Raw genomic sequence first — 72089 nt, forward strand, 5'->3', positions numbered from 1 at the left:
GTACCAACAAGAGGGGAGTCCGTCAGTTGATTCTAGCCTGAATGGAATGTTGCAATTTATATTTCTGCATACATCCGTCATAGACAGCAGACGATCAGAATATTCAATTTGTTATTTTCACCCCAATCAAGTCTATACATATGAAGACCATGTGTCCCTACCCAAACAGAAGTTAGCCTCATCACTAATTATTTAGCTCAGGGCGATGTTCCTCTCCAGTAATGTAAGGTAATCTCATCACTAATTGGAAAGCTCAGAAGTATGTGTCTTTCCACAAGTCAGCGATTAGGAAGTTTTATGAATCTTAAAACCTGTTCTTATATAACTCAGTACCAAATTAACATGGCAAATCTTTTAGACATTTTATAAGAGGTCATTTAATTTGTTGAATGATATTTGTAGACTGCTAAAATGAGAGTCCGGATAACATAGCGCCTGAGGTAAGATACAAAACAAAATGGGAAGCAGTAGATAAGATCCGGTCGACTGAATCCTTGAGAAGCATCTAAAATCTATGATCTACAATGGACTATGCTATAAAGACAATGGAAAGTCCTCTGCCTTGTATAACAAAGAAAAAGAAAACACACAGAAATCCTGTTGCTTTGCTGGTTCAAAAGTGCCTCTGCGCAAGATATGTTTATGAAGAAGAAAGCTAATTTAAACTCCATCCAAAAATAGAAATGTGCATTTTGTGTGTGAAAATTATATTTAAGCAACATTTTTATTGGTAGTCATAATATAAGATTGTTCTCGAACGTAGCCTATTTTGTCCTGTTACACAAGAATTACAAAGCAACAGCAGAATTTGAACCTCTGAGAGTTGACGTATTTGGGCGATCTTAGGTTGTGTGCATGGTTCTATTCTGACTAATTACAGAGTGTAAGCTGGTACTGGGCAGTTCTGAGGACTGAAATGAATATTTCTTGCCACTAGTTGTGAATGTACAGTAGGAACAAGTCAATGCGTCAGATAACAGTCGAGAAGACTCTAACCACACACAAAATCAGATAAACCTTTCAGACTTCATAGTTTCCATCACTAATCTGGTTTGAAGTCAAACCTTAGGCTATGACTAGCCATTGCACGACCTCCCCATACAAGGGCTCGGTTGAGAGCACCAATCTGTGATTATACAATTATTTCCAAGGGATTATCAAAGATCGTTTATACAGTAACCAACAAAGGTGTGAGAGCAAAAAGTTAATTAGTAAGTAGTCCAATGGCACACCAACAGTTCAAAAATCATTACTATATTACATGTTTGAAAACAGGATGTATAACTTGTGCTACTTTCTAACGTCAGTGATAAAAATTACAATTTTGAAATAATATCATTACATTTTATCCGACTCCTTGGCTGAACGGTCAGCGTACTGGCCTTCGGTCCAGAGGGTCCCGGGTTCGATTCCCGGCCGGGCAGGGGATTTGACCCATAATTCGTTAATTCCAGTGGCACGGGGGCAGGGTGTATGTGTTGTCTTTATCATCATTTCATCCTCATCACGACGCACAGATCGCCTACAGGCGTCAAATAGAAAGACTTGCACCTGGCAAGCCGAACCTGTCCTGGGATATCCCGGCACTAAAAGCCATACGACATTTCATTTCATTTCATTACATTATTATTTACCTACTCTTACAAGATAATAAATTCACTTACTTGACAAAATCTGAAATTTTTTTAGGCAACTTGCACAAATTTAAAACTTCACTTTTAGCTGTCCATTTTATTAGTTTATACTCATAGTATAAATGTGTTTGCAATCAACACACTACAAGCACTTGACTGACAATGAGCACTAAAATGAATAGTGGAAATTAGCGACAATCAGCAAGTATGACCACAACACTGGAACAAACATAAATTCAATAGCATGATATTTTTTAATGCTTACAAAAATGTGGAACTTTTATTTCAAAACTATGATATGTAAGATGTAGCACGACTGACCTGAACATTTCATTTCTACAACACATTATCTGCTTTGGCGTCCACAAACAGAGGAACCTGACTTAACACAGAAGAGAAGAGAAGAGAAAAGATGCTTAAAAAATCTAACCAAATAAGTAATTTAAATATGACATTACTTGGAGTTATCACACTATTGAACTCAGCCATCATTATACTGATCAGTGAACCTAATTATGTTAGTTTGAAATTATTATATTGTTTACAATGTACATAATACCTAACAATTTTGTATTTGTAGATTTAGTTTATAATCTACATATATGTAGATAATCTACAGTTATGTGTGTCACTGTTGGTATGAATGTACAAAATTACCGAGATTATCTGGAGTTAATAGTTGCAGAGAGAATTAGATGATAAGAATGTGATGAACAAATGATGCAGTGACAGTGAAAGAAAGAACACATTTTAATGGTTGCTTAAAGGTTTTGTAAACAAAAACACTTCAAAAACATCTAGCATTACCAAAGATTCTTTTTGCAGATATATATTCAATAAAACAACATGATGGAACATGAAATATGAACTTCAAGTTAGATAATATTAACCAGTAGAAATTTAACATAGTAGTGTTCCTTGATTAAAAAGGATTAAACTGATGAATATGGCCACTTTTTGGAGATAAACCAACCACTACTGAACACTACTATTAGTAGGTACAACTTATTCCATACTGTACAGGATTTGTAGTGTACATACTTTGTTTCTTCTTTGATGTATGGCAACAGCTGATCATTGGTAGGTTCTTCTATGAATATTTCCTCCTTAATATCTTCAGAAGGCTATAAGTAAGAATAAAGAAGGGAATAAAAATATATAGGCCTAAACATGAAACAGCTGGGAAAATAAATTTCATAGTGGCACAAGAAGAGTATAATTAATTTATCTCCCATAAAAAAAAGAATGAAAAGAAACAATCAAGTCAAAATTACTTTAAATGCAAAAGAGGTGTATACCTTGGTGGCAAATGGCACATAAAAATACTTTATTATCAAGCACTAAATATTAAATGAACAGAGAAGATGACAATTTCCTAAAATAGAGTATTAAACAATAAACATTAATTTTTTTCTACAAAGCACACAGCACATTCTTTATGAATTTATATTATTTACAAAATTCTACTCATAATACCTTCTGTATTTACAAAGACAATCAACTCATATACAACATGTGGAATTACTTCAAATAATACTATATAATTGCTATTAGATTAAAATTTGCATTGCATTTTTTATTTATATTTTTTACCCTTTTTGGAACCCAACTTGTATAACGACCTGCTGCATCTTAACACGAGTCCCTTTCCACACTGCTTTTCAGACAACTGATAACAGAGATAAGAATGTGGAAAGGAACACACTGTAGGATAGCAGTAGACAAGGTAGCAATAGAAAAGGAGAAATCTCTGTATATATGAAAACTAAAAATTGCCTACATATTTGTGAATATTCAGCAGAGTATACGTACACATACATGTGGGGATAGAGGCACTACTGTGTATGTGTACATGTACAGTTTAAGGAAAATAAATAATAATAAACACTATCTCCAAATATTGTTTCTCTTTCTGTGATCCCTATTTCTACAAAGACTAGCTATTTTATTCCTCCTCTTATATTCACATTCCCCTGTTCCCATCTTTCCATACATGACTTGTCACCTCTTTGCTCATTTCCATTTTCCTATATGCTTTCTTTCCAAAAACACTTCAAAGTAATATCAAATAATCCCACATTATTCCTAGCACTTTCCCAAAAAGTAGAAAATGCTTATATCGTAACAATAGAAATACCCATCATAACTCTCTGTACATCACATTAAGACCAAAAAAATAAATCAATCAACGTCTCAATGAATGAATGAATCAATCAATCAATCAATCAATCAATCAAAAGCATTTAGGTCTGTCGGTTTTTTATGTTGAAAAAGATTGTGGAAATGCATCAAACAATTCCCTTGGCAAACTATTTCAAGCACTAAATCATCTTCGAATAAGTGCATATTTACCAAAATTTGTCCCTTTGAATTCCAATTTATCTTCATGTTGTGAACATTCCAACATCTAATACAGAACATGACGTAAATGTATTCATCAACTAATGTCATTCCAAGCCATCTCTCCAATGACATCTCAGAATATACTGCTTAACTGAACAGCTTGTCTCCTTTCTCCAAGTCTTCCCAGCCGAAACTTTGCAACATCTCTATAACACAACTTTTTCGTCTTTCCTGTTCTCTAAACAAGTAATACTGGTGACGGTCTCATATTCTCATTGTGGCCTTGCTGGAGATTTATATGCCCTCGTATTTACAACCCGTAAATACCCTCATAATCATATTAAGAGATCTGTAAATTTTATTTTCAATCCTGTTCATGTGATTACCACAGTGAAGATCTATCCTTATTATGAGTACCTAGATACTTATAGAGATCCGCATGTGGAACTTTCACCCCATCAACACGATAATTAAACCAGAGAGGACTCTTCTTATTTGAGAAACACACAACCTGGCTTTTCACCCAGTTTACCATCAAAACATTGACTGATATCAATCTTACAATATTGTCACGGTCTTTTTGCGGTCACTCACAATCCTGAAACTTATTTTTTACAAAGAGCATTATCTCTGATTCCAGTTCATTATTCATATTATTCATCTACACCATTTGATCATAATTATCCGGACCCCTGGTTGAACATGACGTGCAAGTTCGTTGCGCCGTCCATCGGTAATGCTGGAATTCAATATGGTGTTGGCCCACACTTAGCCTTAATGACAGCTTCCACTCTCGCAGGCATACGTTCAATCAGGTGCTGGAAGGTTGCTTGGGGAATGGCAGCCCATTCTTCACGGAGCGCTGCACAGAGGAAAGGTAGCGATGTCGGTCGGTGAGGCCTGGCACGAAGTCGGCGTTCCATACCATCCCAAAGGTGTTCTATAGGATTCAGACCGGGACTCTGTGCAGGCCAGTCCATGACAGGAATGTTATTGTCGTGTAACCACTCCGCCACAGGCCGTGCATTATGAACAGGTGCTCGAACATGTTGAAAGATGCAATCGCCATCCCTGAAGTGCTCCTTGAAAGTGGGAAGCAAGAAGGTGCTTAAAACATCAATGTAGACCTGTGCTGTGATAGTACCATGCAAAACAACAAGGGGTGCAAGCCCCCTCCATGAAAAGCACGACCACACCATAACACCACCGCCTCCGAATTTCACTGTTGGCACTACTATACGCGCACTTTATCTTGAGCCCGGATCTCCATAGTAACGAATGGGAACTAGGGCTCAAGAAAAAGTGCGCGTACTATACACACGCTTGCAGATGACGTTCACCGGGCATTCGCCATACCCACACCCTGCCATCGGATCGCCACATTGTGTACCGTGATTCGCCACTCCGCACAAAGTTTTTCCACTGTTCAATTGCCCAATGCTTATGTTCCTTACACCAAGCGAGACGTCGTTTGGCACTGACCTGCGTGATGTGTGGCTTATGGGCACCCGCTCGACCATGATCCAAGTTTTCGCACCTCCCGCCGAACTGGCATAGTACTTAGAGTGGATCCTGATGCAGTTTGGAATTCGTGTGTGAGGGTCTGGATAGATGCCTGCCTATTACACTTTACGACCCTCTTCAGCTGTCGGCGGTCTCTGTCAGTCAACAGACGAGGTCGGCCTGTACGCTTTCGTGCTGTACGCGTCCCTTAACGTTTCCACTTCACTATCACATCAGAAACAGTGGACCTAGGGTTGTTTAGGAGTGTGGAAGTCTCGCGTACAGGCTTCTGACACAAGTGACACCCAATCACCTGACCACGTTCGAAGCCCGTGAGTTCCGCGAAGCACCCCATTCTGCTCTCTCACGATGTCTAATGACTACTGAGGTCGCTGCTATGGAGTACTTGGCATTAGGTGGCAGCACAATGCACCTAAGATGAAAACGTATCTTTTTGGGGGTGTCCGGGTACTTTTGATCACATAGTATATATCAGAAAGGTCTCATAATACTGCCCTGTGGGACCCAATCCATAATTGTTACAGGATCAAATAAAGGTTCACCTCCTATAATGGCCTGAGTTCTATTTTCTAGAAATATACCAGATGTTGAAAAATTATTAGGGTAAAAAGTATATTTCTCTCTTTATGTAAATTATTAACTTTTATAGCCTAATCCATCAACATTGTTGGTTGTAAAGTTACCCCTTGGGATATCCCTGTCCTCACTAATGTATTTTTCACAATGTAATTTCATTATTTAGATGGTTTTGTGTCATTTTTGTTAGTGTTCATGTTCCGTTGTTTAATGTCTATATCTGTATATTGTTGCTGTATGGAAGTAAATAATGCGACCTATTGTTAATACTGTGCATTCTATAAGTTACATGCATTATTGATGCTATTTAGGATTTCAGCTGATATTTTTTAAGAGTAGTTCTAGATAACTGTCAAATTTTGATGTTATGGGGAGACGAAAGGCCTCTTCGCCAAGAAAGATAGGCACTGTCAGAGAGCTACTTGTTGAGAAATGTTATTCACAGCAAGAGATAACTTCTAGATTGCAAATATCACAGCAATCTGTTAGTAGAATTATAAAATGTGAAGATAAGAGGAAGACAAACTGTCAACAACGTGTTGGTTACTGTGGGCAAAAGAAGAAACTAACCCCAAGGAGTAAGCAAAACTCATTAATTTGTCAGTTAACAATCGCAAGTCTACCAGTTCGGATTTACGTCAGAAATTAGAAGAGTATGGGTCATTCGTATCAGCCAGGACTGTGCGACGAGAGCTGTTTAATGCTGGAATGAAAGCGAGGCAACATTGAATAAAAGCAAAGATTACTCCTGCTATGGCTGCAAAGAGGTTTCAGTAGGCCAAGAATCTCCAGAATTGGTCATCTGATGACTGGAAAAAGGCAAGTGCATGAGAAGAATATTAATTCATAAATTATCATTCATTAATTCCATTTTAATCCAATCTAACTGATGTAACCATACAGTATGATACAACTATAATTTTATTTCTATGAAACTGTACAGCTTATTGCATATAATGCTAGGCTTATTTCTTTTATCCTTCTCTGCGAACCATGTGACCTTGCCGCGGTGGGGAGTCTTGCGTGTCCTAATGATGAAGATAGCCGAGCCGCAGGTGCAACCATATCGGATGGGTATCTGTTAAGAGACCAGACTAACGAATGGTTCATCGAAAGGGTGGTAGCAGCCTTTCGATAGTTGCAAGGGCGGCAGTCTAGATGATTGACTGATACGGCCTTGTAATAATACTCAACACGGATTAGCTGTGTTGATACTGCTACACGGCTGAAAGCAACGGGAAAATATAGCCGTAACTACCTCCGGAGGACATGCAGCTTTCTCTGTATGAATGATGTACTGATGATGGCTTCCTCCCGGGTAAAATATTCCGGAGGTAAACTAGTCCCCCTTTCGGATGTCTCGGTGTGGACTACACGAGAGGGGACGATCATCAGGAAGATGGATACTGACATTCTACGAGTCGGAGCGTGGAATGTGAGAAGCTTGAATCGTTGTGGTAGGTTAGAGAATCTGAAAAGGGAGATGGATGGGCTAAAGTTAGATGTAGTTGGTATAAGTGAAGTACGTTAGTAGTATAATGGGATGGTTCTGGCGCCACCGCCACCGCGGGCTCCCAGAGGCCACCTCCACCACCACCACAGCCAGAGGCCTCCCAGATGCCTCCTCCACCACCACCACAGCCAGAGGCCTCCCAGAGGTCTCCTCCACCACCCGCAGGAAATTTGAATTTGTAAACAAAGCCACGTGCTTTTTGACAGCTATCATCGACAACAACGCATCGCTAACCTCAGTACTGCCATCTTGACGGGCCTAAACCTCAGTAGTGCCAACTTAACCTAACTAGCGCGAGGTAAACAAAGCCACGTGTTTTTGACAGCCACGTGCTTTTTGACAGACAACAACGCATCGCTAACCTCAGTACTGCCATCTTGACTGGTCTAAACCTCAGTAGTACCAACTTAACCTAACTAGCGTGAGATAAACAAAGCCACGTAATTTTTGACAGCTGTCATCCGCCATCTTTAAACCACAGAGCACTGTGCTGCCCTCTTTATCGCAGTAGCTGCAAATTCGTCACCTGTCATCCGCAGTGCTGCCATCTTGGCGGGCCTAAACCTTAGTGCTACCAACTTAACCTCACTAGCGCGAGATAAACAAATCCACGCGCTTTTTTGACAGCTGTCATCCTCCATCTTTAATCTATAGAGTACAGTGCTGCCCTCTTTAGCTACATACCTTTGAAATGTGGTGGCGGATAATTTGAAAAATGCTTTTTGATAGCAGACATCTTTAATCAAGAGAGCACCGTGCTGCACTCTATGTGGTAGAGGCAATTTGAAAACTTCTAAGCGCCCCTGTTTGGAAACAAACCACGTGCTTTTTTGGCAGCTACATCCGCCATCTTTAATCAAGGGAGCACCGTGCCGCACTCTTTAGTTGAAATGTGGTGGCGGCAATTTGAAAAATTCCACGTGCTCATGTTTGGAAACAATGCTACATGCTTATTTGAAAGCTACCGTCCGCCATCTTTAATCGATAGAGCACAGCGCTGCCCTCTTTAGTTACTTACCTTTGAAATGTGGTGGCGGATAATTTGAAAAATGCTTTTTGACAGCAGCCATCTTTAATCTAGAGAGCACCGTGCTGCCCTCTTTAGCTAGATACCTTTGAAATGTAGTGGCAGGCAATTCTACATGACCGCAGCCATCTTTAATCAAGAGAGCACCGTGCTGCCCTCTATGTGGTGGCAGTAATTTGAAAAATTCTACATGCTCTTGTTTGGAAACAAACTCACGCGCTTTTTTGACAGCCGTCATCCGCCATCTTTAATCAACAGAGCACAGTGCTGCCCTCTTTAGCTAGATACCTTTGAAATGTGGTGGCGGCAAATTCCACGTGCTCTTGTTTGGAAACAAAGCCATGTGCTTTTTGACAGCTGTCATCCACCATCTTTAATCAATAGAGCACTGTGCTGCTATCATGCGGGTAATTTCGTCAGTTGTCATCCGCCATCTTTAATCCACAGAGCACCGTGCTGCCCTCTGTATGACATGTAGTAGCGGGCAATTTGAAAAGTTCTGTTAGCTGTCATCCGCCATCTTTAATCAAGAGAGTACCGTGCTGCCATCTTTAGCTAGATACCTTTGAAATGTGGTGGTGGCAATTTGAAAAATTCTATGTGCTCTTGTTTGGAAACAAAGCCACGTCTTTTTGAGAGCTGTCATCCACCATCTTTAATCAATAGAGCACTGTGCTGCTATCATGCGGGCAATTTCGTCAGCTGTCATCCGCCATCTTTAATCCACAGAGCACGGTGCTGCCGTCTGTAGTAGCGGGCAATTTGAAAAGTTCTGTTAGCTGTCATCCACCATCTTTAATCAAGAGAGCACCGTGCTGCCATCTTTAGCTAGATACCTTCGAAATGTGGTGGCGGCAAATTGAAAAATTCCACGTGCTCTTGTTTAGTAAACAAACTCACGCGCTTTTTTGTCAGCTGTCATCCGCCATCTTACATCGCAAACCTCAGTGCTACACTCTTTAGGTACATACCTTTGAAATATGGTGACGGATATTTTAAAAAGAAATATTCTACAGCAGCCATCTCTCGACGCTAATTGCACAAGATGGTAGCTATACATGACTCCTTAAAGGTGCTTATGCAAGATGGCTACTATACATAGGTTCTTATGAGGCGGGCTTGGGATGCTTGCGCAAGATAGCGGTTGTACAAGGCTCCTTATGAGACGCCCTAGAGATGCTTGCGTAAGATGGCGGTTGCTCTTATGAGGCGGCTTAAGGGTCCTTGCACAATGTGGCTAGAGACGCCCTAAGGATGCTTGCGCAAGATGGCGGACGCAAGATGGCGGCTATACACGACTCCTTATGAGACGCCTTAAGGGTGCTTGCGCAAGATGGCTGCTGCTCTTATGATGAAAGCTACCTTAGAGGCTAACGTGTCGTGCTAGTTCGATTCATTAAATTTGGGGCTTAAATGCAAAATGTTAAATATCTCCAAAACGGTGCATCGTAGAGCAAAACGGACAACATTTTTCTACCCAATACCTCAGTTCGCAGTATGGGGAAGAAGTAAAACATAGTCTATTGATGAGATCAACGGTTCGGTTCCTACTTAGGCCCTTTGGCATTCGCTCTGTTTTAGCTTTTATTGAAGCAAGTCTTCGCAACATGATCACGTCTAGCTATGGTAGAGAGTATAACGTGCCGTGCAGAATCGATTCATTAAATTTGGGGCTTAAATGCAAAATGTTAAATATCTTGAAAACGGACAAAATTTGTCTACTTAATACCTAGGTTTGCAGTATCAGGAACAAGAAAAACATAGTCTAATGATCAGATCGACGGTTCGATTCCTACTTAGGCCCTTTGGCATTGGCAGCTATCTATTTCTACAAGATGGCGGCTATACATAGCTTCTTATGAGACAGCTTAAGAGCGCTTGCACAAGATGGCTGCTGCTCTTATGAGACGCCATAGGGGTGCTTGCGCAAGGTAGCAGCGACAAGACGGTGACTATACACAGCTGCTTATGATACGGACTAGAGGCGCTCACACAAGATGGTGGCTGCTCTGATGAAGAAATCTAGCTTTGCATCGCGCAGGTATTTTTACAGCACTAAACCTCATACCTTTGAAATTTGGTGGCGGGCAATTTGAAAAATTCGACGTGCTTTTTCTTCACAGCAACTATAGACAATAGCGGCTATACGTAAGCTGTTAAGGTCTCTTATGTCAAGGCATAGCTCTATCGAACAAGTTTAAACCTGCATCGGAATAGCTAGAGTAAGCACGTGCTGCAGTGATGACGTCATTATGCATGTTTAGACTTGCAAATCACTAAAGAAACATAACAAGACTAGAATCGAACACTGCACTCTATACCGTGATCATGTGATCGGAACAATGATTGAAGTGTTTAGAACATGTCAGGGGATACCTTTGTTCTAAGAAGATTAGATTACCGCACATTCCTTGTAGGGCTAATAGGCTAAAGGGCTAATGAGCTAAAGGGCTAATGGGCTAAAGGGCAAAAGGGCTAAAGGGCTAATGTGCTAAAGGGCTAAAGGAGCAACAACCTCATCGATCGCTAGCAGCAAGAACGCTTGTACTTTGTTAAGTGTAGAAAATTAATTTTTATTTGTAAATGGTTTCATGTTCAGAACAAGGAATGGAACCTAGGGGTTACGTCTTACCTAATAAAATCCCCGAGGTGCGATGAGTTACGTTTTTCGAACTAGTGTTTGGAACACTGAACTGTTCGAGATGATAGCAGAGAGTTTAGCAATGTTCTGTTGTTGGATTATAAATTCCGCGCTACAACATGCATAAGGTAGCAGCCTTGAGGTTTACCGCCGTAAAGATGACAAGAGTGAGGTTAGCAATGTTCCGTTGTTGGATTTTAAATTCCGCGCTATAACATGCATAAGGTGGCAGCCTTGAGGTTTACCACCGAAAAGATGGCAGCAGTGAGGTTAGCGACGCTCTATTGTCCTTCGAAGTGAGGTTAGGGTTCGTCAAGAAGACAGCTGTCAAAAAACGCACGTGGCTATGTTTACCAAACAAGAGCACGTGGCTGTGACGTCACGGTCACGTGGTATGCTGCGTCAGCATGAAAAGATCAATGTCTACACCTACGTAGTTAACACTCTGCTATGTTCACAAGATTTTTACACATAAGTATTCTTTATGCTTTACGTTCGTGTACATAGGTTATGTTAAGATAGCAGCAGATACAAACGATGGTCACACGCTCTAGTAGAAGATGCATGCATTATCAAAAGGTGGTGTGTACACGCTTTTAAACCTTGCTATTCTTACCGCTGCCATGTTCACAAGATTTTTAAACATCGCTATTCTTTGTACTTTAAGTTCATGCACATAGGCTATGCTAAGATAGCAGCACAAACACATGCGAACTTTGTACATTCTAGTGGAATAAGTTTAGTACTGCGTGCATCATGGATACATGATGTGTACGCGCATTTAAACATGGCTATACTTAATGCTGCTGTCATGTTTACTGATTTTTATACATTGCTATTCTTTATGCTTTAAGTTCGTGCACACACAAGAGATAGTAGTACGCTCTAGCAGAAGAAGTTTAGTACGATAGTCGATACATACATTATCGATAGGTGATGTGTACACGCTTTAGAACATAGCTCTTCCTTGTGCTTTAAGTTCATGCACATAGGTTAGGGATACACAAAAGCGATTGCTACATGCTCTAGCGGAAGAAGCCTAGTACGAAACTCGATGCATGTAAAATCGATAGGTTATGCTAGGATAGCAGCACACATACACGATTTTAGCACAATCTAATAGGAAACGTTTAGTATGATAGTCCTTTCATGCAAATTCATTAGGTAATGAGTACACGCTTTGAAACAAGGCTATCCTTTGTACTTTAAGCTCATACGTACAGTTTATGCTAAGATAGCACACAATCTAGCGCAAGAACTTTAGTACGATATTTGTTGCTTGCAAAATCGATAGGTAATATGTACACGCTTTGAAACATGGCTATTCCTTGTACTTTAAGTTTATGGGTATAGGTTATGCTAAGACAGCAGCACAATCTAGCGGAAGAAGTTTAGTAAGAGATTTGATGTATGCAAAATCAATAAGGAATATGCACACGCTTTTAAACATGGCTATTCTTTGTACTTTAAGGTCATGCGTATAGGTTATGCTAAGGTAGCAGCACAATCTAGAGGAAGAAGTTTAGTACGACAGTCGATGCTTGCAAAATCGATAAGTAATATGTACACGCTTTGAAACATGGCTATTCTTTGTACTTTAAGTTCATGTGTATAAGTTATACTAAGATAGCAGCACAATCTAGCGGAAGAAGGTTAGTACGGGAGTCGATGCATGTAATATCAATAAGTAATATGCACACGCTTTGAAACATGGCTGTTCATTGTACTTTAAGGTCATGCATATAGGTTATGCTAAGGCAGCAGCACAATCTAGAGGAGGAAGTTTAGTACGAGAGTCGATGCTTGCAAAATCGATAAGTAATGTGTACACGCTTTGAAACATGGCTATTCTTTGTACTTTAAGGTCATGCTAAGATAGCAGCACAATCTAGCGGAAGAAGTTTAGTACGAGAGTCGATGCATGCAAAATCGATAGGTGATGTGTACACGCTTTGAAACATGCCTATTCATTGTTCTTTAATTTTATGTGTATAGGTTATGCGAAGATAGCAGCACGATCTAGCGGAAGAAGTTTAGTACGATGGTCGATGCATGTAAAATCGATAGGTGATGTGTACACGCTTTGAAACATGGCAATTCATACTGCTGCTCTGTTCCCAAGACTTTTAAGCATAGCTAATCCTAATGCTGCTCTTAACGACGTCGAGCTAAGGATTGATTACGTGACCGTGACGTCACAGCCACGTGCTCTTGTTTGGTAAACATAGCCACGTGCGTTTTTTGACAGCTGTCTTCTTGACGAACCCTAACATCACCTTGAAGGACAATAGAGCGTCGCTAACCTCACTGCTGCCATCTTTACGGTGGTAAACCTCAAGGCTGCCACCTTATGCATGTTGTAGCGCGGAATTTATAATCCAACAACAGAACATTGCTAAACTCTCTGCTATCATCTGGAAAAGTTCAGTGTTCCAAACACTAGTTCGAAAAACGTAACTCATCGCACCTCGGGGATTTTATTAGGTAAGACGTAACCCCTAGGTTCCATTCCTTGTTCTGAACATGAAACCATTTACAAATAAAGATTAATTTTCTACACTTAACAAAGTACAAGCGTTCTCGCTTATAGCGATCGATGAGGTTGTTGCTCCTTTAGCCCTTTAGCCCTTTAGCCCATTAGCCCTTTAGCCCTTTAGCTCATTAGCCCTTTAGCCTATTAGCCCTTTAGCCTATTAGCCCTACAAGGAATGTGCGGTAATCTAATCTTCTTAGAACAAAGGTATCCCCTGACATGTTCTAAACACTTCAATCAATGTGCCGATCACAAGATCACGGTATAGAGTGCAGTGTTCGATTCTAGTCTTGTTATGTTTCTTTAGTGATTTGCAAGTCTAAACATGCATAATGACGTCATCACTGCAGCACGTGCTTACTCTAGCTATTCCGATGCAGGTTTAAACTTGTTCGATAGAGCTATGCCTTGACATAAGAGGAGACCTTAACAGCTTATGTATAGCCGCTATTGTCTATAGTTGCTGTGAAGAAAAAGCACGTCGAATTTTTCAAATTGCCCGCCACCAAATTTCAAAGGTATGAGGTTTAGTGCTGTAAAAATACCTGCGCGATGCAAAGCTAGCTTTCTTCATCAGAGCAGCCACCATCTTGTGTGAGCGCCTCAAGTCCGTATCATAAGCAGCTGTGTATAGTCACCGTCTTGTCGCTGCTACCTTGCGCAAGCACCCCTAGGGAGTCTCATAAGAGCAGCAGCCATCTTGTGCAAGCGCTCTTAAGCTGTCTCATAAGAAGCTATGTATAGCCGCCATCTTGTAGAAATAGATAGCTGCCAATGCCAAAGGGCCTAAGTAGGAATCGAACCGTCGATCTCATCATTAGACTATGTTTTTCTTGTTCCTGATACTGCAAACCTAGGTATTAAGTAGAAAAATTTTGTCCTTTTTCGAGATATATAACATTTTGCATTTAAGCCCCAAATTTAATGAATCGAACCTGCACGGCACGTTATACTCTCTACCATAGCTAGACTTGATCATGTTGCGAAGACTTGCTTCAATACAAGCTAAAACAGAGCGAATGCCAAAGGGCCTATGTAGGAACCGAACCGTTGATCTCATCAATAGACTATGTTTTACTTCTTCCCCATACTGCGAACCGAGGTATTGGGTAGAAAAATGTTGTCCGTTTTGCTCTACGATGCACCGTTTTCGAGATATTTAACATTTTGCATTTAAGCCCCAAATTTAATGAATCGAACTAGAACGACACGTTAGCCTCTAAGGTAGCTTTCATTATAAGTGCAGCAGCCATCTTGCGCAAGCACCCTTAAGGCGTCTCATAAGGAGTCGTGTATAGCCGCCATCTTGCGTCCGCCATCTTGCGCAAGCATCCTTAGGGCGTCTCTAGCCATCTTGTGCAAGGACCCGTAAGCCGCCTCATAAGAGCAACCGCCATCTTGCGCAAGCATCTCTAGGGCGTCTCATAAGGAGCCTTGTATAACCGCTATCTTGCGCAAGCATCCCAAGACCGACTCATAAGAACCTATGTATAGTAGCCATCTTGCATAAGCACCTTTAAGGAGTCATGTATAGCTACCATCTTGTGCAATTAGCGTCGAGAGATGGCTGCTGTAGAATTTTTTTTTAAATTATCCGTCACCATATTTCAAAGGTATATACCTAAAGAGTGTAGCACTGAGGTTTGCGATGTAAGATGGCGGATGACAGCTGACAAAAAAGCGCGTGAGTTTGTTTACTAAACAAGAGCACGTGGAATTTTTCAATTTGCCGCCACCACATTTCGAAGGTATCTAGCTAAAGAGGGCAGCACGGTGCTCTCTTGATTAAAGATGGTGGATGACAGCTAACAGAACTTTTCAAATTGCCCGCTACTACAGACGGCAGCACCGTGCTCTGTGGATTAAAGATGGCGGATGACAGCTGACGAAATTGCCCGCATGATAGCAGCACAGTGCTCTATTGATTAAAGATGGTGGATGACAACTCTCAAAAAGCACGTGGCTTTGTTTCCAAACAAGAGCACATAGAATTTTTCAAATTGCCACCACCACATTTCAAAGGTATCTAGCTAAAGATGGCAGCACGGTACTCTCTTGATTAAAGATGGCGGATGACAGCTAACAGAACTTTTCAAATTGCCCGCTACTACATGTCATACAGAGGGCAGCACGGTGCTCTGTGGATTAAAGATGGCGGATGACAACTGACGAAATTACCCGCATGATAGCAGCACAGTGCTCTATTGATTAAAGATGGTGGATGACAGCTGTCAAAAAGCACATGGCTTTGTTTCCAAACAAGAGCACGTGGAATTTGCCGCCACCACATTTCAAAGGTATCTAGCTAAAGAGGGCAGCACTGTGCTCTGTTGATTAAAGATGGCGGATGACGGCTGTCAAAAAAGCGCGTGAGTTTGTTTCCAAACAAGAGCATGTAGAATTTTTCAAATTACTGCCACCACATAGAGGGCAGCACGGTGCTCTCTTGATTAAAGATGGCTGCGGTCATGTAGAATTGCCTGCCACTACATTTCAAAGGTATCTAGCTAAAGAGGGCAGCACGGTGCTCTCTAGATTAAAGATGGCTGCTGTCAAAAAGCATTTTTCAAATTATCCGCCACCACATTTCAAAGGTAAGTAACTAAAGAGGGCAGCGCTGTGCTCTATCGATTAAAGATGGCGGACGGTAGCTTTCAAATAAGCATGTAGCATTGTTTCCAAACATGAGCACGTGGAATTTTTCAAATTGCCGCCACCACATTTCAACTAAAGAGTGCGGCACGGTGCTCCCTTGATTAAAGATGGCGGATGTAGCTGCCAAAAAAGCACGTGGTTTGTTTCCAAACAGGGGCGCTTAGAAGTTTTCAAATTGCCTCTACCACATAGAGTGCAGCACGGTGCTCTCTTGATTAAAGATGTCTGCTATCAAAAAGCATTTTTCAAATTATCCGCCACCACATTTCAAAGGTAAGTAGCTAAAGAGGGCAGCACTGTGCTCTATAGATTAAACGTGGCGGATGACAGATGTCAAAAAAGCACGTGGATTTGTTTATCTCGCGCTAGTGATGTTAAGTTGGTAGCACTAAGGTTCAGGCCCGCCAAGATGGCAGCACTGCGGATGACAGGTGACGAATTTGCAGCTACTGCGATAAAGAGGGCAGCACATTGCTCTGTGGTTTAAAGATGGCGGATGACAGCTGTCAAAAAAGCACGTGGCTTTGTTTATCTCACGCTAGTTAGGTTAAGTTGGTACTACTGAGGTTTAGACCCGTCAAGATGGCAGTACTGAGGTTAGCGATGCGTTGTTGTCTGTCAAAAAGCCCGTGGCTGTCAAAAAACACGTGGCTTTGTTTACCTCGCGCTAGTTAGGTTAAGTTGGCACTACTGAGGTTTAGGCCCGTCAAGATGGCAGTACTGAGGTTAGCGATGCGTTGTTGTCGATGATAGCTGTCAAAAAGCACGTGGCTTTGTTTAAAAATTTTAAATTTCCTCCTGGTGGTGGAGCAGACCTCTGGGAGGCCTCTGGCTGTAGGTGGTGGAGGAGGCATCTGGGAGGCCTCTGGCTGTGGTGGTGGTGGTGGTGGTGGAGGAGGCACCTGGGAGGCCTCTGGCTGTGGTGGCGGTGGAGGTGGCCTCTGGGAGCCCGCGGTGGCGGTGGCGCCAGAACCATCCAATTATACTACTTACGTTGACAGGAAGAAAAAAATTTTTGTCAGGCGACTACCGAATTATCAACACAAAATCAAACAGGGGATATGCAGGAGTTGGTTTAATAATGAATAAGAAAATAGGGCAGCGGGTAAGCTACTACGACCAGCATAGTGGGAGAATTATTGTGGTCAACATAGACACCAAACCAATGCCCACCGTAATATTGCAGGTCTATATGCCTACTAGTTCAGCGGATGATGATGAAATCGAAAGAATATATGAGATAGAAGATTTAACACAATATGTAAAAGGTGACGAGAATCTAATTGTGATGGGAGACTCGAATGCAGTGGTAGGCCAAGGAAGAGAAAGTAGTACAGTACGAGAATTTGGATTGGGACAAAGGAACGAAAGAGGAAGTCGGCTGGTTGAATTCTGCACTGATTTTAATTTAGTCCTTGCCAATACTTGGTTCAAACACCATAAACGACGGCTGTATACGTGGACGAGACCTGGAGACACTGGAGGGTATCAAATAGACTTCATCATGATTAGGCAGAGATTCAGAAACCAGGTGTTGGATTGCAAAACTTTCCCAGGAGCAGAAGTGGACTCTGACCACAACTTGTTGGTCATGAAATGCCATCTGAAGTTGAAGAAATTGAAGAAAGGAAAGAAAGCAAAAAGATGGGATCTAGACAAGTTGAAAGAAAAGAGTGTGAGGGATTGTTTCAAGGAACATGTTGCACAAGGACTAAATGGAAAGGCTGAAGGAAACACTATAGAGGAAGAGTGGAGAGTCATGAAAAATGAAGTCAGGAGGGCTGCTCAAGAAATGTTAGGAAGGAAGAAAATATCAACTAAGAATCAGTGGATAACTCAGGATATACTAGACCTGATTGATGAACGACGAAAATACAAGAATGCTAGAAATGAAGGGGGCAGGAAAGAATACAGGCGATTAAAGAATCAAGTGGATAGAAAGTGCAAGGTAGCTAAGGAAGAATGGCTGAAGGAGAAGTGCAAGGATGTAGAAGGCTGTATGGCCCTGGGAAAGGGAGATGCTGCATACAGGAAAATCAAGGAAACCTTTGGAGAAAGGAAATCTAGGTGTATAAATATTAAGAGCTCAGATGGAAAGCCACTTCTAGGGAAAGAAGACAAGGAAGAAAGGTGGCAGGAGCATATCCAACAGTTGTATCAAGGTAACGATGTAGATAATTTGGTTCTGGAACATGAAGAGGCTGTTGATGCTGATGAAATGGGAGATCCAATTTTCAGGTCAGAGTTTGACAGAGCTGTGAGTGACCTAAATAGGAACAGGGCACCTGGAATTGGTGACATTCCCAATGAATTACTGACTGCCTTAGGAGAAACCAGCATGGCAAAGTTATTCCTTTTAGTGTGTAAGATGTATGAGACAGGAGAAGTCCCATCCGATTTTCGACAGAATGTTGTTATACCTATTCCCAAGAAAGCCGGTGCTGACAGGTGTGAAAACTAAAGCACCATTAGTTTAGTATCTCATGACTGCAAAATTTTAACACGTATTATTTACAGGAGAATGGAAAGACAAGTTGAAGCTGAGTTGGGAGAAGATCAATTTGGCTTCAGAAGAAATGTAGGAACACGTGAAGCAATCCTGACTTTACGTCTGATCTTAGAGGATCGAATCAAGAAGGGCAAACCTACGTACATGGCATTCGTAGATCTAGAAAAGGCATTCGATAATGTTGATTGGACCAAGCGATTTATGATCCTGAAGATGATAGGGATCAGATACCGAGAACGAAGAATTATCTACAATCTGTATAAAAACCAGTCTGCAGTGATAAGAATCGAGGGCTTTGAAAAAGAAGCAGCAATCGAGAAAGGAGTGAGGCAAGGCTGCAGTCTGTCCCCTCTCCTTTTCAATGTTTACATAGAACAAGCAGTAAAGGAAATCAAAGAGAAATTTGGAAAGGGAATCACAGTCCAAGGTGAGGAAATCAAAACCTTGAGATTTGCCGATGATATTGTTATTTTATCTGAGACTGCAGAAGATCTCAAGAAGTTGCTGAATGGTATAGATGAAGTCTTGGGTAATGAGTACAAGATGAAAATAAATAAGTCCAAAACAAAAGTAATGGAGTGCAGTCGAACGAAGGCAGGTGATGTAGGAAATATTAGATTAGGAAATTAAGTCTTAAGGGAAGTAGATTAATATTGTTACTTGGGTAGTAAAGTAACTAACGATGGCAGAAGTAAGGAGGACATAAAATGCAGAGTAGCACAAGCAAGGAAGAGCTTTCTTAAGAAAAGAAATTTGCTCACTTCAAACAATGATATCGGAATTAGAAAAATGTTTCTGAAGACTTTCGTGTGGAGCGTGGCATTTTATGGAAGTGAAACATGGACGTTAACTAGGTCAGAAAGAAAGAAAATAGAAGCTTTTGAAATGTGGTGTTACAGAAGAATGTTGAAGGTGAGATGGATAGATCGAATCACGAATGAAGAGATACTGAATCGAATTGGTGAGAGGAGATCGATTTGGCTAAATTTGACGAGAAGAAGAGATAGAATGATAGGACACATCTTAAGACAGCCAGGACTTGTTCAGTTGGTTTCTGAAGGAAGCGTAGGTGGTAGGAACGGTAGGGGTAGACCAAGGTATGAATATGACAAGCAGATTAGAGCAGATGTAGGATGCAATAGTTACATAGAAATGAAAAGGTTAGCACAGGATAGGGTGGCATGGAGAGCTGCACCAAACCAGTCTATAGACTGATGACTCAAACAACATTTCTTTTATTTATTTCAGGTTTGTGTTGGTGACGAATCAGTATTTACTGTCGAAGAAGAGACAAGTCAATACATCAGCAGAAAAGGAGAAACATTCCATTCGGATTGTGTGAAGCAGAGAGTGAAGCATCCAAGGAGTGTGTTTTCTTGGTACAGCTTAGGAGAATATATATTGTCGAAGGAACTATGAGACGTGAACAGTCCGCTACCTCAGGTGCAACAGTGGTTTGGCCAAAGTGAATTTATTTTTCCACAAAGCCAAAAAAGTAATGGAATGTTTAAAGGAAAACTATGTAAAACTGCTTGATTGGCCTAGAAACAGTCCAGTCATGAACCCCATATAAACTACTAGGACGACAGCAAATAAAAAAACAAATACAACGACAAAATTTGGCTTGATTGAGAAGCTCGGTCAGATCTCGTTTCATGATGACGATTTTAAGAGTCAGTGTGGAATACGAATCAAGTCACTCATGAAAGTTAAGGCGATGCATACCAAGTACTAAAGTCATAAACTTAACAATTGGTAACATATGTGTTCCATCCTCAATTTTTGTGTGTTTACTCTAATAATTTGGCCACAAATTTATAGCCACTCATTTAGTCACTATTTTATCTAGCCCTACTGCACTAATTTTTGTCAGTAGTCTCCCAAGATCTACCCTATCAAAAGCCTTAGATATGTGAATCGTGATACATTTGACCTCCTGAATCTAATATATCTTGCTGGAATGCACCAGATGAGCTTCAGTGGAATAATGATTCCTGAACCTGAACTACCTTCTATCGAACCAGTTGGTAATTTCGTAAATGTGTATAATATAATCAGAAAGAATGCATTCCAAGAGCTGACATGCAACACCAGTCAAGATGTCTAGTGTGTAATTATTGGCTTTATGTTTATCACATTTTCTTTATACACAGGGTGCTAATTCACTAATCCTTCATTCATCTGGTATAGTTGCTTCATACATACACTAATCAATTAAGTACTACAGATCTGGTTCTATATCTCAACGAATTGACTTTCCTATATGCCAAGAAATTTTACCAATCCCAGAAGCATTTCTACTTTTAAATTTTTGTATCTTATTTTCAATGTATAATTTTTACTGTAGGTACATTTAGACATTGCAAAGTACTCGTAATTTCAAAAGATTGGGTGATATTGTCAACTGCGTCAGGTACTGCAGAAGGACATGACCATACCATTTTTGACATACCTTATGCCTCATGACTGACGGGTGCGATGCTCATTTGCTTGTGAACAGTGTCTTCTTCATGTGATGCAGGACTGCGATGCCCATCGACTAAGGGAGTATACACATTCCCATGTTGTGTAATTGCTACTCCATACTTTTTTCAGTCTGTTGACATTCAACAACGTAAAAAGCAAAAAGACATAGTACCATGACGTATATTCTGGACTTTAGATGTAGTGGTATTCTTCAGTCAGTGAGTGTGCCTGTGAATTCCCCTCATCTCATCCATGCTGACTTTATCATAATTTGCACTTCAACAACTACCCCACCACCAGTCTGTAGGCAAGATCCTAGATACCTGAATCAACTTGGATGGAGCCATTAGATGGATGGTTCGGATGACTCCGTGTATTCACTCCTATCCTTCTTCATGCTAACGTTGTATTGTGAGAAACAGGTATACCAATCTTCATCTTGATGCCGCAGTCCCATTCTGGGTCTATCAGCAAGTGCAACATCATCTGCATATAAGAGAGTCTTAAGAACACTCTTTTGCAGGTCCCATGTGGTGGTGCCCATCCTGAGGACAAAGGGCAATGGGGACAGAGTGGAACATTGGTGAACACACCAACTTTCACTGAGAAGCTCTCCGAGACGTTGACAACGCAACATTCACAACCTCTGGTGTTCGTGTATAGCACCTTCATCCAAATTATAAGCATTTCTGGTACACCATGGTCACGAGTGCAGACCAGATCAACCGGTGTGGAACACGGTCGAAAGTCATTTCAAGATCAAGGAAGGCAATGTACACTGCCTGCTGCTGCTCTCAGTGCTTTTCAATTAGCATTCTGGAAGTGAAATTGCATGAGTTGTTCCAGCACCCTTAATGAAGATGCACAGGTTAGCAATAATGCCGACGATTTCACCCAGTCAATAATGAAGGATACTTTCAAAGATCTTCTCATGTACAATTGGGGGAAAATTGAACGGTAATGTGCACATTCTCCTGGATCGTCATTTTGCTTAAAATAGGTACAAGAGTGTTTGTAGCCCAATGACTGGGAACAGAGCCAGAGTCAAGCCTGGCACTGAACAAGCTTGCCAGCCAGTTGATAACGAGTTCTTTAAATTGCTACAACTTCCAGAAGTATGCTGGATGGTCATCTGGTCCTGGCGCTTTCTGGTTCTTCATATTCCTAATGGCACTGTCGACTTCCTTTGACATGATGGATAAGATGGAACTAACCATCTATAATAGGGTAATGTGGGAATTCAGTGCAGCAAAATTCTACAAATGTTTTTGCCAATGTTAGAGGATTTCTTGTTTGTCCTGTAATCACTGGTCATCTTTGCCTCTAATGCACGCAGAGTGCTCACTACGTAAGTCAATTTTGGTCAGCTAGAAAATAGTTTTTTTCTCCTTCCTTTCAGTTCAGTGGTGTACAGTGTTTATCGGAACTATACAGACAAAAACAAGTATGCCCTTCGTGTTATGTTAGGAATAATGGTTCAATCAGGCTGGCGGGTAAAACTATACTTTTTGAGAAAATAAGGTTAAATTGTTACTTGCGGGTGCACAATTCAAACTGATGAGCTGATGCCGTGTTTCAAGGAAGACAAGGGTAGGAAGGGGCTGTGGAGTGTATGATGCAGATTCCTCACACGACTTCGGTAGGATTGTCTCTAACAGGCAATATCCACAGTTCATTTATTTAATAGCCGTGACTGCACACACAGTCAAAGAACACACTGTATTTGAGACACACTTGTCGGTCCATGAAAGCACCAGATTGTTTCTCCTCTCGTCTGTTTGTCGCAGTAATATTCTATATTAACATGCTCGAAGAAGCAACGCTGTGAGGAAAGAAACGTTCAGGACGACACAAACACCCAGTCTCCAGGCCTGGGCTGTTAATCATTTACAATTAAACATTCCTGACCCGGTCGGGAATCGAACTCGGGGCCGCCGGGTGACAGGCGGACGCGTTGCACCCTACACCGCGGGGCCGGTCTTCACTCACAACATTGTAAATTCAATGAAATAATGAACGAAGGAATCAATACGCCCAGTGGCTTGATTACAGCAGATGTTCAATGCGGCCCCCTCCTACTTTGGTGCATAGTTCACAGTGGTGTAGTCTCTGTCCAGGATGTGTAATGTGTGGCGAACGGCTTGGAAAGCTGTCTGTGTTCTTGGTACAAGTATGTCTTCTCTTCCTATGGGGTTCACATTGTAGTCAATTTGCGTAGAACAAACTGTACACTCCTACCGGAGCCCGGAAGCGACTATGCGAAATGAACTTGTGCATTTGTATCGAACATTACCTCTGCCTCTCACTTTTCATTTCCCCTCCCTTCCCTCTTCTGACGCACAGCGGCTGGCTCTCTGGCATAGCAAATACAGCAAGTTCGTCAATTTGACCTGCATACCCTGAATTAACAAGGTCACTTCATTTCCTCAAAAAGAAACATTTACCCGGCAATCCGACTTCACCAAAATTCTCAACATCACACGATGAGCGTGTCTGATTCCTTTGTCAGTATAGTTCTGGTACACCTTGTACACAGGTTATTACAGTGAGTGCACCTCGATTTAACGACAGATTTCTTAGCCACACGTTCGGCAAAGACAATTCTTACCCTGTGTCCTTAAGTCTTTTGTAAAACCCAGTTTATATACAGTATGTCTCTGTCTTTTCCTACACCTTTTCGTGGACTGGAATCATTCATAAAAACGTTTGATTTTCAATACAGTACGAACTAGGTTATGTCGTACCCAAGTTTATTGTGAGGGTTGCAGTGGAAGATCTGTAGAATGTGTCTACATGTTGTCAATTGCATTCAGGTTAACGAGAGGAAAATTTATGCTGTCCGCTAGGGTCTTCTTCTAGTATTTAAACTTCCACCACTTGATATTCTCGGGGGCATTTTTCCCTCCACCTCTATGATGCATTCAATCCGCTATGACTACCTTATGCTGAGGTGGTATACAGTCATATTAGTCGGAGATCACGGTGCCGAACGATAAGGTCAATTTGGTTGCTGCAGTCACAAGTGTAGGTGATGAGGTGATTGATGCACTTTTGAAGAACGTATTACCAGAAACCTATCATCATAGCAGATACCGTAGGTATTACCACCATGGCAGCTATAACCATTTTTAATGTGACCAACATGCGCATTAATATCACCACAGAGAAGTGGAAACTCATCACTAGGACACGCTGAAACATGATCTCGTAGCTGCTGCCAATGCTGTTCCTTATCTACGTCATCACAGCCAGACTGTTACAGAAAAAACACAAGTTCGAGAGGCTGCAATGTCGACTGTAATTGACATAAGGCCGTCTGAATACCACTGAACCTCAGCAACTCATTCTTGCAGACTTGTACAAACAATTAAGTCAACACCATTCTGCTAGATGTACCCTGGTAGATAAGTTCATAGACATATCTGATGTCATGAGTTTTCTGGCCTTTCCAAAGCAAGCAACTTACTATATAATTTACATAGCTACACTTCAATTATACATTATCCTAATTACAACAGTTTTCATATACATGTCCAAAATTCTACTCCAAATGCACATTTTTCAAAATTCCAACATGGGCTGCCTACCTATGCTCTTCGGTTCTAGGATCGAGGTAGCCCTTACTTGTTCGCAGCTTCTCCGTATGTCTTCCACCAAGAATCCTTTTAAGAGATTTACCTTTTTTCGCAATTTGCTTTACAAGGCACCGACACAGATAGGTCTTATGGCGACGATGGGACAGGAAAGGGTTAGGAGTGGGAAGGAAGCGTCTGTGGTCTTAACTGAGGTACAGCCCCAGTATTTGCTTGGTGTGTAAATGGGAAACCACGGAAAGCCATCTTCAGGGCTGCCGACAGTGGGGTTCGAACCTACTATCTCCCGAATGCTTAAGCAACTGCAGCTCTGGGGCTCAGTTAGGGATTTATCAAGCATATCGGCATTGTAATTACGATAGACCAAGCTTCAAAGTTTATGCTTATATTCTTGCACCACAGTCTGAAGTAACTGCATGAAAGTACCCTACTCAGAAAAACTGCCAATATATGACTCTTGAGGTGATCAAGCTAATGCAAGTTGATCCTAACAAAACTTCAGCTCGTGTAAAATACTCAAAAACAATTCACTTCAACTAACATTTGTTGACAATGTGAACATTCAGTACCACACGATACAAGAAACAAATTGTCCCACTGAGGGACAGAGAAAGAGGGACAACAATCAACAAACAGGTTTATCGAATAGTTCTATGAACTTAGACTGTCCTACACCAACACAGAACTATCCATATTAAGAAACAAAGTATACACTTGTTTGAAGATAAATCGACGTCCAAAATTATCCCATAGAATATTGGGAAGCTAATACTCAGTGAAATGTAAAAAAAAAAACACTAGTAAATTGCAGGGTATATGCTGTAAAAGAGAATCATGGATCAAATGTATCTGGGCATAGAGAAGTGCTCATGGGTCTGTTTATCTCCTAAGGGAAGAGACTGGGTTGGACCATACACAATTCAATGACACTTGGATGAATTATCACTTAATAAATAGTAAATTTAATGATTATCATTATTTACCATAAAACCAATTATAGTATTAAAATGAACAGCTAAAAGATAGGTGGGTATCTCAGAAAAGTTAACTGTTAATAATGTAGAATGACACTGCATAAGCACTGTAAAGTCTACAGGTAGTTTCACTTTAAAGTTCTATACAACAATTTATATTGAAAATGATATTTACACACCACACATAGGATTTCTACAAACCCATTTTACTAATACAACAACACATCTGATGTAACTTATTTGTGTGATCTATTTGACATTTCTTAATACAGTTTTAAAGTTGCCTTATTTGTATATTTTCCCTGACACTTTCTAGTTAGAAGTTACTGTTGCCACTGAATTTGTTTATGGACCTGTTGGTCGTCTTAAGTTTAATAAAACCTTATAAAAGGTGATTACGTGTTCATTCACTTCAATTTATTAAACTAAAGAAGAAAGCAAGATAATGAAGAATTACTTCGTCTGGAACATTTAAGCTCAACAAGAATGGAAACATTGGTACAGCACGTTCAAGAACTTCATTTTGGCGTATCAAGTAAGTGACACTGACAAATTACACATAATTATCAACCATGTTTCACCTACCGTTTACGAATATATGAAGGAAGCCAAAACTTACGACGCCATTAGTATCTTGGTTAGTATTTTTTCCAAACTTGTGAACGAGATATTTGCAAGCAGCTATCTAGCGAAACTGTATCGATATATATACAATATTGAAAGCTTCTGAGCAAGGATTTTAATTTTAAAGCTGTGATGGCAGAAGTGAAGAGGGACGATTGTATTCGCGATGCTTTTATTGCCGGTCTTCTCGACTCAAGAATTCGTCATACGTTATTGGAGAATCCTAATCTTACTCTCGAGGAGGCTTCAATTAAAGCAAAGACTTTAGAGTCGGCACTGGAACAATCTATTCAATACCAAGGACCTGCTTTAGTCAATACTGTCCATGAGCATCGTTCTTTTAGTTCATCTCACTCACTCGGCGAAATACATTAATGTAACTCGGCGGGTAGTGAAATATCAGGTAAGGCTGTTGCTGCAACAACAAAGAAATGCTACTTCTGTGGACTTAATTATCACAACAGGAACTCTTGTCCAGCAAGGGAGGCCACTTGCCGTGCCTGCTCAAAAATCTGCCACTACCCAAAAGTGTGTAAGAGCTCAAAATCTTCAAGCTCTGCCAAATCTTGCCATTGTCATATATTTAGCTTCTATTCCTCCAAAGGTTTATTTATCTAAAGCTATAATACCCATCCGTTTGAATAGAATGAAGACAAACGCTCTTGCTGATACGGGCAGTTCAACAAGTTTTATTTCCGAGAAGCTGGTCCGAAAGCTCAAAGTCACTATGGCTTCAATGTCGCTTAGCTCTTTAGTGAAAGGAGTCTGGTCTGTAGATATAAAAACTGAAAACCATATTTACAAAGATGTTGAACTAAACATCTTGACAGACTTTTGCTCTGACGTCATTTTAGGACATGATATCCTTGGCCGTCATTCATCTGTAGAGATTGGGTTTGGGGCTCTAGAGAACTTCTGAGTATCTGCAGATTAACAGTCGCGAAGGTCGAACCTGTTCGAATTTTCCGAAATATACCTCCAGGTTGCAAGCCAATCGCCATAAAGTCCCGATGCCACACAACAACTGATACGAAATTCATTGATCAAGGAGTTCAGCGAATTTTGAATGAGGATGTTATAGAAGAAAGCTTCTCTCCATAGCGTGCTCAGGTTCTTGTTACCCAATCAGCACAAGCGCCGTATGGTAGTTGACTATTTACGAACAATAAATCAGTATACCGAGCTAGATGCTTACCCACTCCCACCTATCGAGGATATAGTCAACAAGGTAGCAACTTATGAAGTGTTCAGTTCAGTTGATTTGAAAAACGCCTACCACTAGATCCCCATCTGTGAGGAGGATCGCCCTTATACAGCATTCGAAGCATGCGGTAAACTGTGCCAGTACCAACGGATTCCATTTGGCCCCACAAATGGAGTACCTTGTTTCTTTTTTTTCTTTTTTTGTTATTTGCTTTACGTCGCACTGACACAGATAGGTCTTATGGCGACGATGGGACAGGGAAGGGCTAGGAGTGGGAAGGAAGCGGCCGTGGCCTTAATTAAGGTACAGCCCCAGCATTTGCCTGGTGTGAAAATGGGAAACCACGGAAAACCATCTTCAGGGCTGCCGACAGTGGGGTTCGAACCCACGATCTCCCGAATACTGGATACTGGCCGCAATTAAGCGACTGCAGCTATCGAGCTCGGTACCTTGTTTGTAAAGAATAGATACGATTATCAAAAATGAAAGACTTAATGGGGTTACTGCTTACCTAGACGATATCATTGCGCGTGGCTAGAACAAGAAAGAACATGACTTCAATTTGAAGAAGATCCTGAAAGCCATGGTAAAGTATGAATTCACGATAAACGAGAAGAAGAGTGTTTATTCGGTCAAAAAATAAAGCTACTGGGTTATGTCATCTCCAATAATGAAATTCGCCCAGATCCCGACCGACTGACACCTTTACAAGAGCTCCCATTATCAACTGACACTGCTTCTCTTCGAAGATCGATGGGCATCTTCGCTCATTTTGCCAACTTCATCCCAAGCTTCTCCCAGAAAATACGTAACCCTTCAAGTGGTAGTTTTCTATTAAATGACAAAGCTATTAAAGCATTCAAAGCGCTGAACGATGATGTGAAAAATGCACTAGTTTCAGCTATAAATGATAAAGCTATGTTCACTGTAGAGACTGATGCTTCAGAACACACCACTGGAGCAACACTATCACAAAATGGACGCCCCATTGCTTTCTTTTCTTGCACACTCAATCGACATTTATCTGTGGTGAAAGAAGCGCAGGCTATCATTGAATCCGTGAAAGGATGGAGACATTATCTGCTAGGAAGATATTTTAGACTCATCACTGACCAGAAGTCAGTAGACTTTATGTTTGATACTAGACATCTTGATAAGATGAAGAATGAGAAGATACTGCGCTGGAGACTTGAACTCTCGTGTTTTGATTATAAAATAGTTTACAGACCAGGGTAACATAGTGAAGCTACAGATGCCTTCTCCAGCATCTGGCTATTCAGTGTTGCGGTCCTAAACTGAAGATCCTCCATGAAGCTTTAAGTCACCCCGGTTTAACACTTTATGAAGTCGAAGAACTTGCCTTATTCACTAGAAGATTTGTAAAGACGGTCATAACAGCTTGTAAAATTTGTGCCGAATTGAAACCTAGATTTATAAGGCATGAGGATAATCTCGTCAAAGCTATCCGTCTCTTTGAGCGCATCAAGATGGACTTCAAGGGACCTCTACCATCCAAATCTAGAAACCGTTATCTCCTCATATTAGCCGATGAATATTCCAGATTTCCCTTCGCCCTTACTTGTCCAGATGTCACATCGTCCACTGCATTCCTAAACTTAAGCAACTTTCCTCCAAATTTGGATTACCTTCAAATGTTCACTCCGATCGAGGCTCAGAACTGAAGACATTCTTCATGGCTTCTGGTGTGGCGACGAGCAGGACGACTCCATACAATCCAAGAGGCAATGGACACGCAGAAAAATATGTTGGAGTTGTGTGGAAAAATATACAACTCACGTAGAAAACAAGGGGAACGGATATCCAACAATGGGAGGAAGTTGTACATGATGCCCTCCATGCCGTCAGATCACTGCTATGTACTACTACCAATGAAACTCCTAAGGAAGTATGTCAGGCAATCTAAGTAGGGCCCACTCGTGGAAGTAGTTACTCTTCTTGAAGCAAATCCCGAGTATGCTCATATACAACACCAAGATGAAAGGGAAACTACTGTTTCGACCAGAAACCGGGCACCATTGCCTTCTCATTCTGAAATAGGGATTTCTGAAGAAAGGGGGGAAGAAGATGCCGGAGGAGTAATAGATGAACAACATTCCCATGGAAGCCCAGAACATTGTCACACGCTGCCTCATCGCCCAGATCTTCAGATCCAGTTCCATGCGAGACGGAATCTCCTGAATCATCAAGGTTAGAAGAGAGGGTTTCAACCGCCTCTCCCACTCCAGACCAGCTACCGAGACGGAGCACAAGAATCCGTCGCCGTCCTGCCCACGTTAAAGACTATTTTTAACTTATTTGTGTGATCACTTTGACATTTCTTAATCCAGTTTTAAAGTTGCCTTGTTTGTATATTTTCCCTGACACTGTCTTGTCAGATATTACTATTGCCACTGAATTTGTTTATGCACCAGTTGGTCACCTTAAGTTTAATAAAACCTTACAAAAGGTGATTACATATTCATTCACTTCAACATCAATATATCAAAATATTACACTTTTAATACTTCTGTATCATTTATACAGTAGTATATACTCTTGAAAGATATCTATCATCTACAACACATTGTAGCTGTACATTTTGGCATAATTGGAGTTAAAATTGAGATTGCCTCAAAGCAAAGCCTAATTTAATTCGGGCAGTGGGTCATTTATAGCAGCTGTGATGAAATCCAGGATCGGATAATCTTGGAGCAAGTCGCCTTTAAGCTCATAGCTGCATGGGCATGTGGGAATCTGTACCTTTTCTCTTATTCGTCAGGAGCCTAGCATGCGACAGATATGAATAGTTAATATTTTCAAGGCTAGCACCGCCTGGCAAGTTTTCAGAACTCTTCACAAGACCAGTTTCAAACCACGATATTTTAAGAAGACGTAAAGAAAATTTATGATTGGTTTCTGAATAATCACACCTTCTAGGCTGAGAACTGATAAAGGCAGTGTGTAATCGATGCTCCACTTACTCAGCTTTTAATCTACTGCTTTCATACTGCTCTACTTTAGAGCACAACTACACTTCGCTTTCCCACTACAATTCTACAAGATATTCTACGCCAAGCGACGTTTATTCGCTGTAATGTGTTACAAAGGGAACACTTTATTTTGTCTTCTCCAAGACATAACCACTACAATATTAATTCCAGAACACGTGTGGTATGCATAAATCATCTGAACACGCAAGTTAAGTGTCGACTGACATTTAAAAAGGCATGGTTGGTGCACATATTAATGTGCAGTTTTAGTTTCAGTGTGTGTGTGTGTGTGTGTGTGTGTGTGGGTGAGAGAGAGAGAGAGAGAGAGACAGAGAGAGGAAGCCTAAAGTTACAAGAAGCCTGCAAAACAAGGAACCAGGGGAATCATTATGCTGCTTGCAAGAGGAATCTCAACTTTCATCATGGTGCACCTTGCACAGAATATTCCTTCCGGAATGGGCTACTAAAAGCGGAGAACCCACCACACCCTAAAAGGGTTCTAAAGGAACCAATCGTGAGACATTGCCAGCTAGGCGTTTTTCAACTTCCATCATAAAAATGGTAAATACCTTTTTAAATATTAATTTTCTTTTCAGAAGGAAAATAAATTAAAATATTCATACACTAATATTATATATTATTTTGTGTTGTTACCGATTCTTATCGCTTCTGATCTACTTATTGGTGAATGATTGAAATACACCCATGTCCATAAAATCCAGAATACCTTGAAAGACTAGAGATAGGAAGTTCATATTCACAGGACACGTGAACTAGTATGTTCTGAAGAAATGATTAGCATTTTAACCATATCGACCCTCAGGTTCAAGGTCCACATTAATATCTCTGCGCACAACCACCGACTGGTATTTTGTGCCTGCGGCTCTCGTTGTCACTATAAACCGAAGGTAATGGATCAGTGTTACTTGAGCAGACATGCAGGATGCCTTGCAGATGTGTGCAAGAAAAGTACTGCCAAATGAGTGAGTTTGAAAGAGGGCGCATTATTGGCATGAGAACGTGATACATCTATCCGGGAAATTGCTGCTCGTGTGCAGGGAAGTGTGTTGGCAGTTCAACGGGTGTGTACAGAACGCTCACAGACGGCCGCAGAACACGACGAGATGGGTCTGGTCGCACCACCCAGACCACACCCCCCCGAGTTGTTTGACACCTCACCCGAATGGCACTGCAGGACAGATCTGCGTCCTCCTTGGCTCTGGTACAACAGTGGAACAGAGTAACACATCGTACACTATCAGGAGTGACAGTCCATCCCTGTTTATTACGATCAGTGTTACCGGCGCATCGTCCACTTCTCCGCCTACCTTTGACTAATGTGCATAAACATGCTAGATTGCAATGGTGTACAGAACAACATTACTGGGGACAGGAATGGCAGCATTTGGTTTGCTGCAGAGGGGAGAGGCTTCACACTGACTGCATTCGCACAAGACATACAGCACCAACTCAAGGCTTTATGGTGTGGAGTGCTATTGGGTACAACCACAAATCACAGTTGGTGAATATCCAGGTCACTGTTTTGAGTTTGATGCATGTAAATGACATCCTGCAACCAGTAACCATAACCTTTATGCACGAAATCCCAGACGCCATACTTCAGCAGAACAATGCGCGACAACATGTTGCTGCATGAATACATACCTTCTTGTTGGCACATGATGTCAGACTGTTGCCCTGCCCCACCTGATCACCCGACATGTCGCCAATCGAAAATGTGTGGGTTATGGTAAAAGGACGGGTGCGGTGCCGTGACACAATGACAACCACCAAAGATGAACTGTGGAACCAGGTGAATGCAGCATGGATGGCTATACCCCAGGATACCACTCGTGCCTTATACTTGTCCATGCCATCACACATGGAATAAGTTATCAGTGCCCCTGGAACACCCAGTGCCTACTAGACAATAGGGCACATGCCGAACCTGGTTAACTGAAATTCTAATCGTTTCTGCAGAACATAGCCTACTATTGAACATGTCTTGTGAATATGAACTTCCTATCTCTAGTCTTTCAAGGTGTTCTCTTTTTATGAATATGAGTGTAGTTCTATAGGTTGAAATGTGTTGATATTGTAAGTCTTCAATTATTGGAAATTTGTTAACAGTGTAGTGTACTAACAATCAAGTGTTTAAAACCATAGACCAATTTGATTAACTTTCGAACCTAAAAGAATATAACTGGGATGGATACGGTGCATTCTTTTGTGAATTTTCATAGAATATAACACCTCACCTTGCTTAATTTCATCAATGAAGTATAAATTGTCACCTAAATGTTATTCATGTACATTAGGGACTAAACTTATTATATAAAAATAGGTTATATTAAAAGTAGTGAACGTCAATGTAAATGATTGACTATTAATAATAGGTTTTAATGACCTAGAATGCCCTATTTAAGAAGGCAGATAGCGCTCAATGGAAACAGCCTAGCCTTGTTAAGTGAAAGAATGGGATGATAGTTCATATTTATAAACACTGAGGAAGTAGCAACGAATATTGCATTATGGAGAGTATAGTTCCAAACACATGAGGCGACCAGCTCAGTTTACGATAATAATCACTCTCTGTGCTCACTCAACCAGCCCCAAGCTTGTCTAATTAAAGAAACATACCTAATTGATGGAAATTTTAAAACATTATTAGTCGGTCTTCTACAATGTGCAAAGATAGAATGAGAAATCTTCTTAATGTCCTAAAGTGATCATTATTTTAGTTATTCGATTATGATTCTTATTGGGGGGGGAATTTGAAAAGTAGGGATTGGCCATGAGTGCAAGCTTAACCTAACAGGCATGGATTCGACTCGAGACCTATCATCACTGGCCCTGGATTCCACCCTAGGCACAACCTTACAAGGTCATTAGCTTTACAGACTCATGTTTGACATCCACTAGTGCTGGCTTAAGCTAACAAGCACAGATTTGTTACCCAGCTCAACGTTACAAGGGCATTACACACTCGAGTTTGAGATTCGATCCCAGGCTTAACCTAACTAGACAATCAAGTTTAAGAACTTCATTTTAAATCAGTATTGAACCGATAATAAAATGGGAACAAAATAGTAGGGTCCACCTATTGAATACAACACAATGTTATAAGATTAACTATAACATTTTATTATTATTAATGAGACCGGTTTCGTTGCATGTATGCAAAATCTTCAGCCATAAACTTGAAAACAGACAATAACTTACTCTAAGTTACAAAATAATGCATAATAAATATGAGAGTACACTAACCTTATGGATAATTGGTAGAAATTGACGTGTTTAAAACATGATCCTGAAACAATGTCTTAAAACACTAGTTTAAAAATTTTCTTTGCAGAAAATATAGCGCCATTTCCTTATACAAAGTGAAAGTACTCTTGATGAAAGTTCACCGAGTGGGATAAAACTGTTTGGAGCATCAATCCAAAACCTCTTTCAAAGCACTGAGTGAAATACTGGCCATTGAAATTATATGTGATGTTCTTTCTTAAATTAACTTTTAAAATGATGTAGCAAGTTTTTAAATCTTTCCAGATTTCTAACTGATGACAGCAATATTATAAGCAACTATAAATCCCTACAGTTCTAATCTATAAGCTCTAATTGTTAGAATGTAAAATTTAGAGTTCCAAACACTAAAAACCAACAGCATGTTACACTTCACCTCATGTGCTAGTGTCTGTGATTCTGCAGCCGCTCGGCTTCTCAAGACCTTGAAGTAGCTTTATACAGGTATTCCTCTATGAATAATGCACATATATTAATCCCTTCACCATCTCCCTAGCCCCATAACACCATCTTGTTTCAAGTTTAGCTCTGAGCCCTACACCATAGCTCATTCTATTTAGCCCTCCTGCCCTTAAGCCATTTAGCCCTTTTGTCCTACAGCCGTTTAATCATTTTGCCCTTTAGTCCTTTGGCCTTTATGGCAATTTCTCAGCTCCATGACTTAAGGCCACCTTTCAATGTTATGGCCCTATGAATAAAGCAGATGTATTAACAATTCTACCATTTCCCTAGCCCTATTAAAACAATGTGTGTAGCCGCCATCTTGTTCCAAAAACAGATCCAAAAGCCCCTGGGCCATGTCTCATCTTGTCTAGTTAGCTTATGCCTGAGATCGAATCTGAAACTCGAATCTGTAATGCCTTTGTAAGGTTAAGATGGGCATCAAATTCGTGCTTGTTAGCTTAAGTGTGCACCCATGTCCCTGATCACATTGGCAGTTGGGTTCAGCTAGCACTCTTGGCAACAAACTTGAGTCTGTAAAGAAAACACCCTTGTAAGGTTATGCCTACAGTTGAATCCAGTGCCTGTGAGGATAGGCCTAAAGTCAAATCTGTGCCTGTTAGTTTAAGCTTTAACTCTTTGCCAAGCCCTATGTTTCAAATCTCCAGCCAGATAAGGTTGTGAGTTTAAGTATGCACTTTTATAAAGCACATTCCGTGTGGTGGAGGCCTTTCCCAGGGACGTGTGGTAACAGTGGCCGGCAAACATGTGAATAGCATCTACTAATATCTTCTTCTTTCAGTGCTACTTAAACCACGTTCCATACCTTCCATGGACAGTGAAGAATAACTTCAAAAGTATTAAATACTTATACTGCAGAAATTTGTGAGTGTTGATTTTCAATTCAAAAAGACTTTAATATTGAACAACATCAGGAAGACTTAATTTTTGTAATTCTTGTGATTTTTTAGCAGTTATGTTTTAAAATAAATGTAGTCTCCTGTTGTAATTTGTTTCATTTGCCGGACGTGTTCCAAGTCCCACCACATCTAAAAATGCCTGGAATATTTAAGTGTTGCCAACACAAATGGTCCACCTCTGGATTCCCTGTGTTCAGCAATTGGGTGCAGAGTAGTTTGGGGGCAATATATAAACATGCAAGCTATTAAGATAATATTTCATTAGTACAAATAACACAAGTAGTGTTCAAAATCTTTCATTTTGTGCTGCTGTGGATAACTGTGCAACAATTACAGGAGTTAGGTGATGTCTTGATGTGTCCACTGAGTATGTTACCAAGTTTTAATACAATCAATATCTTTGATACTCAAGGTTACAGTTAAAAGTCACTAATATTAAGTACTTCCAAGATTACTCTCTTCAGTGATAATCCTAACAGTTTCCATTGCATTCGGTCTGGTACAACCCAAGCAGTTCCTTGTCAGATGACTACATGATAGGGAAGTCCGCGTATGTACCGATTAGTACAAGAAATTTTATATAGTGAAGATTACTCCCTCAATTCATAACAGCAAGGCCAGAAAGAACAACTTGTACAAAATTCACACTACTGTCCTAGCAACAAGCCACTGTTTGAAATGGATAATTCTTGTAATATACTGCAAGTAACAATGATACCAACTGCCACACATGATGTATATTGCAAAGAATCTTGGAAGAGTATCAGCTGTTGTAAGGCCTTGGAACAAAGCCAGATGTCACACAACACCTAGGAGTGCATTACAGTACTCTGTGGAAGACACAGGAACTACCTGAAGAAAATGAGAATATTTGTATAACTACAACGTTTCTAAGGAACTTCAGACTTAATGCTTAAAAATAAGGGGTGTGGTAGTAGTAGTAAATGATTTTTAAGAGGAAGTACAACTACAAAACCACCCTCTAAAAGAAGGGGTGTCTCACTGACATTGACATGACTACATAAAAAATGCTCTGAAGATCTTTAAGACTTACCAGAAGAAAAAATGGCAAACCTCCATAAATCCAGTATAACTAATAATAATGGAACTGAAGCAAGGAACTATTTAAATCAACAGAATAAGTGAATATGACAAAGGTCTGGATTCCAAAAATGAAATTACCAAGTTTCGATGGAGACATAATGTTGTGACAATATTTCAAGGGCACTTTTAAAATTATGATCACTAAAAATTAAGGTCTAATTGGAATAAAAAATTTCAATATATCACTTTGTCCCTGAAAGTTTAGACAAAGAAAACCATACAAACACATTGCCACAATCAAACCCAATGTCACCATACTATACAACATAATTCATTACTGCTATCACTGCCCTAAGCTGATTGCAATGGAGTATGTGAAGCATATCCTTGAATCCACAAATGAGCTGTGCTCCACCTGTAGCATTATAATGATGTCAGAAAATATCATCTTCATATGGACATGTTCACTAGGGTTCGTATCTACCCCGTTTACCCCTTCTACACACAATGGGCTAATCGGCCCAGATTTAATTTTCAATTGCTTTAACTGATAAAATATAGACTGTATATGCCCAAAACTTTGTGTATTTGTTCATCTCATTAAGTAGTTACTGAGATGATTTAAAAATATTTTTTTCTTGCTGACTACCTGCTCAATAAATTACATATATAATGAATGTGTCCAATTTCAATGTTGCGCTACCTACCAGTCACTACAGAAACAACGTTCAACTACCTCCACGACTAGGGAGTGCTGCAGTAAAGAATGTAATAATTTGTTCATTGTTTCGATGTTCAAATATGGCTGGCCATCAGCAGTCATGTGAGAAATATATTGTATAAAATTAGTGAGAGTAAACATAATAGGAAGCTGATGACACATTGACTGATCCCAAAAATCTGATGATGAGGATCATGTTTCTCTCGATGGAGAGGAAAACGACAAGCTCCAAGTAATATAGATGTTGATTCCCATAGGGAATCTGAAATATTTGTTCCGAATGAGTAAATTTATAATACCAATATAAATGGTCCGTTATTGGACATTATAAATTTTCCAGCTAACTCATTCCCGGTTGCCAGCGTTTCGCCCTTGTGTGCTAGGCTAGCACGCTGGCAACCACGAATGAGTTAGCTGGAAAATTTATAATGTCCAATAACGGACCATTTATATTGGTATTATAAATTTACTCATTCGGAACAAATATTTCAGATTCCCTATGGGAATCAACATCTATATCATCTGATGGCCAAACAGGCATCAATTTTTGATAATGAGACGAAGTGTCTCATAGTGCATTGGCACTGCCGGTGGCTACAATTAGTCTACGCAGTGGCCTCCGAGGTATGCACCAGCCAGCGTCTTGGTAGGTGTGCTAGGTACCAACTGATGAGCCCAGCCTAGCACACGAGGGCGAAACTCTGGCAACCGGGAATGAGTTAGCTGGAAAATTTATAATGTCCAATAATGGACCATTTATATTGGTATTATAAATTTACTCATTCGCAACAAATATTTCAGATTCCCTATGGGAATCAACATCTATATCATCTGATGGCCAAGCAGGCATCAATTTTTGACAATGAGACAAAGTGTCTCATAGTGCATTGGCACTGCCGGTGGCTACAATTAGCCTACGTAGTGGCCTCCAAGGTATGCACTAGCCAGCATCTTGGTAGGTGTGCTAGGTACCAACTGATGAGCCCAGCCTAGCACACGAGGGCGAAATGCTGGCAACCGGGAATGAGTTAGCTGGAAAATTTATAATGTCCAATAACGGACCATTTATATTGGTATTAAGCTCCAAGTATCCGATAATGAACTACACGATGAGATATTCTCTGTACAAGAAGAAGTGTACATATCTCCAAATGGAAGAAATGTAGAAAGCAACCCTACTGACAATCACGTGTAAGGTATGTTCAACATAAACAGTAGAACCCCTATGTTACGTTTTTACAGGGACCTGATTTTTTAACCTTAAATGAGGATTTACTTGAAATTGAGGTTTCAGTAGGAAGCACACAATTTCCAGAGATCCTTGCCCGTATTAACATAAATTTTACCATCATAATTTACTTAGACAATGACAGCAATAAGAGAAGGAGATGTCTACCCCACACACTCTACCGTAGTTACAGCTTGTTCTTCAATTTGACATATTTATGACAGTGAATGCAAACCACTTCAGTTTAACGTTTTGCTTATAATGTTTTACATGATTTTCCATAAAAGTCGGGAAAGATAACAAACTTGCACAAAAACACTTTTAAAATTGGTATGAGACTGCAATCAGTTTCTTTAAACATTTCTGCAATGTTTTTCAAAAAAATTGGTTTATTCATTAGCACTATTTTCGAATTCCAATAATCTGAAAATGCATATTCCGTTTCATTCTGAAGAACTATAATAGCATCAATCCAGAGGATTGTGGCAAATATTTCCATTTTCTTATTTCAAACGGCGTCTCCTAACCTAGGTTTATGCGCACGTATTATGAAAACATATTTCAAGCTCCCTATAGAATAATGATAATTTTACTATAAATTAACACGGGAATAGCCTTTCTGAAATTTAACAAAACGTCAAAGTACATAACCTAACCTCTGAAATTAGTTATGCACACCACTGTATTTTGAAAGGGAGAAGTATCACATTCCTATTTCAGTACGTAGTATTGATATTAAGCAATCATTTACTTCAGCTTTTATTTCTAAGGAGTTAACAACTGCTGTCATTGCACTTATAGCAAAAACATGTTATCCCAATGTTTAGTACACCAGTCAGAGTTGTGAGACTCAGGCTCGCTCAACATTGATACGCTTGTGCATGGCGAGGAATCGATACCTACGATGATAGATCGCATTCAATATAAATCCTGAAGTAGTGTATGAATAGTTTCTACAGATAAAAACTATCATAACACCAATATAAATGGTCCGTTATTGGAAATTATAAATTTTCCAACCAATTCATTCCTGGTTACGAGCATTTCGCCCCCGTGTGCTAGGCTGGGCTCATCAGTTGGTACCTAGCACACCTACCAAGACGAATCCTGTGGAAATCAAGTGTGTTTGATCTTCAGGTTTTCAGGTTTTGAAATTTAAAATTGCCAAGCATGAAAGAGTTGTTGGCTTACTGACAGTACTGTTTAAACCTCCATATGGGAGGAAGATATCTCCAAAAACTGTTTATGTTTTTAAATTTTCAGCGAGTTGTTTCTTCGTATTAATGTTATTTGTGTTTCAGATCAAGAAAAAGGTTTAAGTGTTGTGAACATTATTTTAATGATATGTTATTAATAAGGGATGACATAGTATTGATAATGTGAAGTCATCCACTAAAAAGATTGAGACCACGAGATTTTCTCCGGGAATTGGAATCCCTTTATTCCTTTAAATTTTCTTTCTCCGATATTTATTTTCCGTAATGTGATTTTTTCTTCTTTTATGCTCTTGTAGCTCTTGTACATGTTGTCTCCATGGCAACTATCGTCCATGGGGATGACTGTTGGGATTATTGAAAAAATTCTTAGTTGACTTTGGCGTGCCCTTAAGTTTTGAGCTAATTTGCTCTTACTTCTTCTTGTTTATTAATTGATCTGAAGTGGGCGTGGCCCTTGTAATTGGAGTGCATTTGCTCTGTATTATTGATATATAACTGATCTGAAGTGGGCGTGGCCTTTGTAATTGCAGTGCATTTGCTCTGTATTATTGATATATAATTGATCTGAAGTGGGCGTGGCCTTTGTAATTGGAGTGCATTTGCTCTGTATTATTGATATATAATTGATCTGAAGTAGGCGTGGCCCTTGTAATTGGAGTGCATTTGCTCTGTATTACTGATATATAATTGATTTGAAATGGGCGTGGCCCTTGTGTTTGAGTGGATTTACTCCTAAATCTTGGTGTTTGATGATTCACTTGTGTGGGCTTGTCCCCTATTACTTGAGCTGCTTGGTTCTTTTAGTGAAGTGTTGTGAATTTTTGGGTCGTATTGGTGACCTATTTCATGTTAACCATATGTCCCATTTCTGCTTTTGGACTGGTCTTCGGTCTACGTTAAATTCCTGTAGTCGCCTCTGAGATCTGGTTCCTTCGAAAGAATCTCATGGCTTTTCATTACTAAATTTTGTAATAAACTAAAAGAAGGAAATCCTGCAAAAATTTTGCACTTAATTATCATTTCAGGTGTAACAATCTGCAGGAAGAACTGTTAATTATTGGGCCTTCAGCCAGTGGTAATTTATTAATTCATTAATATTTATTGTCATTTTAATTTGGAGGATGTCCCTCATTTCAGTGGAAACTGTTTTTGACTTTATTTCAGTCTTAATTTACTTAATTAATTATTGTCTTAGTTAATTTAATTTTCCTTCAAAGGTGCACCATAGGTTTTTAAAAATAGTAGTTCTTCTCTCAATCAAATGTAACGTACTTTCAAATGAATTATTAATAAAATTATTATTGGTTTAAAGGAGATATACTTGTGTTGTTCATTCAAAACTTCTGTTTATTTCTTACCATGCCAAAACATTTCTTTCGATCCAAGTTCTCTCTGGATTGTGTCCAGTAGCTTCACAAGTTTGGTGAGTATTTTGCTGTTAATTTTTTCATGATTTTTAAGGGTATTTTCTATCTCTTGTTAATGTGTTACTTGTACCAGAAATCAATTGTATGGCTGGTACAGTAGAAAAAAATATACAATTAAGTAGTATTGTAGTGTAGTAGTAGCTTATATTAATTACCTTGTTGTTTTGTGATCTTTGTGAACTATCCTTGACAATATTCCTTTCCTTTCATTTTTATACACAATATTTTTCCCTTTCATTTTTATTTTGCACAGAATAAGTTATCTTATTTCTCCCCTTCTTCTCATTATTCTGTAAATAATGAATAAGGAGTGCAAGTGTAGGAACTTCTGGGTATGGCCAGGCATTAAGGGGTATGAGGGAGGAGTTGGAGAATTTGAGGGAGATAATTAGAATTCTCTCAGAGGACAGGAAGGAAAGTAGGCCTCCCTCAAAAAATGTACAGGATACAGTAGGTGTAAAAGAGGGACAGGAAAGAAAAGGGGGAATTGTAGAAGACAGGTGGACTAATGTTTTAAGGGAAAGGAGACTGCAGGCTAAGGGCTCTATTCAGGATCAGAATTCAGGACAGGTGTCTGTGAGAAATTGGTACAAGTCACTGCAGGTAGAACAACTGAGGGAAGATGAGGAACAGGGAACTGCTGCTGAGAAGTATGGCAGTAGCAGGAAGGAAAAAGGTAGGAAAGGAAAATATGGAGCAGTGGATAGGAAAAGACAGGTGGAACAGGTTCATGGGAGAGAGAAAAGGGAGAAGGGAGTAGCTTCTGCAGCAGTGAGAGAAGATAGTGCTGACTAGGAGGGGAGGAGATCAAATGAGGTGGGTAGGGTTGAAGTTCTGGTCATGGGGGACACCATATTTAGACATGTGGGGAAAGTGTGCGGAGGAAAGGGAACCAGGGTAGAGCATTATCCAGAAATTAGGTTGAGGCAGATGTTGAGGAAAGTAGAAGAGAAGGAAGAGGGAAAGCAGGTACTAACAACATAAGACAAGCAGGTATAAGTACCAACATAGTTGGGGATGTGTGGGATCTGGTAAATGCAGCATGGGTGAAGTTTAAGGAAGCGGAGATTGTTATCAGTGGAATACTGTGTAGGAAGGATACTGACTGAAAGGTGATTGGGGATTTAAATGAGACAATGGAGAAGGGTAAGTGGGAAATTGGGAGTGATATTTCTAGATCCTAATGGGTGGGTAGGAGATAGGGATCTGCACTCAGGTGGCCTTCACTTAAATCGCAGTGGTACATATAAGTTAGGAAATTTGTTTAGAAGTGCTATAGACAGGTATATTCAGGGAAACGGGGTGGCCTAGAGAGCGGTGATACGGGTACAGGAAAAGGGATGTCCTATAGGGATGACAAAAAATGTTAGTGATCAACTGTAGAAGTATTTAAACATTAAAAATTTCATAATGTTCCATATTGAACTGCATCACAATGAAATTGAAAAAGAAATGAAGTGGTTCAACCACACAGGAATGAACCCTGCAGCTCATACCCTTAATACCCACAGCCACAGAACATGAACGGCAGCAGATCTGCCTTGGTTAGCATATGTAATGAAATGGCCATATTTTTTACTGAAGCATGCACTCTCAGATGAGAACTTCTGGATATGGCGACTGTCGACTCCGGAATTCATTCAATGCCACGTACAATGGCACATCCACAGTATTCCATCGTCATTTACTCCGATGCAACACCCAACTCCACTGCAGCGGTAGCACCAGCCTACCAGATGGGGTGGGCCCAGGCCTTCGAACATCCAGCCCCAATCCACGCGGCGGAGACTTCAGCAGCAGTAATGGCAGCAACCTGGGCAGTGCGCAACTTCCCTCATGGACCCAACCATGTTGACATCTATACGGACAGCTCCGTGGTGTTATGGACATTAAGATCAGGCCGGGGCCCTGTGCTCCACCGCTTTTTGTATTTATTGACAATGTACATACAACTAATAAAGATAGCAACTGAGAGGCGTATTACCCTCTCGTGGTGCCCCATCTCCTCTGCAGCCAACCCTGCTGATGCCCCCTCCAGGGACGTGCTTCAATATATAAATACGCACCCGGATCTACTATAAAGGCTGGGGCGAAGAAGAGAGAGTATGAAGAGAGCAGCAGAGGTGATGGGACATCACAACTAACGAGATGTGTAGCTTTCATCCAACACACAGTCGCTGTCGCTGTCCGTGGTTCAACCGATTCAATACAAGTAAATAAGAAAAGTAGTGACACATTCTTATTTGGTTAAAAGCGGTACCGGTTTCGACCACCAATCTGGGTCACCATCAGCCGATTAAAAATACAAAAACAATGCATAGGAAAACAAAAAATTAAAGGATAAGCCTTTCACAAAAGCAGCTCAAGAAGCAATATAAGACAATAGGGATTAGCACTGCACAATTTTAAATCATAAAAACAAGAAGAATTCAATGATCTGTCACTTATATGTAGCAAGGTGCATCTCCCTGAAGAGTAGCACAACGCCACAATGTCCAGCACTGTGCCTTAAAATGTTTACTAAAAGAGGTGAACAGTTCTTTGAACAAGCCCGCAAACATTGCCAGGCGTGACTTCACAACATGATTTAATAAATTTAAACTCCCAAAATTGTGTAGAAGTCGAAGACAAGTTGCTTAAATAAAGTAAGATGCTAGCTCCTGAAGATCAGCGCAACATATGCAATGTCCGGCACTGTGCTTATTAATGCCGACGAAACACAGCGAATTGCTTAAAGAACAAGCCTGTAAAAGCTTCAGTCGTGAAAATATATAATACAAGTTAATATAATTGAAGTGTATATGAATGTTAGTAAGATCTTGTAGATTCATTAGGGATGCAGAAAAGTTGATGTAACAATTGTTTTTTACTTTGTAATTTAGGAAGATACAAAGAATCTTCCAATCTACAGCAAATCAACCCCATTGCAAGTTCAGATTAATTAAATACTTGTCACGAAAGAAGCCCTACATGCTAATTTTCTTGACATATACATTTTATAGCAGTTATTATGCACTTTTATCACCTGTAATATGTTCAGGCAAAGTAGCTACATCCGTCATGTTCATATTTGCACAAAAACCACGTGGAACTCGAGGAGTGATATAAAATTTTGTTTATGCCTATGTTACTCTTTTAATGTAAGGAATTTTAGTTCATTTCATTTTTTCAAAATGATTCTTCCTAAAGTTAGGGTGCGGGGATTATTCACGTAAATATGGTATTTACCTTACCTGACAATGGGTTATCAAATTATGCACATTACCTCAAGAGAGCTTTCCTGTGTTGGCCCTGGCTCTGTTAACTCTGATTTGGCTTCTTTCTTCAGAGCTATCACTCCTGATACATGTTCAATATTCTCCTGTGAAAAGATAGATATATTAGGTATGCACTTAAGAGACATCTACTAATCTCGTCACCAACAAATGAGTATGGTAAAGCATTACCTGACAGTTACATTCAAAATTTCAATAATCTTTAAGGAAGGTTTTTACCAGCAGAGGATTGTTAAAACCAAGGACTGTACTGAAAATGGTGTTAATATCCTTGATCACTCCTTATGTCAGAAAAAAGGATGAGACTGAGAACCAAATATAAAATGTGAAACATTTCCTAGCATACCAGAAGATATCGTACTGGCTTATGGAATTGAGGTCATCTCGCATAGGATTTGGAAGTAAGCTGCCACAGACATAAACACTAAATCGTATGAACTGTTGTCATATGTCCAATCATATCAATCAAATCTTAGAGGTTGTTTAAACCACTTCCGGGTGTTAAAACTGTTCTAAATCATTTTTTTCTTCTCAGCATTGAGTCCGTTTACATAGAGATTTTAAAAATTTGAAATTTTTGAATCTGTTTTTGCCGAACTCACAGAGGCTACATAAAGCATTGAGACAGTTCTGTTTCAAACAGCATATTTCAATGTTTCCAAGTGTAAAAAGAAAAAAAACAAACATTTAAGAAGCAGACTTTTTACAGTCATATACCAGGGAAAGATGTAGCCCAAACTCAATGCAACTACAAATAAAACATTGTACTACTAAGGGGATGTTATGTTGTGTTCTGTGAAGAACTGTGGGGATGAGAACACCATCAGTAGAGAGTCAGCAATGTTGGAGTGTACATCAGCAGTTTCAGGAGCTCTTTCATGATCTACAATGAGACATTGAAATTTCTCACTTGGATTCATAAAACCTCGTCGGCAATAAAGGTGTGGGCGAGGGACGTTCTAATATACGTTCATTTACTAATAAAAATGAATTATAGTAAGTTACACAATTCTAGAATATACCGACTTAACCCATTCAATATAGAAGAAAGAGAACAGCAGCTGAACTAAGGAAAGGAAGTAAAATGATGCACAAATTAACAAAGTGAAATAATGACAAAGAGGAAAGAAAAGTTAATTTTTTATGTGCCTTACATCCTCAAAGTGTTAGAACCCTCTAAGAAGAGTCATATTAAAGAAAATTTTCTTGAAAAATCATGTATTCTAGATTTATGCAGGGTTCTATAAGTAACATAGACACAGACCTGAATGTGAGAAATAAAATAAGCCAATCACTATTCTGCCTTTCTCAATGAATTCAAAGTCTGAGCAAAATACTTATTACGAGAGAAATTACATTCAGATTTTCAGCTATTTTATCTCTCATATGCCATAGGCAAATCTGCTCTTTCCTTAACACACATAGCTTCCAGCAGATTGTGGATGTGAGAGTAACCCAGAGTAATCACACCTGTGTTGACATTCTGTTTGATGATGCTTCTTGTTTTAAGGGGCCTAACATCATCCCAACACTCTGTTTAGTAGACTGGTTTGATGATGATGATGATGATGATGATGATGATGATGATGATGATGATGATGATGCTTGTTGTTTAAAGGGCATAACATTTAGGTCATTGGTCCCTAATGGTACGAAATGAAATTACAATTTAAAAGTACAATAATCACCCACTGACCAGAATTCAAAATGTGATGAAGAAGAAATGGATGAATATGAATTTAAAACAGTCAGTGGATCTGACCCGCAATGGCTCACCTTCCCAGAAACTATATTACCGACCAAGGGACTGCTTCCAAAGCACAATCCTGAATCAATGATGCTTGTTGTCTAAAGGGGTTCTATATCCAAGTCAACAGTCCCACATAATGGCATTTAATGCTAGTAAAGTAGAACGATAGCATTTCTCAAGTTGCAGTACTAATCAAAGGTAGTGTAAACTCATGGTGTTCCAAAGAATTATGGTACTACTTACAAGTAATGTACGTCGTACAGGTAAAATAGACCTACAGTGTTTCTCACATAATGGCGCCACTCATAGGCAAAGCAAACCCATGGTGCATCTCACATAGGTGTACTAATCACAGGGACTAGTACTATCCTCTGGTGTTCCTCAAATAATGGGTACAAATCACAGGCAATGTTGACCAACAGTGATGCCCTGACCCGTGGTGTTTCCCACATAATGCTACAAATCACAGGCAAGATAAGCCTGTTAAGTTCCGCATATAATGCTACTAATCACAGGCCCTGGAAACCCACAATGAACCACTCTCTGCTACTAATCACAAACCTATTGTGTACCTAACATATTGGTAGAACTTGCAAGTAAAGGAGACCAATGGCTTTCCCCAGGTGATGTTACTAATCACAAGTAGTTCATGGTTCTAACTCAATCATCCCTTGGTTGCCCCTTTTAGTCACTTCTTACGTCAGGCAGGGGATACTATGAATGTATTCTTCATCTGCATCCCAACCCACAGGGGATAGAGAGGAAAAAGAAGAACTCAACAAGCACACATTTATTCTGAGAGCAACATGCATTAATTGCAGAATTTTAGCTTTAAGCAACTCTTGGGCAATATCTCATCTATAAATTAGCAATTCACACTGTTTGCAATAGATTATTACTGTCAAGTCACAGTTATTCATTAAACATCTCTCTTCCAGCATTCAAGGTTTTCAAAGACTCTGAGGTGCCACAATGATGTGAAGGAATTCACTTTCATGCCAGTATAACTACATACATGTATTGGGATAATTCAGCTTCTTCAAATACATCTAGACTGAACGCGAATCACACTCACCAACATAAAAATTAGTATGCATCAGTTAACCCTCAGAGCTATCAGATGAAGAGCCACTGAACTGAAAGTCACACACTCAGAAGATTGCAATGGACTGAGATTAGAGTAGCAACAGACAGAGCAAGAAAAGATGATGAAAAATCATGCTTCTTCTCAAAAAATTTCACTGCATCTCCACCTTCATCAGGGTGTCTGCTTTAGACAAGCTATACTGACAGTAAACTGCCAAGGCAGAATTTTAATCCATGCTCACCCGACATTAGTGACAATATAAAAAAGTTTAAATGATGCAAATCTTACCTACCGGGCAAGTTGGCCGTGCGCGTAGAGGCGCGCGGCTGTGAGCTTGCATCCGGGAGATAGTAGGTTCGAATCCTACTATCGGCAGCCCTGAAGATGGTTTTCCGTGGTTTCCCATTTTCACACCATGCAAATGCTGGGGCTGTACCTTAATTAAGGCCATGGCCGCTTCCTTCCAACTCCTAGGCCTTTCCTATCCGATCGTCGCCATAAGACCTATCTGTGTTGGTGCGACGTATAGCCCCTAGCAAAAAAAAATATCTTACCTGGAATTCGTATTGAAGGGAAAATATGTTCACCATGAGAGCAATGGACCTACTGGCCATAACCTAATCAATCTAGCACCCATCATTTTCCATCACTTCAGCAACTACTAGCGCTGCAAATAGCTAACATATGATAGGAAATTATGTCAATCGCACAAAGATTACATTACCAAACCAAGCAGAATAAAGACATTACCACACACCCTCCATAAATCCATTTAAATAACCAACGGAGATAATCAACTTACAACAGACAGTCAGTCAAAGGGTACTTAACACATGAAATGCCCCGAAGCCTCAATCTTGAGACTCTGCCTATCATAACTTCATCACTAGATGCACCTAACCATGGTTCCTTCACTATCAAGCCTACAACATTAATTCAGCTTTATGCCACTATTAAACATAGAATGCACTGCCATCTCCCTAGTAAATGCTAGAGGCCAATTGTCCACTCGGCAGCCCTTATCTGGGAACTTATGCCACCAGGAGCCCTTTCCTTGTCCCACGAACAATGCTTTTGTTACTACCTGGACCCATAGATGTACATCAATACTGTTGTTTCTAGTTCCTAAGAGTTGGCAGCATTGTGTAGCACACTGTGGCATAATCTCAGACAAAGAAACAAAACAGAGACATACCACGCTTAGATGCCCAAGAAGCAAAACGTGACCGCTGCTGTTAATATTGGGGAAGCACATAGTAAATTATGCCCCGGCCAAACTTATTCAGCTGGTAAGGGTTACATTCTGACCTCTATAAAGTTATGTGGAATGAGACTTACAAGTGATGCATTTGTTGTTCCTTCAAGCCAGGCTGGTTCCTCCTTGATCTTTATTTGCAGGTCCATTTCACACTGCAAGTGAAGTAGTTAGAAGGTACTGGGGTTTATGATTACTTCCCATGTTGTTACACTGAAACACAGGCCAGAAAAATGTATTACCTTAATGTTACTTAGGTTATTTGTCAACAGACTAAGCAACAAGCTTGTAATTTTACACGACTGTCAATATTATGATCATACCAAAAAGTCCCAAAATTTAACATGCCTGTGGACTTCGTGAACATACTTATAGGACCTCAAGTTTTCTATAACTGATACTATGATCATAGCTAAGGACCTCCAGTTTTACATGACTTCAAATACAGTGATCACTTCCATAGAAAATATAAGTTAATATAGCTGTCAATATCGAGATCATAGTCAAAGGATCCCTAATTTTACATGACACCTTATATCATATTCATAGCTATATAACATACAGATTTATATGGAACTGAAACCACAGCAAGATGAGTTTTCTTGTTAAAAACCGAAGTACATTGATTGTGATCAAAATGCACAAAACTTCTTCAAAATTCAGTGACTATTCCATTTGCATATCAGTATGATCACCTGGGTCCATATCTTGGAATCTTCCTAAAATTGTTATCTTCTGCACTTTGCTTCAAAACTAACTGAACAAAATCAGAGTGCCTTGAGATCTGTTCTATCAAAATTCTCCTTCTTAGGATCCAATTCTCTCAAACTGTTGTCCTCTCATCAAGCTGATTCACTATCTCTTTAGTTCTAACATGTTCTATCCATTTGATTTTCAACACGGCATTTGAAAGGCTTCAACTCTTTTTTTTTCCGGCACCAGTTATTATCCATGTTTCACTTCCATGCAGTGCCGTACTCCACACTAAGTGTAACATAAATTTTAAGTTCTTCAATGCATTGAATCTAAAGAACATGATGGAGAAACGATGGGATTTTAGGTAGGATTTAGTGATGACATTTATAGATATTGAGAAGGCATATGACAGTGTAACACGGCAAGCGGGCTTGGATAGACTGATAAAAAAGAAGGGAGGGAGGGAGAGGCGAAGAACCAATTATAAAAGCCATAAACGAAAAGTGAGTAAGTAGTATGAAGACTATGATAGGACAAACAAACTGGTTCGAAGTAGAAACAGGACTTCAACAAGGATGTGTATCATCCCCTCTACTTTACATTACAACCATGGATGAAATCCGCAAGAGTATAAAACAAAAAATGGAAAGCAAAGAGACAAAGGCCTTACTCTTTGCAGACAACATAGTAGTATGGAGAGAAGATGAAATGGAAGAAGAAGAACAAGATATTGTACAGAATTAGGAGCTAGAAGTATATGGAATGCACATAAGTGTGGAGAGGTATATGATAGCAGTGGTGATGAGAGGTAATAGAGAAGGAAGTGGGAATATTGAAGTAAATGGAAGACCATTAGAAGTTGTGGAAAGCTTCAAGTATTCGCAGAGAGTAATGGCAGATGATGGGAAAATAAATTAAGAAATTGGAAAGAGAATTGAACAAGCCAATGGGTTCTATCAATATGTGAGATCTATAGTCTGGAACTGGGACGTCCAAAAGGAACGAAAGAAAATTTTGCACCCAATGTATTACACACCAGTTTTGACATATGCAGCATCATGCACATGAACAACAGCAAACTATGATGAAAGCAGAATCCAAGAGGCCAAGATGAAATTCCTTAGAGGAATAATAGGGAGGATATGAAGGGATAAAGTCAGAAACATAGAAATCAGGGAAAGAATTGGATTCCCTAAAGTGCAAGACAAGATAGAGACCAATAAGCTGAAATGGTATGGACACATGATGAGAATGGGAGAGGGTAGAGTTTCAGATAGTGATTACAGAGAAAATAATAGGAGAATGACATTGGGGAATGCCCAGAAAGAGGTGGAAGAATACGGAGAAAGAGAGTACAGAGAAGAGAGGAGTAAAAGCAGAAAAAAATATTGGAAGAAAGAATGGAGCTGTGGAGAGATAGAAAACTGAAGAGGTCCTTAATTCACAACTCTACCCAAAAGACTTGAATTGCAAAATGATGAAGAATCTGTTGAACTGAAGATAAAAATTTATTCAACACTTCTACCAGCTCATTTCATTGAACCTTTACTTAAGTGCACTTTCTTTATTTGTCTGTGCATGTCGTGTCTAATGACACAACCGACAGTTGCTTAACACAGCACCTCATGAAGGGAGTTCTGTGTCAAACAACTGGTTTAAATGTTTGGCAGTTTTTTCCCCACATGGTACGAAACTAGTCTGTGTTGAATACCTCGAGTGGTGTCTTACTGAATTCATTTCAGCCAATAACAGTGCTTGTTATTCACTTTGTGATATTTTACTGTAAAAGTAAACATAATGTACACATGTAACACGAGCTTTGTTCCTGTGGCCAATTGAGTCGATTCTTACTCATTGCTAGGAAACAGATTTCTATGGAAACACATATCTATTCAAGAGACTATGATCAATTGTATTTTGCAACATAGGGGACCCTACTTGTTCTGGCCTTCACCGGTTATTCTATGAATATATTCTTGATTTCACCTTTTACAGTTTCCAGAGCTAAAATATATTCCTGAAGATTTTTCTTTTATTCCTGCTACTGGTTTATTATTGCCCTAATAAGTCGAATGGAAAGTAAGGTTAATTAACGAGAAAATGGGGAAACCACAGAAACTATTTTCAGGGCTGCCTATCCTGGGATTTGAACCCATGCAAACTTACCGCGCACGCCCATGAATATCTTTTACACACCAATAAATCAGGAAATATCTTACGAAAGAGAGGCAGCCTATACTCTTAACTAAAACATCAGGAGTAAACACCGGATATAGCTGTTATGGGGTAAGGATGTGATACAGAAGAATCTCCATAACAACAATGATATACCAAGAAATCTACATCTGCAGATATTCTCACAGATATCCTACACGGAACAACTCTCAAGATTTCGAACACTACCTGTACTAAAATCTTTCGCAGCCTACAGTGTAAAGAACAACTAAATATTCATAGCGGCACTTTTAAATCACACACAGAGGCAAATAACACATCAACATAATAATTAAAATTATAACGATACACTACATCTTGTAACTTCTTTCTGAAACTAATATCCGCAATTCTTCATCTGTGTAGCCCTTCAGAAAAAATCCTCATTCCAATAAATTTTGATACCCGATATATTGCTACAGCACATGATTTGCCGGTACTTGTGACGCAAAGGCCAGGAAGTTTCAAAAGGAAAACTTATATATTGTTAATGCTTAAGCATAAATAAAATTAATAAAATTAAAAATATGTAGAATGCTGAAACTGAGAAACATTAGCATTAACTTCTTACGGTTCTTAATTGAGATCTATAAGTTTGGCAAAAGTAAATGACCGAAACTTGAACATTACCGACAATATGTTAGACGTTGGGCAAACAGTGTAAAGTGATAGAAATCACAATTTTATTTTTTTTTGCTAGTGGCTTTACGTCGCACCGACACAGATAGATCTTATGGCGACGATGGGTTAGGATAGGCCGAGGAGTTGGAAGGAAGCGGCCGTGGCCTTAATTAAGGTACAGCCCCAGCATTTGCCTGGTGTGAAAATGGGAAACCACGGAAAACCATTTTCAGGGCTGCCGACAGTGGGATTCGAACCTACTATCTCCCGGATGCAAGCTCACAGCCGCGCGCCTCTACGAGCACGGCCAACTCGCCCGGTAAATCACAATTCCTCAATGAAGAAAATCTGCAACACAATGAAAGCCATAAGCTGTACAACTGGTTAATACGCGTCTGATACAACAACATACCTCACATTTCGAGACAAAACCTGATATTTTAATGCAGTCTACGTTAATCACTTAAAACAAACTATTGAAGAACGGATTTGATTTGTATCAGTCAGCAGAACAGGCTGAATTTAGGATAGGATGTATTACCAGTGACAACTCCAGAGTATACGACACTGTTGTTGTTGTTGTTGTTGTTGTCAGAGAGGTTATGGGCTCTATTATTTCACCCAGCCACTACACTTATTATCGCGATATTACACTTATAATGCGAAATCACACGCAATTAGTCCACTACGAAGGTCACACGCAATGAATTTCACTACGAAGGTCTCAAGAACAGTTGAGCATCAGGTCTATGTACACACCTTAAGTAACGCGAAACATAACAAAGGAAGTGCGTAGAAGCAAAAAACAGTGGAAGCAGGAGTATGTAACGGTGCAAACAAGAAACAGACAGTAATTTACAAATGAAGATGAGAGTCATCCAAATATTGATTGATAGCATGTATTAGAGCAGGAGACATATCGGTAAGCAAGCAGGAGACATTGGTGGGGAGAGCTTTCTGAAGACTGAGATGTAAATGTAAATACTCTGTAATCTGTTCTTGTACCTCTGCAACTCTGTGTTATGTATATATACTGTAAATACTCTGTAATCAATTCCTGTACGTCTGCAACTTTTGTGTTATGTAATTGTAAATAATCTGAAATCTATTCTTGTACTTCAGCAACTCTTATGTAAATGAAAATACTCCATAATCCATTCTTGTACCTTTGCAACTTTCATGTTACGTAAATGTAAATACAGTCAGAAATAATTCTCTGTAATCCTCATATTGATGATGTACATATTTTATATGTTGTATGTGTTTATATGTTCAACCATTTACTAATTATCTTATATACACAAACTATATTTTGATGTGTAAGTGCCCGCCAGTATGTAATGTCCTGTACAATTCCTATGTATGAGCCTGCAGGCTCGTTGGAATTAATTGAAATAAATGAATGAATGAATGAAAGCGAAGACGAATAATGTTGGTAATGTGTCGGCGAGAATAGTTACCCTTCAGATACCAAGGATAGGGAGGAATACAAGGCTGAATACTGTAATAATAGCGACCTTTATAAGAAGCTGATCTAGTCCAATCTTCTTGTCACTGACCATAAGCATAATGTTTAAGAACTGGATAAAAATCGGGTAGAGGAACTGCAAGGTGAAGTAGGGATTTGCCATCACGAACAGCTTGCTTCGCGAATAAATCCGCCTGTTCATTCCCATAGATTAGAGGTGAGTCGGTACTGCTGTACCGGTACGCGTCACCTATTCTCCGAATGGAGCAGTGACAACCTGCTCCAGGAGCCTCTTCTCCACCGGTCCACTGCTACTGTGACAGTCTTGCGCTGCGACTCGCAGTTGGCTGCTACCGGTCCACTGCTACTGTGACAGTCGTGCGCTGCGACTCGCAGTTGGCTGCTACCGGTCCACTGCTGTGACAGTGTTGCTACTGCTATCCGCAAACGGTCCAGCGACACAGCCGTCGTCGTCCCGTACCGTTAGGGAGGATGTGACAAGAACAGGACGGAGACATACCGGTACGGTGTTCATTATTTAATGTGAACGAAAGAAACCCACAGTAATCTACTTCATCACTAAAACATTTCTACAAATAATAATAATAATAATAATAATAATAAACCAAACCAAACTCCATGGCACTACAGCCTTCGAAGGGCCTTGGCCTACCAAGTGACCGCTGCTCAGCCCGAAGGCATGCAGATTACGAGGTGTCGTGTGGTCAGCACGACGATTCCCCTCGGCCGTTATTCTTGGCTTTCTAGACCGGGGCCGCTATCTCACCGTCATATAGCTCCTCAATTCTAATCACGTAGGCTGAGTGGACCTCGAATCAGCCCTCAGGTTCAGGTAAAAATCCTGACCTGGCCGGGAATCGAACCCGGGGCCTCCGGGTAAGAGGCAGGCACGCTAACCCTACATCACGGGTCCAGCAATAATAATAATAATAATAATAATAATAATAATAATAATAATAACAATAATAATAATAATAATAATATCATTCTGGTGGATTTTAATTTATCATTTGGTAAATTATGTGAGTCAAGTAAATACTAGCACAGCGATTCGCGTAATCGTGTGGGTGCGTGATGCCATGTATACTTTAATTTATCATTTGGTAAATTAGGTGAGTCAAGTAAATACTAGCACAGCGCTTCGCGTAATCGTGTGGGTGCGTGATGCCATGTATACATTTCCTAAGTAATAGCATTTGAGTGCATGACTCATTCACACGTGCGGAGCATGAATTCATATTTTTGGAAGGGTTATCGGAGACGCACACGCGTCCTGTAGACCTGTCAGGGAATAGAGATTGGTAATTTTAATTTAATTTCCCTGTGATGTTATCGATGGACAACATTTGGATGTTCCCACCAGGATGGCATCAACTTAAAGAACCTTTAAATATTTTGTTCGAAATCTTACAGTAATGAATAATTCATTTGCTTACATAAATTGACAATGTATTGCATTACATCTTCCTGTTGTGATTTCATTTGCAAGTTGCTTTACGTCGCACCGACACAGATAGGTCTTACGGCGACGATGGGACAGGAAAGGGCTAGGAGTGGGAAGGAAGCGGCCGTGGTCTTAATTAATTAAATTTGCCTGGTGTGAAAATGGGAAACCACGGAAGACCATCTTCAGGGCTGCCGACAGTGGGGTTCGAACCCACTATCTCCCGAATACTGGATACTGGCCGCACTTAAGCAACTGCAGCTATCAAGCTCGGTGATTTAATTTGCGGTCGCTTGGTAGGTCATGACCCTTCGGCGCTGTTGCGCAATGGAGTTTGGTTTTATTCATACATTTTACATTTTATTTGACAGGGTCCGAGTTGTAATTTTTTCAGGCGGGCCCGTATAACACAATGAGAGCAGCTCTGGCCCACAACCTTAGCCAGAATTGGTTGCAATCGTTACTGTGCTCTTGATGAGAGGAGACGGGTAGTGTCGTGTTTGATATCGTGTTTCTTTTGACGTCAGGTTATGTTTGGTATGTCAATATGTCAAAAGAAAAGGTTAAATGTACAGTCAGATATTTCGTAAAAAGTGGTTAAAGAATTAAACTTTAAAAGACTAGTTGGTTAAGCATCCTAGTAATCCCAAACACGGACGGTGCACCTATTGGTAGTGCAATATAAATGCGAAAGTGTTAGACATTATTTTTTTCCGTACTTATCAAAACCAATGAAAACAGTAATGAAAGTGAAAGTAACTTTCGAAAGAGATTTGAGAATTTCCGGATGTGCTTTGCACTTTGAACTGCCAGCATATATTTTGAAAGAGAGTAGTACCATGTGGCTTCATATGCAACCACAGGACGTCAGATCTGCAGATCTGTTTCAGAGCATATAGTGCGGTGAGTGTTGAGTTAATCCCCTCTATTAACACAGTTGATATATGCTCTTTTACTTCAGTTCGAAATTTAGCAGATTTTGAACAAAAAATTGGTGGAGAAAATATTTATGGGCTGGCAACAGTGTTCCTCAGCTCCATTTGTGCTTGTACCGGTTGTCACTGGACCGGTAGCGTGTCACCGCGGAGCCATGATCCTCAGCTCCATCTGTTGCTGGACCGGTTTGTCACTGGACCGGCAGCGTGTCACCGCGCTCTGCATGCTATCCCATGCTCCTCAGCTCCATCTGTGGTTGGACCGGTTTGTCACTGGACCGGCAACGTGTCACTGCTCCAGTCGTGTCACTGGAGCAGTTGGAGCAGTGACACATTTTCTCTGGACCGTCACACCTCTACCATAGATACCTATATGACTAGGGACCCAGACAAAAGTGAGAACCACCCCAGATTGATGCAAAGTATAAATGAGACTTTTAACATGATACAAATACCAGTTAAAAGAAAGATGAGATGACTTGAGCGACTGAACTGCACTGAGGGAATCCGTATAAATAGCTGCGTTAGGTATAGAATGATGCTTAATGTACATGAGAGCTTGACGAAAACTTCCGCAGTGTAGATAGAAAAGTCACTGGGTAAACGATAGAGTTCAGCAACATTGGTATTGACAATATAGAACGCTGCTCCAACGCCAGAAGAGTTTTTTGAGCCGTCTGTATATATCTGGACGCCAGAATCACTTAGAGCAAAACGTAGCTTCTTAAAAGGTGGGCCAGTCAACGAAGAACCAGGAATAGAAGAAGAAACAGAAGATGTAGGGGAGATAATGATAGAAGGGACAAAAAATAAACAATCAAAATTTACTGAATAAACGGGGGAAGAAGCAGTGCGTAAGATAGTGTTTTTGTAGGAAAGAAGAAATTGATATGCATACAACAAAGCAGGCATCTTACGACGGCGGGCCTGTGAAAGAAGAGAATATTCATCTAATAACTGCAATTTAGGAAGCAATGGGTGTTGAGCCAGAGCAAATCTTTTAAGTAAATATTTAGATGTTATCATTTTACGGCGAATGGGAAGAGGGAACTCACCGGTCTCGACAAGGAGAGCATTAGTAGGGGTAGACAACAATGCTCCAACACAAGTTCTCAGGGCTTTAAATTGTAAAGTATTTAAGTGGTTAAGAACAGAATCCGACGCAGTATCTATAACATGCGCACAGTAGTCGAGTCCAGTGCGAATAGTAGCGGAATATAACAACTGAGCTGTGCCAGGGTCAGCACCCCATGATCGTCTAGTTACCACTTGGAGGATTTTAATATACATATCAGAAGAATTACGTAGCTGAGTAATATGATGTTTCCAAGATAACGAGCGGTCTAGCATAACACCAAGGTATTTATGGGAGGAACAAAAAGGAATGACATGAGAATCGAAAACAAGTGGCTCAGAGTTAAACCTACGCTTAGAGGTAAAAAACATTGCACAGCATTTGGAGGTAGAAAGTTGAAGACCATGGAAAGTAAGCCATGTAATGACTTGCTCCATTAGCTGATATATATGGTGACGACACACATCGACATTACTATGTGAGTAATAAAGAACTATATCATCAGCATAAAAAAGAATGCGAGCTTTTTGGGTAACCAATTGTTCAAGATTACTCATATACAGGGCGAAAAGCAGACCACTTAAAATGTCTCCCTGAGGAACACCGACAGATGACAGACGACAAGGAAGAGAAGAATAAGCGGATTTAAGTGAAAGTTTCCGATACGTAAACAAATTACGCAAGATGTGGAGAAAATGAGCAGGAAAACCTTTCTGTGCAAGATTAGTCCAGAGAAGATGCAGTGGTATGGAGTCAAAAGCTCCTCGTATGTCAAAAAAAATAGCAATAAGACAATCCTTACGAATTTGCGCTAATAAAATATCGATAAGTAAAATGTTAATAGCATCTTGAGCACAACGACCTTTAAAGTAGGCGAATTGATATTTGGGAACCAAATTATAATATTCAAGAGACCACAGGAGTCGTTGAAGGAGAATTTTTAAAAACGTCTTGCGGATACACGAACCAAGGACAATCCCTCGAAAGCCATTAGCGTCAGTTTGAAGTTGACCAGGTTTGGGGATAGGTACTAAAAAAAAATCATTCCAAGAGGTAGGAACAGAAGTAGTGAGAAGTATATTATTATAGAGAGCTAATAAAGCTTGTTTAGCACGGAGAGGGAGAATCCGGAGCATATCGTATGATATATAATCAGGGCCCGGAGACGAACTCTTTGCATTACACAAGGTGGTCTCAAGTTCAGAAAGGTGTATAGGTTGGAGTAATACAGAAAAGCGGGAAGAGCATGGAGACAGGGGGATAGTAAAGTCGGGCACGACATAATCAGGAGTGAGGGAGTTCAGAAAGATAGATAGAATATGTGGAGGGGTGACAGAGGGTGGAATGTATTGAGAAGCTCGGGTAAGGGAACGAATTGCACTCCATAAGTGAGAAGACGAAGTATGAGCGTTTAGGGAGGAAATAAAGGATCGCCATGCAGCACGGCGTTTAGAAAGAAAAACTCGTCTAGTATAAGCAATATGTTGTTTAAGACGGAAATAATGGTGGGGGGCTAATGTTTTCCTATATATCCGGAATAAACGGCGTCGTTTAAGAACCAGATTATGGCACTCTGAGTCCCACCATCGTAAAAAGGAAGAGGGGCGAGCAGAGTGGGAAGAAATAGGTTTATAGGGATGATAAAGATCGAGATAATCTTGTATAAATTGAAAGAGAGTAGAAAAGGGCAAAATATTATCCGAAATAAGCTCAATACGATGGGTAACATAAGTAATAAAAGATACTCTATCAAAGTGACGGAGGGAGCGAACATTACTGGTACATGGAGGAGCGGAAGAAGAACTAGGAAACCTACCAAGACCATACGTAAGAATAATAGGGAAATGGTCGCTAGAATGTGTATCAGTAAGACGGTGCCAAGTTACAATCGAAGCCATTGCAGGACGACATAATGATAAATCCACAGCACTGGGAGGAGAGCCGGGGGGAGTGAGGCGCGTGGGAGAACCATCGTTTAAAATGACAAAGTCATGCGATTGGGAGGCAGTGAGGAAATAAGAACCCAGGGAAGTATCACTACTGCTTCCCCACATAGAATGATGAAGATTAAAGTCCCCTAAGAGGAGAAGCTCGTTATGAGAAGAAAATTGCTGCAAGAATCGACACCATTGAATGTGAGAAATAGAAAGATCTGGAGGGCAATAAAGGTTAATAATGGAAAGGCGATTATATGAGATACCAAGAACAAATGTATGGGGTAGACAATACGAGATATCAAGACGTTGATAGGATAAACTATGGTGAATAAATAAAGCAACACCACCGTAACCAACACCATCACAGCGTTCAACATTAAAGCCATTTAAATAAAACTCAGAGGATGGGGAAAACCAAGTCTCCTGTAATGCTATAATGAATGGGGAAATTTCATTTATCAAAAATTGTAACTCATACCGTTTAGAAGGAATACTCCTAGCATTCCACTGCAGGATACGTAGCATCTAAAGAGAACATAGTGTGCACACAGTCACGAAGCTTATAAAGTGTATGTGCGACATGTGGCTGGTCCCCTAATAATTGAATAAGTTGCAGAAATAGTTGATTAATACCACTTTGGAGATACGCCTTTTGGCGTAGTACAGGGGAACTAGATGATTGAGAAGGAGCTGAAGGTAAACACTGAGAATTACGGGACGTAGACGGAATCGGGGACGGGGAGGATGAAGATGAAGTGGATGGAAAGACCGAGGTATGTGAAGACACTGGAGGGGGTCGGATGAGATTAAGATACCCAGACTTATCAAAACCAGGTGTTGGAATGGGACGGGGCTCGTTCATAACCACCTGAGTAAATTTACGTTTCCTCGGGGTTTCCACAGGTGAAGTGGAACTAGTAGAAGGAAGAGGTGGAAAAAGATGGGTATTATTGGACGTGTCAAATTGGGTCGAGGGTATTCTAGCAGACGCCTCGGAAAAGGATAGATTTTCTGTACACATAAGCTTTTTAAGGGCAGTTTGCTGTTGATGAGTAGGGCAGTTTGATGAGCCAATATAATGTCCCTGATGACAGTGAACACAGCGGCGAATATTTTCCTGACACTCTGATGTAAGGTGATGTAACGCACAATGCCCACATCGGGGTGACTTAGCTTGACAGTTTTTAATCGTGTGTCCATATCGCTGACATTTTTAACAGATAATCGGGGAAAATATGAAAGGGGAAACCTCTAAATGCACTTGAAACAAAGAGACATATTGAGGAAGAGTTTGAGAGCGAAAAACAATCTTAACTGTTCCAGTTGGAACGTAGTTCACTCCACTGGGCTCCACAACCTTACGGTTAAGCCGCTTGACCGATTTGACCCGAACATCAGATTTAAGGTATTTAAGAATGTCAGAATCAGAAACACCCTTTTCCACACCGCGTATAAGTCCAACACGAAAGATATTGGAACTGGGAATATATGCTTTCAATGAGTGAGTTGCAAGTATTGAATGACGTAGAAAGGAATTAGCTTGGATCGCGGAACTAAATTCCACCAATAATCTATTTCGTCCTTTGGGCGTTATACCTTTCACAAAAATATCATTATCGTAAAACAAGCGCCCAAGCGCCATGGGATGTAGCCCACCAATATTTTTCGACTTAGTTGATTCAACAAATACAATAAATGGACCAAAATGAGCCTGTTGATGAACCTCCAACTCTTCAGGAGGTGGGGGAGGTGGAGGAGGCGGCTGAGCGTCATTAGACTGTTGAGATTGTAAAGGCTGCTGTAATGAATTCATATTTGAAGTGAGATTAATCAAATCGGTTTGCATCGGCACAGTTTCTTCACGACCAACATTGGCATTAGATGAGGGATCCGGTGCCTCATCTCCTCCACTATCAGTATCCATCACCAAAGCGTACACAGACACACACTCGCCAAACGGTCACACACTACTTGTCACCGCAGGCAAACACCAGACTGCAATCAAAGAACGATCCGCACCGTACGAGACACACGAACGGACTGGTATACGACACTGATTTAAAAGTTGTTCTTGTTCTTGTTCTTGAAATTGATTTGGGCTCGTTATTTCACCCAGACACTATACTTTATTATATTCGTACTAGTTCTCACACTCACACACAATTCCGATAAAGTAAAACACCAATGCAGTTTGCAATTTTCTCTGATTGAGAAGTACTTGAAGATTGAGTAAAGTAGATCGTGCAGCGGACGCACAAAATGGATTCAAAGTACTTGAAATAGTTCATTAGAAGACGTAGCACCTAAACAAATGAGAGAGAGTAAATTATGTATACAATACTAGGAGAGATAAGAAAATCACAGGGGCACAAGGTATACTAATCTTCACGCTAGAGTGGCCGGTCTCAGCGACTTCTACAAAACACAACACCGGGCCAACATATAAGGGAAAAGTAGGAGAGGGCAGTGGAACTTCGGAAGGGTGAATATATGTAAGAGTGTGGGACTTTGGACAGAGGGAAATTAATATCAGATCAACGTATATGGGGGATTTAGAGAGCGGAAAGTGTTATTGAGATCGTAAACAAAAAATTAAGAGGGGTGACAGTGTGATGATATGACGTCAATGAAAATGTACACGCAATCGGTGGAGAGGGACAGATGACAATATACGGTAGCCATGTGGCCTGGTTTAAAAGCAGGCGGTAGGGAGGACGTGAGTCAAATGAGAATATTATGAAATAAGTGATGTTAATGTATTGTGGGAATGAGGGATTAGAGTGACCTAAGAACTGATTTAATATATTGATTATTGTGTGAGAGGGCTTGTATACCAGACATGCAATTGACGTGGGCAGAGGAAAATTGAAATGTGTTAAGCTTGAGTACAAGCAGCGTCTAGAGGAGTTATACAACGGACATTGAAAAAAAAAGAGATGATCGATATCGGCGTCTATGGATCCACAATGACATGGGGGATGCTGTTGTAAACGAAAGCGAAATTTATATAGTGGTGTAAGAGCATGATTAAAGCGAAGGCGTAAGATATTGATAATATGCCGACGAGTGTAGGTTGCGTGTTGATACCAGAAAGTAGTAGGTAATAGATTTAAAAGTTCACTGTGCGCCAAAAAGAATGAGTAAGAGGCCACTCTGAACGCTATTTTTCACTTCTGTACGCAACGGCCGCCGCAGAGACTGCCGGGAGCTGCCACAAAGATTGCCGGCAATTGCACGCTAGCGCTTCTGGCCGTCGGAGGCCTGAACTAAAATTACCGGGCGGGTGATTTAAATCGTTTAGTGTGTCAGGTACCCAGGATCTCATTCTCCCTCCACTCTTAAATATATTCATCTCTTTCATATCTTTTTCCTTTTCTTTCTTTCTCTTACCATTTTCTGAAATACTTCATTCGGAAGATTGATACACCTGGAGGTTTGCCTGTGCTTCATTATTTTTTTCTTTTAACGTACACTGACTGACAGTGACAATGCAGCACCAAGGAGGAGTGATTCGAAAGGGATGAATGTTGGGGAAAAAACAGAGTCGGCACGGACGAATAATTGATGTTTATTTCAAACCGATATGCAGGTTACACAATGCGCACGGCATCGACTCAGCAGGATGTAGGACCACCGCGAGCGGCGATGCACGCAGAAACACGTCGAGGTACAGAGTCAATAAGAATGCGGATGGTGTCCTGAGGGATGGTTCTCCATTCTCTGTCAACCATTTGCCACAGTTGGTCGTCCGTACGAGGCTGGGGCAGAGTTGCAAACGGCGTCCAATGAGATCCCACACGTGTTCGATTGGTGAGAGATCCGGAGAGTACGCTGGCCACGGAAGCATCTGTACACCTCGTAGAGCCTGTTGGGAGATGCGAGCAGTGTGTGGGCGGGCATTATCCTGCTGAAACAGAGCATTGGGCAGCCCCTGAAGGTACGGGAGTGCCACCGGCCGCAGCACATGCTGCACGTAGCGGTGGGCATTTAACGTGCCTTGAATACGCACTAGAGGTGACGTGGAATCATACGCAATAGCGCCCCAAACCATGATGCCGCGTTGTCTAGCGGTAGGGCGCTCCACAGTTACTGCCGGATTTGACCTTTCTCCACGCCGACGCCACACTCGTCTGCGGTGACTATCACTGACAGAACAGAAGCGTGACTCATCGGAGAACACGACGTTCCGCCATTCCCTCATCCAAGTCGCTCTAGCCCGGCACCATGCCAGGCGTGCACGTCTATGCTGTGGAGTCAATGGTAGTCTTCTGAGCGGACGCCGGGAGTGCAGGCCTCCTTCAACCAATCGACGGGAAATTGTTCTGGTCGATATTGGAACAGCCAGGGTGTCTTGCACATGCTGAAGAATGGCGGTTGACGTGGCGTGCGGGGCTGCCACCGCTTGGCGGCGGATGCGCCGATCCTCGCGTGCTGACGTCACTCGGGCTGCGCCTGGACCCCTCGCACGTGCCACATGTCCCTGCGTCAACCATCTTCGCCACAGGCGCTGCACCGTGGACACATCCCTATGGGTATCGGCTGCGATTTGACGAAGCGACCGACCTGCCCTTCTCAGCCCGATCACCATACCCCTCGTAAAGTCGTCTGTCTGCTGGAAATGCCTCCGTTGACGGCGGCCTGGCATTCTTAGCTATACACGTGTCCTGTGGCACACGACAACACGTTCTACAATGACTGTCGGCTGAGAAATCACGGTACGAAGTGGGCCATTCGCCAACGCCGTGTCCCATTTATCGTTCGCTACGTGCGCAGCACAGCGGCGCATTTCACATCATGAGCATACCTCAGTGACGTCAGTCTACCCTGCAATTGGCATAAAGTTCTGACCACTCCTTCTTGGTGTTGCATTTGCTCTGTCAGTCAGTGTAAGAAATTTCATTATTCCGTATTGAACTAAGAATTACAAATAAATGAAATTTTGGTATTTCTACCTATTGAATACAAATGTTAATGCTGTATCCAACTGCAACATGTACATAATTATACAGAACTAGTTTCGACACATAATAGTGTCATCCTCAGCTGTAATTGAAAAATAGGCATACATACAATTCATAATAAAACTTAAAGTAAAGGATGTGGAAAGACTATTTAAAACTGATTTGAAAATATTAACACATTAAAAACATTTCTAACAAGTGAAAACTTGCAAGTCAGTAATATGTTAAAACAGTTCATTAAGGTCTCTTTATAAACAGCCGGTTGCGATATTCTTGAATTTGTGTTCTTGATAAAATGCTGTGCTTCATTCATGTGTATAATGCAGCAATATCTTAAGTTGTGAAGGCTTGCAATTTTTAGTTTATATCCTAGGCTTAGGAGGTGGAAAACATTCAGATGGCTTCTTAAGATCATGTCGTCTCGCCGGTCATAGCGTGTGGCTAACATGAGGTTCGTCGTACGGCAGTTTGTGATTCCATATTGAACTAAGCAACATACGCTCTAGTAAGATCTTAACATTTGTATTGAATAGGTGGAAATACCAAAACTTTATTTATTTGTACTTAAATATTTTGCTAGAGAAAAGAAGTTCACCAGCCTGTGCTGCTTATTATAATTTTATTTGTACAAATGTACAAAGCCATGAAGGAAGAAAGTGACCGGCCTGGCCTGTGCTGCTCTTTTTTTTATGCTGAGGGAAATAGAAGCTAACTCACGAAGGGAGGAAGGAAGGAAGGAAAGAAATGACCAGAAGGTGAGTGCGATTGGCAATCTTTATCTCCGATTAAGAACTACGACAGAAATAGACACTAACATCACCTCATACATCAGTCTTCTTAACACTATCCATGCCAACTTCAACAGTCAATAGAACCGTATCAAGATATGCCACTTATGCAGGAGATGAAGTATAAATACAATGTAAGAAAGAAAGCCATACACAGGAACCAAAATGATTAAAGGGAACTCATATGCTAAGGAGGAAGTTTGTAGGATTCAAAGGTAAACAGAAATGGTACATGATCGTTTGATTTATGGAGCTATATTCTACCTAATTTCCACAGTATTACAGATATAAGAATTGTGTAGAAATTTCCACAAAGGTTTTAGTGATCATGGTATATCATAATTTCATGACATTACATTCAGTAGTATTAATCATCAATTAATAATCATCATCCTGAAAACAATACAATAAAAATACAAAATCATTCATTTATGAAAGAAGGAATGGAACTGGCAAGTTACAACATAATACTTTCCTCCTTTTTTGCAGTTTAACATTGCACTGACACGTCAAAAGTTTTCAACAACACCATTTGTATTTTCTCAAAGACCTTACTCTATGATACATGTTTCAGGCTGTCAAATGAGGCACCTAGGGCTACGCACTGAGAAATATGGAGATTTATACTCCTTTTGTACCTGCTAGAGGATGGCAAGTCTCTGGCAGAGTAGTGTTTGAAGAAACCAAGGCTTGGTAGCACGTACCCTGATCCTACATATTGCACCAAAACACAACATATCATTCAATCAATCATCTGCATTTAGATGATACATAATGTCAAGCTATAAATTGTATGCATCCCTTCTATTTATTGTTCTGCACTATTTACAGTACATAAAAATGTCTTATTTCAGGTGACAGTAGGATATATCTAAATTTCTCTGCTACACGGAAAAAGATAGAATTATAAATATGTTTATGGGCTTAAAAGACAAGAGAGCAATTACAGATTCTGTGATTGTCCCCTGTTACAACATGCAGGAGGTACAAATAATTCTTCCTTTCAGCCCATACGCAGGACAGGAGTCCCAATAAATGGAAAGGAATATGTAGAATCAGAATTTACGTACAACTACATGGCAGCTAATGCAGCACAAAAAATTCCCATGGCACGTCACAAGATAGCTGCGTCCAAGGAATTGGTCACTAATTTATGTACAGTATTATGGCGTGAAAATAAGACTCCCTAGGCCTCCATATGTAATACAGTCAGGGTTAGAAACGAACAGGTGGTGACCGAGGTAGACCGGATAGTATAGATGAAATCTAAATGCAGATCAGTATTGATTGATTGATTGTGTTGAAATTGAAAAAAGTTGCCACCTGGTCACGTAGAGGGATGATGTATATGAAATGGGGCATCGTGCATGATGGGGACTCATTGTGCGAATGTGGAGAGGAACAGACTTCTAGGCATCTCTTGGACTGTCGTCTATGTTCAATAAATTCCAATTTCTTTGAAATCATTTAGGAAAACACTAGGAAAACAACAGATAGGCAATCTGCCACCTGGGCGACTGCCCTAAACGCAGATCCCTGTTGATCGATTGAGGAGCCTGGCACAAGTACGCGGAAGCAATGCCAGGATTCACCCAAGTTCCCAAGTTCAGAGCCCCCATGGGACCCATTTTAGTCGCCTCTTTCTTCAGGCACGGTATGTCTTGGATGTTATTCTACTGCCCCCACCCACGGGGGGACAACTATTATAAGGAAAGTCTGTACAACTGTTACAATCACATCAAATGTATCAATTACCAACAACACGAAATTCACAAATATTAACTTGGTTACTTGGACATTGAATACATACCAGTACATACTTCTGTAAAGGAGGATGTGCATACAAACTGCAAGTAAGAGAGGAGAGAGTAACGTATTTCCTGTGTTCTGATGAGAAATTGTTTCCAAAATACACAATTTTCAGTGAAACCTCTTTGGTAGAAATGGATGCTTAACCAAAACTATGACTTCTTTACAAAATTCATCCACCCAATATCACATGACACTTCCACTTCAATATTTGATTTTATCACACAATTCTACAGAAATGATAAGGTCATATAAAGGAACAGACTAAAAGGACACTAAACCATATGTTTGAAAGGTTCACTCTACTGGAAAATAACTCCTCATTTCAATTTTCACTTCCCATTCAGCAGATATGCTTAATCCTGTAATTAATCTCCTTATAATTAGAATAATAATAATAATAATAATAATAATAATAATAATAATAATAATAATAATAATAATAATAATGCATCAACTGTACGGCAGGAATTTATAAAAGTCATTATGAATGCAATTAAGACAAATGGAGTCTGGAACATGCATATGTTTGGCATATTTTGAATTATAATACTGAACATGAACTGAGCATACTTCTTTTCCACCTTTATGAGCAATTATAATGATGCTATGGGCTTCATAAAGTCTCATTTTTTGGCTATGTGTTTTGTATAGCACCGATTCATGGCAACGATAGAATGGGCCTGAGAATGAAGCAACTGTGGCCTTAACTAAGGCACGGCCTCAGTATCTGCCTGCCTAATACAAAGAAGTGAAACCATCTTCAAGGTTGCGGATATTGGGGTTCGAACTCGCCACTGCCCGAGTGCAATCCCACAAATACGTGACCACACTGTGTAGCCTACTTGCTGGGTGTTTTGTAATATAAAATCATATACGTTAATACCCAATCATTAGTAATGTACAAATTGAAAGTGTTGAATTTGAAGTCTTCAACAATATATAACCCATAAACAGTGTTCTCCCTAGGACCATTCACGCACCACCCGGCTATCATAACCTAGATATGTGCTGGTTACATAATATTTGCAATTTGCTTTACGTCGCACCGACACAGTTTGGTCCTATGGCGACTATGGGATAGGAAAGTGCTAGGAGTGGGAAGAAAGCGGCCATGACCTTAATTAAGGTACAGCCCCAGCATTTACCTGGTGTAAAAATGGGAAACCACGGAAATCACCTTCAGTGCTGCCGAGAGTGGGGTTCGAACACACTATTACCCGAATGCAAGCTCACAGCTGCGCGCTCCTAACACACTCGGCTTACGTAATATTAATATATATTTCCGTCATTGAAAATCTACAGACTGGTTTCCAGTAAGTGAACGGGTCAGGGATGAAATGAATGAGGTCCCATCTTGCGGCGAGGATAGGAATTTTGCCGAAAGCCGAAGCCTGCCGCACTCCTCTGGGGCAATGACTAATCACTGACAGATGAAATGATAGTGGAGAGTGTTGCTGGAATGAAAGATGACGGAGAAAACCGGAGTACCCGGAGAAAAAACCTGTCCCGCCTCCGCTTTGTTTAGCACAAACCTAACATGGAGCGACAGCGATTTGAACCACGGAACCCAGTGGTGAGAGGCTGGCGCACTGCCGCCTGAGCTACGGAGACTACACATATTTCAGTCATTATGTGTCCCAAATTAAAATGTAAACACTGTAAAACTGTTCATTTAAATGAAAAATCTTCATCATAGTCAGCACAATTGCGCGAGTTACATCTGAGTTCATCTTATCACGTAGTGTCGTGTGCGAGCGGTGTCTGGATTAGCGTGGAATCGCATGCGAGCACTCGATTCCGCGGGACGTAACAAATCCGTCTGGCTCTCCGCAACAACCGAGTGATTATGAACGAGTAGTAGAACACTAGAAGTTCAAACTACTTTGTTACGTCTTCTTCGTGGTAACACTAAAATAGTTGATTTTTTTCAGTTAATGTTTAACTGTCTAGTATTATTGTTAATGGCCGGAGGGGAATAATTCGAAATGTTATCATTTTTATATTTTACGTAGTATTCCCTGCCCGGCTACTCATTCCTGCCACCCAGGTAACGAAACTTCTGGGGAAAACACTGAATACATCATGAATGAATTTGGACTTATGTAATTACTAGCTGATGTACACATGCTTCGCTACGGAATTATCAGAAAGACTGTTCTTTGTGGTTTTCTCAACTGCAGTCAACATAGGTCATTACAATGACATGAGTAGGAATGTAGCGATTAATACCAATGATATCAAAAATAATACTCGATCAAATGAACAGCGCACTTTTTCTCACTTTGAATAAACAGCTCTACGGTGAACAGTCCATAGTTCCAGTACTGGAATGACCAGGCCGCAGGCAGCCGCAAACGTTACTCTGCCATTTTTCCGTTAAATGTGTACACTGCTCATTCCAATCAGTGCATCAGAGTAGGGATTGGTTAGCTGGAATGCTATGATGAACCAGTGTGTTACATACCAGTAGTATAAGAAAATATATGAACCAGAGGAATGGCATGTTAAAGTAGAGAAAGATCTGACTCCCGAGCTACTTGCCGCCAATATTCGGGCAGGCTGTTATACTCCGTACGCAGCAGTAGTGGCACCAAAATAGACGAAGAATATCACAACAAACAATGGTCAATGTAATGTTACTAGTAGTATAAGTGAAGAGTTCTGCCTCCTCCACCTCCACCGTCCCTCCACAGACGCCTCCTCCACCTCCACAGTCTCTCGGGAGAGGCCTCCTCCGCAAGCCACGTGCTCTTGTTTGTAAACAAAGCCACATGCTTTTTTGAAAACTGGCATTCGCCATCTTTAAACAACAACGCATCGCTAACCTCAGTGCCGCTATCTTGACGGGGCTAAACCTCAAAAAGCCACGTGCTCTTTTGACAGCTGTCATCTTGCATCGCTAACCTCAGTGCTGCCATCTTGACGGGACTAAACCTTATACATACATACATACATACATTTATTGAACATAACAGGCGACTTCGCCCCTATACATGTTCACATGCAATAATAATAATAATAATAATAATAATAATAATAATAATAATAATAATAATAATAATAATAATAATAATAATAATAATAATAATAATAATAATAATAATAATAATAATAAAATGAATAATAAATAATAATAATAATAAAATGAATAAATAATAATAATAATAATAATAATAATAATAATAACAATAATAATAATAAGGATAATAATAATAAGAAAAATTAGCAGTCATTAGCTGAAGCAGTCACTCACTCAGTGTTCATCCAGTGTCCTTATTATGCTCTGTACTTGCGTCACATTATTGTTACTGACCTACACCTATTCAATAATCAAACAACAACACTCAGCATTTCAGCACTTGCATTCCAGCTAACTTTAAAACAAACAGACCATGCAATCCTGTCCTATTACCCAACTCCACATAACTAAGTACTCGGTCCCTATATTCCCTAATCCATTAGAATTTTAACAAACTATCCCCTTCCCTTATACACATAACTATTCCACCCCCCTATTCCCCTGCCCACCCTCTAACTCACTCTCCTTCATTTTACTCTCGCAGGCCTTTTTTGTCGCACAAAAATACCTGTTCAATTCACCCCCTTTTTCCCATTGTTTAATAATCCATCTCAGTATTGCGTTCTCATCCCCTCTCCCCAATATTTCCCGATGCTCGGCACTCAATAATCCATGTCTTAACCCCCTCGTTACCTCACAGTCTCTTAGCAAGTGAAAATCATCATTCACATCTCCACAAAGTACACACCTTGTCTTATCTCTCCCCTGTAACCAGCCTGTATTCCTTTGCAAACCTAAAAGCCACCACATCATCCCATATCGTTTTGACCTATCGACGTATCTAATATTCAACCCTGCTATCTCCTCTATTTTCGTCAAAACAGTCAGCGAATTTCTTAGTCTGCTTTCCCCCAATAATTTCTGCCTATGGATATCTCTAATTCTCCTTTCCAGTATATTCATCCCTCTCACTTCTGTCTTCGACCAAACCTCCCCACACAGGTGTCCTAATCCTATCCTCTCCAAATATCCCTTTATTTTTTCTAACCATCCACCCTTATACATGCTCTTACATTGCTGTGCATACGCTGCCCGTAATACCCTCCCACCTTCCTGTCTTTTTAAATTCATCCAGTATCTAACTATTCTTTTCACACCTTCCGATTCCAAATCCTCCCCACACATTAATTCCGCCCCTACATTTGCTGTACACCTCGGTAAGCCCATTACTAACTTAGCAAAACTACTAACAATCCTTCTTAGTTCCTCTCTTTTCTCATCCAGCCCCCAAACTTCTGAGCCGTATATATTCCAACTTCCTTACCTGTTCCAATCTTTCTCCCTGAATTACCCAATTACCTTCTATCTTTCTTCTTTTGTCCACCTGGACTACTAATATTTTAGACTTATTTCCATTAATTCTCAATCCCCATTTCCTCGCAAATAGCGTCACTGACTTTAAGGCCCTATTCATCGCCCCTGAAGTTAGCGTCATCAATAACACATCATCCGCAAATATCAGTCCTGGTACTTCTAAACCATTAATTACTGGCACAGCCCAATTTCCTGTCCCAAACCCCTCTAAAATATCGTTGATAAATAAAATAAACAGTATTGGCGATAACTTGCATCCTTGTTTTAAACCCACCTTGGACTCTAATGGTCCACTCAGTCTCCCTTCTCTCAATTTTACACAAAACCTGACAACCCTATATATTCCTTCCACTGCCCTCAACATCTTCTCCGAAATCCCTAGCCTGCCTAATTTCTCTAATAGGGCCTCTCTATTCACCTTGTCAAAAGCTTTCTCAAAATCTATTGCTGCTACATAAACCGTACTTCTAGCCATATTCTTATACTTTTCTAGAATAGTCTTTACTATCATTATATTATCTACTGTTCTTCTCTTTTCCCTAAATCCACCTTGGTAATCTGTCAAAATTTCATTTTCTTCCGCCCACCAGCTTATTCTATTCGCTAAAACACCAGTATATATTTTACTCAAAGAATCCAACAGAGATATACCTCTATAACTGTTCACATTGTTCGTACTACCCTTCCCCTTGTATATAGGGCATATAATTCCTGTTTCCCATTCCTTAGGGTAATTACCTCCCTCAAATATCCTATTAAATAGTTTAACCATTCCCTCTATCATTATCTCATTTTTGCTAATTTCCTTCCAAAACTTGTTATTTATACCATTACACCCCCGGCTGACCTTGCTCTGGCTCTGCTTATCACTCTCAGGATTTCCTCCCTTGTGATTTCTTTATCTAGGTCATAAATTGCCATTCTCCTATTCCTCCAAATTACTTCTTCCCCCGAACCTCTCCATCTTTCATCCCCCTTATTCCCTAGTAATTCGTCAAAGTGTCTGACCCATTGCACTTCCTCAATACTCGTTTTCTCTGTATTCCTTCCACCCTTAATAATTTTATTAATCTTATCCCAAACTCTCTCAAAATTATTTGTCTTGCAGTCATTATTTATGGCTTCCATTTGTTCTTCTAACCACGTCTTTTTTGTCTCATAAATTTTCTTTTTATACTCCTTCCTCAATCTACAGAAAAACTCCCTTTCTTGGCTCCCACCTTTCCTTCTATATTCTCCTAACGCAT

The sequence above is a fragment of the Anabrus simplex genome, chromosome X (genome assembly GCF_040414725.1).
Source record: "Anabrus simplex isolate iqAnaSimp1 chromosome X, ASM4041472v1, whole genome shotgun sequence".
Lineage (NCBI taxonomy): Eukaryota > Metazoa > Arthropoda > Insecta > Orthoptera > Tettigoniidae > Anabrus > Anabrus simplex.